This window comes from Hibiscus syriacus, unplaced genomic scaffold (assembly GCF_006381635.1).
Source record: "Hibiscus syriacus cultivar Baekdansim isolate YM2019G1 unplaced genomic scaffold, ASM638163v2 tig00111213_pilon, whole genome shotgun sequence".
Classification (NCBI taxonomy): Eukaryota; Viridiplantae; Streptophyta; class Magnoliopsida; order Malvales; family Malvaceae; genus Hibiscus; species Hibiscus syriacus.
The window spans coordinates 2,237,657-2,309,745 of NW_024063022.1; the positions used below are offsets into that span (position 1 = coordinate 2,237,657).

Genomic DNA, 72,089 nt, shown 5'->3' on the forward strand with positions numbered 1-72,089 from the left:
TCTATCCCATAGATTTACTCTTAACGACACAGCTTCAATCCCTTGAAGAGGTCGCGGCAACTCTGTGACACGAAACAATTCATGCATTCTGGAGAAGCTTGTTATAGACATTCCATTAGATGCAACATTTTTTTGTAGATCTATAACTAATCTAGGGTGATAGACATGACCACCTTGCATCCATGTTTGAGCTTGTCCCCCGAGCTTCACAAAAAGCACTCTCAAATGAAAATATGTAGTTTTCACCAAAGCCGCTACAGTTAAGAGACTTGCACCCTTTAAGGTCGAATTGATTGTCTCAGTCAAGTTGGTCGTCATGTGTCCATATCGATATCCACCATCATATGCATTTGTCCACATTTCTTTATCGATGAGGCTGATGTAATCGTATCCTTCCTCGTTCTTCTCCCGCAAATCTTGAAGCATGGATTCAAATGTTTGAGGTAGTAGTTCGTAACCTAAGCATAAAATGTATAAATTACTAACTTTTTTTCTTTAAAAAATGAAAATGATCGGAAAAAACAAACTACATCAGTTTCACTTACCCATGCGCACAAGTAATTGACGCTCATCATTCTTCTTGTACCTTCCATGGTAGTTCGTAGCAATATGTCGGATACAATACCTATGTTGGACAAAGGGTGGTTGTCACATTGGTCCCAAAGACTCCATTGCTGCTTTGATCCCAGCTCCGCGATCTGAAATGACACAGATTTTTTCCCTCATGATAACATGTGAACGTAAGTTTCGAAGGAAAAAAGCCCAAGAATCTGTATATTCTCCTTCAACAAGAGCAAAAGCAACTGGAAGATTATTGTGATTACCATCTTGGACAACTGCCAATAGTAAAACTTACGTGTCTTTACAAAACAAGAAAGTCTCGTCGATCTGGACCACAAACTTGCAGTATTTGACAGCATTAACGCACTGTGGGTAAGTCCAAAAAACCCGGTAGAATTGGCATCGATCGCGAAGAACTCGATCATTATTGTATGCATGGGAGGTTTCGAAGTCCACAATTATCCCAGGATTCAACCTCTGCACCACCCTAAACCAACTTGGAAGTTTGTTGTAAGATGCATCTCATTCGCCATGAAGTTTGACAATGGCATTTTGTTTTGCCAACCAAGCTTTTTTATAGGAGACAATGTACCCATATTGTGATTGTATAGCAGAAATCAACACTGCAATAGCTATATAGGAGCTTGCTTTTACCATGGGCATGATGGCTTGCAGATCACTTCAGAGTCCAAGTTGGGATGATCTTTGTTGATCCCGCCAGCACAACATGTGTGAGGACCGTTGTATATCGTTAGTTCTCATATATTGTTTTTCCTCTTCCTCTTCGATATGTGAACCATCCAATTGCATCCGTTTTCACGTCAGGCACAGTGGCATACATATTTTTCTGTCATAGAGCGGTCGACTTTGGATTGAACAGAATTATGAATATTGTAATTTTTTATAGCCATCATCGCTTCTTCTTTGCTTGAAAACTCCATGCCTAAAGATAACTCACCATTATATACTGATGAGTAAAATCCATAGTCACCGAGATGAGGCATATCCGGAAATTCTGACCCGTACATTGCATCATAGTCAGCTTCATACATGTGTGTTGGAAGTTCAGTTTATGCCACATTTAAGTGAACTTCATCTACATCATCATCATCATCGGAGTTGAATTGCGGTGATTCTGGGTGAATGAATAGTCCAGTCTCAGTACCATCCGCACCTGGCTCACGAAGTAGTTCTTCTGGTGGAGATGATGGTTCCTCCATGCTCTCCACATTTAGTTCGAAGAACCTACTACTTGCATGCCTTCCCCTTGAACTATAAGGCATATCGACATTGAGATCGGAAAAGCTTGCAGTCGAATGCCTCCCCCTAGAGCTTGAAGCCATCGTGTCAAATAGAAACTGCACAGATTGTTGCGTCGAGGGAATCTCCATATTAAGGTCAAAGAAATTGGTAGATGAATGCCTTCCCCTTGAACTGGTCTCGATGTTGCCATACGGATTTGTGCGTGGATCCACATCGGTACATATCGTAAAGAGTTGCTGATGAATGTCTCCCCATTGAAGTTGATGGGACGACACCATGATGCGGATTTCCCATTATGGCATTAAAATTATTACACATTATTTAGATGGGTTGTCAACTTGTTCAGCCAACCCATAGTGGGAGCTTAATGACAGACCCCGAACAGCACAAACTTGAACAAACTTTGCATACATCTCAATATCGGCGTCTGAATAATTACTTTGAGAATCAACCATCATTTCAACATCATCATTTTTCGATAGTTCCAACACTATATAAGTTAATGGCAGCAATGATGTTGGAAATTTGTACTGCAACGACGACATTCTTCTAGTACTTCCAACATGAACCTTCATTGAAATCTTCGTTATCAGCTCCTCAAGAGTTATGTTTCTCTTAAATGATATTTTAACATAATGATTTGATACGAAAACAACGCCGATTTCATCTTCTCGAATTTCTCCATCATAATAAACAATAGCTGAAATTTGCGTCATTCTTAGAGTTTGAAAGTGCGACAATATTATATCTGCAAAAAAATAACTGAAACAAACCTAATTAAATAAATAATATATGAACGAAAATATAACACAATAAAATTTTTATACATAAACATAAATAATTTTACACATAAACCTAAATAATTTAAATAATATAATTTTATATTATTACCGTATCGGCAAAAATATTTCGACGTATGCTCCCGTTTTCCAATTTTACAACCACAAAAATTAATTGAAAACAATTAATACAATATTTTTTTCAAATAATCATATATAATTATAAAAAATATTATAAAAAAATTACCTTATAACGAAAGATCGAACGAACTTCTGAATAAAATATAAAAGGATTGTCGGGTGTTTTTTACTGGTTGAGAGGATTATTGTAGTAGTTTCTCGGTTGAGAGGGAGTTGTGAGAGAGTTTACGGGGGAGAGGTATTTATAACGGAGAGACGATGCTTTAAAGCCTAGAAGTTCGGATGAAATTCTACAAGGCGCGGCCCCTGCACCGCGCCTTGCATTATGCATGTGATAATTGGAAGGCGCGTCCCCTGCAATGTGCTATAGCCCTACGTGGCATAAGGCGCGCCCCAGGGGCGCCGTGCCTTTGCCAACGTGTATCCATCTCAGCGTAAGGCGCACTTCAGGGGGTGCGCTTTACCCCACGTGGCGCCAGATCAGCGTAAGGCGCGCTTCAAAGAGCGCGTCTTCCTGCAAAGGGTGTTAGATCGAAAAATAAAGTCTAAATGGTGTCTGACAGGGAATTAAAGATTTTAAGGGTGATTTTTTGGGAAATTCGCCCTTTTCATTTATTTTCATTTCATTTTCTTTTCTCCTTTTTTTTAAACAAACTTTCTTTCTTTTTTGTTTACTTTTTCAAGCCCGGCGAGATACTCTACCACCGTGGCTGCTATCGCCAGCCACCGTCTGCTGACGACGAAGAAAAGTAGGTATACCACATTCCAAAGCCTCTATGTGTCCTGAGTACAAATCTGGGTTTCGATTGGCCTAAAAATGCTTCTAGTGTCATGGATCTATGCAAATCTCTTCGATTACCCCAATTACGACGGCCCTTCTTCCCTCCGGCAATGCTCGTCACTTCAAAGGTGATCATTTCTCCCTTTTTCTTTATTTTTTCGATTTTATGGTTGCTTTCCCTTTTTTTTCGTTTTTTTGTTCTAATCTCTCTCTTATTTTTTTCTCTCTCTCTTTTTGGTTCCAACTCCTCCCTTTTTTATTAGTTGATTTTTTCCTTTCGTATCTCTCCCCTTTATCTTATTTTTCTCTCCTCTTTTTATCTCCGTTCGAATCTCATTTTTTAATTTGCTTTGCTTTCGTGTTTGGTGGGAATGGCAGAGGGTTAGTGGGATTGAGGATGGTTCTTGGATTTTTCGGGTATGGCCCCCTAATTTTTTGGGATTGATTTTATTATTTATTATTATTATTTGGTGATTTTTTAACAGGGGGTCTCGGATCCAACTTGATGGCAACAGCGACACGGAGTTCCGGTGGTGGCGGGGGCGACGGTGTGGAGCTAGATTAGAGTTAGGTTAGGCTAGGCTTAGGGTTTGTATTTGGGCTTGGGTAAATGGGTTTAATTGGTTTTGGGCCTGATTTGTAATTTGATTTTATATGTTGGGCTGGTTGGATCTGTAAATAAAAATATATTAATAAAAATAAAGTAATAATAATAATAATAATTAAATATAATATTTATATCGGACGAAAAATGGTGTCAACACTACTAATTAAGTTCTTACACATGTAATCCCACAAAGGCAAGGAAACTGCCTTGATCCCTCCATAGAACTTGCTTCCACCTTGCAGGGCACATGCAATCCCACTTAAGCTTTAGCAGCAAGTCGTTACTTTAGAGGATACTGCAAAGAACCTAATAAATTCCACATTACAAGTCTCAGACAAGCGCTAATACAAAATGTGACTAATAGACTGGAACTAAAAACATATCACATATACATCCCAAATAGTAATGCTCCTAAGACTCATATGCTTCCACTTTGCCACTTAACCAGTAAAACATGATTTTGGATTTTGTATAAACTTTAAACATTAATGACGAAAGTGACATTAAATAACAAAAACTAGAGGCCGGAATTGGAAAGATACAATTTATTGATATTCTTTGAACAAAATTTCGATAGCTACGAAGACCTTCAAGAAACCAAAGTTATCAAAGGCTTAAGACGCATCGAGGCGCAAAGTGTCCTGGAGCCTTGAGGCGCGAGGCGCATGAAAGGCGCAGGATTCACGAAGGCGAGGCGCATGATATCCAAAAAATTGTAACACATGTATATATTAATGCAATCAAACTCAAATATCATAGATACCCAATATTAGGCTTCAATTGAGTTTATTCTCAAATTCAAAATACCAACCTAATGTCATAAAAGTTACTAACAAGCATAATCAAGTACTAAGTTTAACAAAAACATTCAACATGCAAAAACAAAACATCAAATAAAGTCACTGATAATCATCATCAAACATCAAACTAATTCTCATCATCATCGTCAAGTGGTATGTCATCATCTTCCTCCTCATCCGTCTCTCAATCCCCAATGTCTTCTTCTTCAGTGTCACTCTCCTCTAGCATAACAACTTCATCATCTTCATCATCTTCATCTACAAGGTGTGGTCTAGCTTTTTCCTTTTCTTTCGAGCTTGAACTAGCAATGTTCTTTCTTCTAGTATTATGGTCACGCTCATAAGCTCCGGAAGCTATACCAACATCCTTCCATGTCAAATCGTCATCATCAAACACATAATCTTCATTTTCTTCTTCATCCTCATCCATTCTACCAAGCAACCATTCGTTACTTTCATCAATGTCATCCAAAGATATTGGATCAATGACATCACGATGATTATAACGTCGCTTTAACGCTCGAGTATATTTCACATAGACTAAATTATTGAGTTGAATTTGCGCAAGTCAGTTTCTTCTTTTGTTAATCGCAATGTATTCCTATTATAGGTTTGCTTAATTTTTAAACTGTCACAAATTTTGATGAGCGGAAAAGAAAATATCAAATACTGATAGATAAATAAACTTAGGTGAAGAAAGGACCAAAAACGATTACAAAGCTTATTTGTTTGAAATAACATAACGAAAATGGTCGTTCATTTTTTCAGACCATGTATGCATAGAAGAGAAGGCCCTGCAGTAATAATTACAAGGTTTTAAGCCCACATCGCGCCTCAATTGCGCCTCGACTGAGCCTCGCGCCTCAGAGCCTCGCTGCGCCTCGCTGCGCCTCGGTACGCCTAGGCTACGTGTCTCGCTTCAGTGTTAAAAAAGCCCCGTCCAGTGAGCCTCTGCGCTTTTGCACCTCAGGCGCGCTTTTTACAACTATGCAAGAAACCAACCATGCATTATCACCGACATCTGTAACATAAGATGCTTGATACTATTGCAAAAAGAATATGCATTGCACTGTACAAGATAGATATTATAGCTCAATAGGACGCGATTCAGAAACAAGAAACAATATAAACTTTATTTACAAAAGAAGCCTTGTACTTTCAGTTTTAAATGTGGGGCTCCATCAATAAGGTTATTTGTCTTATTCCTTGTCCTAATTATTAGAGACACTGAAAAGCCAGTCTTTAAAAGTTATTTATTTCTTCACAGGAAAGTTAATCAAAAGAGTTAAGATTGCAGATCCCAAAACTTTATCACCAAGTAGGCAGCTCATAAACCCTTCACTGAAAAAAAGATTGGGAAAAAGTAATAAATTCTGACCGCATCGACCAAAGACTAGGGAATTAAGATATGTTCTTGATCATAGAGTACTTGCCCGGTGAATAATGAACAAACGAGATCAAATTATGACATATCTAGACTCAGTTTTCCATCAAAGTGATGCCATTAGACCCTAAACTCACCAAGCAAACTACTATCAAAATTTATAATTTGCAGTTGAGCTAGGCGAGTTTACCTAATAGCGCCAACCAAATCTCATATGGCCAAAGGTTACAACATCCGAAATCAACTTTTTTTATCAAAATTTAAAACTTATTGACAGTTTAAAACAAAACTTAACGCATTAGATGGTTGAAACGACAATATAATAAAAATCATACACTGAATCACTAAAACTCTAAGCTATTAACGAAACAAATATCAGCAAAAACAGACAAATAATTGAAACAACAAAACAGAAATTGACTGAGAATTGACATTTACAAATGATCCAGAAACAAGTGAAATTAAACACCAACTACTAACTAGTAATGAGAGCAACAAATCACTGCCATTACAAACGCACCAAATTATAATATAAACCAAAATAATAAATGAACAATATTAAAGAAATAGATTGCGTTTTCATTGCACTAACCAACTGTATGAAGAATTGCGAAGCTGAAAGCAAAACAGCCTTGGTGACGGCAAATGGTCAGATAGAACAACAAAATCAAAGGAATGTAACGAATGCTTGTGTGAATGAATGAATAAACAGACAATGAGGGTTTAAGGCAATTGCGAGGAGGCGAAGGGAGGAGGAAGCTCAGGCTTCAGGCCCTGGCTGAGTAGCGAGCCGGACTGTCGGAGACCAGAGCCAGACAGATTTTTGCATTTACTCTGCTTACCGGTGTACAGGTACCTATATCCTTCCCCCTATAGTTTACTGGGCTCATTTTTGGGCCTGTCATCTTTCAAATTTATTAGGGTAAACTACAACAAATATCACTTAACTATACTAAAATTATCAATCTGATCATTGAATTTATCAAATTCAGATAAAAAATGATTTTATGAATTAAAATCAAACAAACACATGCTAATAATAAAAAGTACTGATAAAGCACATAAATTCTGGAAAACTGCAAAAATTCTGGAAAACTGGAAATTTATATATAGAGAAAAGAAGAAGAAAATTATATTTAAGTTACGTTATATTATCACTGTAAAGTTACATTAAAATATAGTTAAGGTTTAGGTAGCTCGTGTCAGGATCCTTACAAAAACAAACATCAAATATCTGATCATTGAATTAAATATAGTTTTTTTACAAAACTATTATGTAATTTAAATTATGATTAAAATTAATATTAAAATAGAATTACTTTTCTAAATGTATTTAAAATTAAACTAAATTTTGTTTAAAACTTAAATTTATAATATATTATAAAATAATTATTTTTAAATAACTAATTATTATATCTATTATGTTAAATGTATGACAAACACATTAATTTTATCAAATTAACTTCATATCAGTAGTATCCCAAATAAACATAAAATTTTATTCCCAAAATTACAATATCAAGAGAGATACGCAAACTTAATCCTTTGTGTTTATTAATTAAATTAACTCTAAATAGGTATAAAGACGATAAGCTTCTTGAAATCCTGTTGTACTTGCTCCCACACGACGGCTCGATATTCATTGGTCATGGTTCCATCGTTTGCCTTCAAAAGTAGCCGGTAAGTCATTCCCGAAGCCAGTTGGGAATCACCGCTCACCACCGCCACCAACTTTAAGCTTGCCTTGGACTGCTTGTTGTACTCATTGACGGCGAATTCTGCGATTTTGGTCACATGCGGGTCATTGAGATTCTTTATGGGTGTCCATCCTCCGACGTCCGAAACTCTCACGGCGTCAGAGATAATCAGAGAATGAAAAAGAAGAGATAACAAGAGAAGGAAACGATAAAATTGTTGCATGGCGTCAATTTTCTTTCTTTCTTTTTTTAAAGAAAACAATATTAATAATCAATTTCTTTTTTCAAGTTATCTTCTTTGGGTGTTGGGTTTTTATAATAAAAAATTACATTAACAAGAATATAAGGAGGATAACCTGCCATACATGCATTATATTACTGTATATATTGCCAAATTTTGAACAAATACTATTAAACTAACCGTTCATCATTAATAAAATTATAATCTAAACCGAATTTGGTACAAAATTAGCCTAATATGGCAGGCTTTGGGCTGGAAAGGTATTCTATCCCCATAGGATTTGCTTACTTCATTTCCATTTTCATTTTATGAGTAAACTATCCGATAATTAAATTACAAGACTACTTATCATTTATAATTCTTAAAAGTTTAATGACTAAAATAATCATTTGAATATAATTAAATGACTTTTGGTATAATTTACCAATTAATTTTCTTTGTTTATTTTATAAACTATATTTTTAATAGTATAAGGTAATTAAAAGATAGTATATGTTCAAAAATTTCTTAACCTATTAACAAAACATACATCATATAAACTCAACAACTCGAATTCAGGATGTATTAGACACTAATAAGAACATGACACATTATTAGGGTAAAAAAAACAAAATGATAGTTTAAGGGATAAATTAAGGGGGGAAATATGAGGTAAATTGAAAAAAAAAATGAAGGCGCAATGCAACATGAAAAATCAAATATACTTCGAAGGCTAAGTTAATAATACGGCATATATATATATATATATATATATATATATATATAATTAAGCAAACAACACCGTATATCCCACATGGTCTAGCATTTGCAGCTAATCAATTCCTCCTATTGTCCCAAAAACATAAGCACCTGCCAATTAAAAAAAAATCAGGAATATGTGCAGCTAATCAAACAACGTCAAAATAAAGTATAGGAACTGAATTTCAAATTTGAATAAAATATAGGGACCAAAACCATAATTCCCCCATCCATAATCAACCTTACATCCATGGCAAGGAAAAATATACTAGTGTACCTAGAGTAGGCATTAGCAAGGATAAAATTGCAGTCCCTGCAATCTTAAGCAACAACCCGATCTCCATCATGTCAAAGATATCAATATGCCCGGTGTTGAATCCAACTATATTTGGAGGTGTCCCAGTCGGAAGCATAAAGGCCAATTGTGACCCAATATCACACGGACCCAATAGCACACGGAACCATAAGCATCAGGGGTGCACGTTCATGGTCCGTGCCATTTGACCCAACAACGGAACCCATAAGAGTCGCCGCCGCATCATCTCCGTTATGAACTCGGTAATCACCGCACATATCAGACACACCGCGGGTGCGATAATGAGATACGGGACGCGTTCAAGGAAATACAGGTTTCAAATAACATAGTCGGTGTCCCAGTCGGAAGCATAAAGGCCAATTGTGACCCAATATCACACGGACCCAATAGCACACGGAACCATAAGCATCAGGGGTGCACGTTCATGGTCCGTGCCATTTGACCCAACAACGGAACCATAAGAGTCGCCGCCGCATCATTCGACGTTATGAACTCGGTAATCACCGCACATATCAGACACACCGCGGGTGCGATAATGAGATACGGGACGCGTTCAAGGAAATACAGGGTTTCAAATAACATAGTCGGCGAGTCCGCTAGATTGCACGCCGTCGGCTAGAGCAAAACCGGCACCTAGTAACAATATTATGTTCCATGGTAGCTTCTTGCATTCGTTCCAGTCCATCAGTTCCTCTCCTTTTTGCTTCGCGTTTGGGATTATGATCAAAAGGGTAGCCACCATTACCTGCATGCATGGTTTGAATTTCATTGGAAGAGCTTTACCCTTGTTTAGGGGTTAATCTAACTCGAATTTGAATATAATCGACTTCCAAACATCGTAGGCCTCGAACCAGAAGAACGATTATTGGATGAAATTTGATTTCTAAAGTTTTTTTATTACTCACACTGACAGTTCCATCGCCTGCACGGCCATGGAAGAGAGCTCCCCATCCTGGAATGTCGGCTGTTATGCTTCTGGTCATCCACAAAGCTATCATCAACTGCATTTTACCTTTAGTTAATAATGGTTTTAAAGACCATCATCAATGATTAGATAGAAAAAAATAGAAGTTTTCAAGGACCAACCCCAAAGACAGATAAAACCATCTTCTCAGCAAATGCCATTGGACCTGTTCAGTATTCACACCAAATACAAAACTTGATCAAGATCAGCATGAAAAAGGTGTATGGGTTAATTCCCAACAGATATCCTCAAACTACCGTTGAAATTCTAAATCGGTCCCAACAGTAATTTATGTTATTTTTAGGGACGCCTGATGCAATATTAAACAGGGGAATTGCTAAAAAGGAAAGCAGGTGAGCTTACCCAACATCTCCAATTCTGTGTTGAGGTGGGATTTGTCCATGCAGCCAGCCATGGTTTCAAAAAACGTTCCTACCGCGATTTCGTCCGTAATATAGCGGTTTCGTCGTTCGAGTTACCTGTTACACCCGTAATAGCACATGCGACTGCCGCAATAACGCCCGCGAGAATCGCAATCATGATAAACCCGAAATAATCGAAAACGCGACCGCGATTTGAAACTGAGCCAACAAGTGCCATGGTGGACCCCTTAGACAAATACAACAAACAAAGAATGGCCCACAAGGCAAAGAAAAACAACAGAGCCAAGGGGAAACCGAAAAGGAACCACGTATTGAAAGTTGAAATCGATAGACTGAACTTCTGGGAACTCACTCTTCCATATGGCCAGTTGGCCACCAGTATCAGGTTAACACCTGTACCCGTGAGGGTGCCCATTCCTCCTATGGGGCGGCATGCGTGACGCCGAGAACCATGGCCTTACAGAATTTGCCGGCGGCAAGGTCAGGGGTGGAGCGGGTGGCGGGAAGGCGCTGTAGGATCCTGGTGGCCACGGGCATCATCATGACCACGCACGCCACGTTGTGCATCCACATGCTGACAAAGGCCGTGGTGGCACAGATGCCGAGCAAGATGAGTGGTGGGTTCACTGGCTCCCCACAGAACCGCAAAGTTATCTGCAAATGCCACCAAACATGGTTAATTTAGTTAAAAGGATGACATTACTATTGGTATCGGAATCTGAAACTTTTTGGTCAAATTTTAATTTTGGTTCTCGTACTACTCTTGAAATTAGAATTTAATCCTTATATTTTGATCTGTAATGCATACACGCATATATGCATATAGTTCAGTGATGGATATCGAAAGAGTAACTTACATTCAAGGCCAACCTTCTATGAACCGTTCTAGCGTTCAACAGCAAGAACAAGCATGAAGCTCCCGAGTAGCAAAGTGATGACATCGTCCATATAAGACCGCGCAACTCTATCGGCCGAAGCAATACTGAAGAGAGGAACAAAAAGAGAGGTGCTATGGAGGTGATGGGCATCGGCACGGCCTCGGTTAGCCACCATGAGAACACCCACGCCGTGACCGCCAACATGTTCCGGCTACTCACGGGGCCATCGAGGGTGACGCACAGGCAGATGACAGCACTCAAAAGGGGACCCAAAAGCAAATAGAAAGTGTGGGGTGTGAGAAAGGATTTGAGGGAAAGGGGTGGCGCTGTTGGTGATTGATGGATTGGGTCACTGATGGGTAAAAATGGGGTTTTGGGGTCATCGTATGCCATTTTTGCTTCAATGGAGAAGATTGGCCAAGTTGGGATTAGCTCAACAAATGGAGGTGGAAAAGGGTGGGAGCCTGGGAGGCTCAGTGAGCTTGTTTTTATATATGAAAGCTCGGGGTTGAGGGAAGTTTGAGAACAAGTTAGATTTTTACACTCTTGGAAATTGAGGTAAAATATATTAGAGGCCATTGAACTATGGTCAAATAATTGTTTTGACTATTAAATTTTAAAAATTACAAAATGATCATTAAATTTATCTAACTTTTACAATTGCTATAACTTTACAATGATCATTTTGTAATAGTCCGATAAATGTAATGATTATTTAACTATATTGAAATATAAGGATTAATCACTTTAGTTTAATTTGGTAAAACTTGATTTTCTATATAATGTTATTGATCAGTCTAAATTGACAATATCATAAATAGTTATTTGGAAAAAGGAAACTCAATTGACATACAAAATTTTTATTGATTGAATATGACTGATTAGATTTTATGTGTCATCATGTTAGTCATATGATTGGATAACAATATAAAACTTTACATCATCACTTCAACGTCAACAATTAGGGATGTTATCAAATTTGAAATTACTAATCAAAGTTAAATTAAAATAAATAGTTAAATTGTAAATTTCAGTATAGTATAAGGATTAAAAAAACTGATTAGACCAAAAGAGAAAGAAGATTGAAAAAAGGACTAATTGAGACGTTATAGGGATTAGTGCCTTATGGATAGTCCATTAGAATGCAACGTGGATATCATAAACTCTATGGGCATTTGGATTATGGAATTCTTGTTTTCTGGTAGATTTTTTTTTTTTCAGATTGTCATACCCACATTTGGATGAGAAATATTCCTATTTGAGGGTATTATCCTATTGCCAACAGTAACGTTTTTTACTTTTTTTTATTGAGAATGTTATTCCCACATACTACATAGGTTTTTATTTATTCCTGGGCGTTTGGGCTAAAATATCTTTTCTTCTCTTTTTCTCCCCGTGACCTCACTTCTGTCCAGTTTCCTTTGTTGAGAATTTTTCCTGGTAAGATTTCTCCTCCACTCCCTTTCTTTTATTTTCCAAGTAATGTTACTTGGTTTCTATATTCTGTGCTTTTGTTTCTGTTAACGAAAACCTCTTGAATGGACACCGATGTTGCATTTGATTCCTATTTATTGCTTTTTTCAACCTCTTATTTTGTGTTTGATTCTTTTCCCCTACGTTTGATTCTTTTCCTAGTAGTCTAGTTTCAGCAACTTCTCCTAAATTCGACCTTTATGATTTTGATTTGAGCTTACTGTGAGTACTAGTTCCGTCGTGAGGATCCAGAAACCACATGAAACTCTTACTTTCTCTAACTTTGCTTCATAATGTTACATTGCTTTATTCATTTTCCTGTCCACAAAGTACACAATTTCATGCTTTCTCAGCTAAGCTTCTTGCTTTTCGTATGTTGTTTAGGCGTTTGGAACGTTTTAGTGTTGAGCTTAGAATGTGGATTCTTTTTCCTTTTCTGCGTAAATAATCCAATTAATAAACTGTTGAAGTTACGGGACTGGAAATATTTTACATTGAAGTTGGGTCTAACTTGAACTGTCTATACTATTGCGAATAATAAGTTATTGATAAGGCATAAACACAGAAATTTAGTTGATATTCTTCAATGTAATTACTTAACAGAAATAGGTTCTTTTTCTGAACTTCTACGAAAGAATATGATGGAATCTGAATGTAGAACATGTCCTTTTCTAATTCAAATTTGAAGTTGCAAGTTCTTACATATGCTTTTGGATAGAGTGTGAATCTCCACTATGTTTTACATGTTTTTCTATCCACATTTCCATATACTTTTCCTTGATGCAAGAAGCATCCATGTCCTTTCTCTTTGAGTTTATTAGATGTACCCTTTTTTCCTTCTTTGCTAGCAGCCTATGATTTACATCTACTTGAATTTAATCTTATTGAACTTATCAAACTAAAATTTACTTGGTTATCTTTTTGAACTTCTTGAGAATGTTGTTGCACATTCCATACACTTGGCCTTTCTGAACTGCCACATCAGTCTTGGGGATTGACTTTCATCCAAAATAGTTTTCCAGCTACGCTATGTGCTTGTTTTGCTTCATTTTGAGTTCTATACTGTTTGGAGTAATGTTGAAGAATGATAGGAAATACAGAGATGAGAGATTTAGAGGGAAAAGGGAAACTACAGTTAGTCAGCAAAAAAAGGAAATATCAGACCAACATTTAAGATTATCAATAATTTATAATCTAAAGTTACGAGCAAGTAGGATGTTTATGGTTTTTAGGGCATGAGAGTAGGGAACACGGTGGGTACATGCAGATGGTAAGAGTGATGAAGCTATAGGCTGTTGGGGTCCTTACCTTTTAATTAGTTATCTTTTGAAATTAGATTTTGTCTCTAGCATTTAGTTTATGTAATTCTCATTTTGTGAAATTGTTTAGTGTTTATCTCCATAGGTTATTATAAATTGGTCTTATCATATTGGTTGTTTAGGCTATGAACATATCTTATTTTCTTTGTGGTTATGAACCAAGTAGCTATCGGTAACTTAAGTTCAATCTGGTAGTATCCATTGACTGAACTGTTATATGGGTTTAATCGGTTCGCATACATTCATATCAGATGCATGATGGCATTTCTACTACCCAAATTTTAGACAACCTCATAGTACAGAAGAATGCATCATGCTGGTACATGCCCTAACTAATAATCTAAAATTATAGATTAGACATTAACTTTTGTTTTGCTCCATCTTGAGTGAACAACACAGTGTGGATGGCTTTTGAAGAATAAAGTTGAGCCTTATTAACCGCCATTCACCATTTTTTTGGTTGAGCAGGTGAGGAAGATAATGAGATGGTTAACGGGGAACTATATTGTCTTGTTCAAATGGCTACCAATCTTACCACTCTTCAACCACATCGTCAAGTTGTGCTCAATAAGCTTCCATGGAACTTCAAAGTAAATACTTTTCATTTTGTCGGACTGAATCGAACTATTTTTGTATTTAATATTACAAAACTTGGTTCCAGTCCAGACCAGAGAAGCTGCTTGTTTTGACTACAGGAGTATTGCAATGTGTGGTGGCCAAGGCCCAAGTCACATTCTGTTGAAAACATTTTGATGTTTCAATATAACAAATTAAATTAAAAGAATTTTAATTTTGGAAATGATTTTTCTAAGCAAATTCGATATATTAAATCGAATATCAAAATATTACTCAAAGTATTTCAAAGTTCATTTTAAATCCTTACTAAAGTGTAAAATTAAGTTTTAATCTTAAAATAATTTCAAAACAATTTTACAAAGTATTTCGAACAGTTTCAAAGCCAAAAATTACAGTTTGTCCAGAGGGAACTGATTCCCCCCAAGGGGGTACCGATTCCCCCCTGAATGGTTTTGCTCCGAGAAATAACAATGTGCTCGGAGGGAACCGTTTCCCCCCAGGGGGTATCGATTCCACCCACTGTTCAACAGTCGAATATTTGAATTTTACACTTAGGGAACCGATTCCTCATGAGGGGGTACCGATTCCCCTACGCTCCAAGGATAAATATTAATTGTTTTCACACTTAAACGGCTCCAATAACTTCATTAATGATCCCCAACGTTCAGAAGTGATTCAAGGTGTATTTAAGCAAGCTTAGAAGCCATTGATCAATAATAAGAAACATCAAGCAACTAGAATTAAGAGAAAATCAAAGAGAAAGCATCAAACCTCAAGTTTGAGCATTTCAAGCCTATTTTTCATTCAATATTCATTTTTCTTTCAAGAACACTTATTGTGCTTAATTATATTTATTCTCGAGTGTTCTTTATTTGTTCTAGAATTATGCAAACATCTTACCTTGTGAGGTTTTCTTGTAAGTTTGCGAAATTTGTAATCTTCTCTTTGAGAAATAGTGTTCTCAAGAATTGGGGTATAATTCTTGAGGGAGTTGTAAAGTTATCTCTTTGGCCTCAAAAGAAAGAACAAATTAGTGAATTTGTTGGAAAATCCTTAGTGTGGATAGCTAAGGTAGTGGACGTAGACTTTGGTTGATAAAGTCGAACCACTGTAAATCGCTGTGCAATTACTTTCAATTTTTGCAAAAGCTTCCACCAAAATTTTTATTGCCAATTCACCCCCCTCTTGGCCGATTTCATCGATCGATTAACTCAACACATTCCCTACTTAGGAACTTGATTATTGTGTATTGAGTGCCAACACATTAACTGTTGACTTAAACTTATGCTGTAAAAAAAATCGCTACTAAAATTTCATGAAAGATAACATATGCTGAAAAAAGAGTCGGTGGCTGGGTGCAGATTGGGAAAATTAAGGGTGTGATTGAACAGTTGGATCTCTCTTGACTTTGCTTTACTCGACTAAATCAAGTGTCTAAACCCTAAGGCTTTTGATTGATAATGTTAAATCATTTTGGTTTTCAGTTGGTTCATGTAATTGTTAATAATTGTGGCAGCAACCGGCTGCTAATTTAGTCTAAGTGGGCAGCCAACTTTGGTTGATTTTAGTAAGGTATAATTACAAAATTTAATAACTAAACTTTAGGATATTTACAAGATTAAGTCCTTAAGATTTAGCTATAAATACCCTAGCCCATTTAGCTTCAAAACCATCCCAAAGCATTCTAGCTTTCTTCCAATATTAGAGAGAATTTAGAGAGTTTCTTGAGAGTTATTTTCTCCTTTTTATCAGAGAGAATTATCATTGTTTCTCCTTGGTAGATCGAGAGAGGTTGTAATTCCTATTTTCTCATAGTGAAATTCTTCTACCGTTGCCCGTGGTTTTTACCCTAAATTTTTTAGGGGTTTTCCACGTAAATTTTGTGTCTCTTTTATCTTCATTTTTATTTTCTCAAATTATCAGTTGCGATTTTGCTCTATCCGATAGCCGCCTTCCGCAACAATTGGTATCCGAGCTAGATTAGAGTGTGTAATATCTGCTTATTGTCTTTGTGGTTGCCACCAAAAGGTGGATCCTCCAACATAAGAAAGTAATAAGATATTACCCATTCTTTGAAGGTTCCAGAGAACTATTCACGATAGTGAAATAGTGGGAGCTATCCGTAATAGAAGCTATGGCAACGAAATTTGATATTGAAAAATTTAATGGGAGAAATTTCTCACTATGGAAATTGAAGATGAAGGTCATCCTGAGGAAAGACGGGTGTCTAGCGGCTATAAATGAAAGGCCGGTGGAGTTCGCATATGACAACAAATGGAATGAGATGGACGGAAATGCTATGCCAAACTTTCATCTAGCATTAACAGATGAAGTATTGTCAAGCATCGAGGAGAAGAAGACAACTAAGGAGATATGGGATTATCTCACCAAATTGTACGAGGCCACATCGTTGCATGATAAAATTTTCCTTAAGAGGAAATTGTACACTCTCCGTATGTCATAATCTACTTTAGTGACGGAGCACTTAAATACACTGAACACCTTATTTTCTCAGCTTACATCCTTAAGCTGTAAAATAGGAGAACAAGAACGTGCTGAACTTCTACTTCAAGTCTACCGATTCGTATGATCAACTCATCATCAACTTGAAAAACAGTAATGTCACCCCTAGTCTTCGATGACGTTTGCTGTCCTACAAGAAAAATCGGCGCAAGAACAAGGAAGACAGACAATAAATCTGCAACACAGAAGCGTTGACAACGAGAGAGGGAGATCAACAGAACGTGGCCAAAGCAGCAGTCATAAACATGGTAGATCGAAGTCGAGGAGCAAGAATTTAAAGTGCTACCATGTGGAAAGAATGGTCACTTGAAGAGGATTGTGGAGTCTAAATAAAAACTCCAATCCACAAGGAAATACCGCAAACACTTCAGATGATGGAGATGCTCTATGTTGTGAAGCGTCCACCACCGTGGAAGGTAGAAAGAGATATGCAGATATATGGCTCATTGATTCGGGAGCAACATATCACATGACCTCAAGAAGAGAATGGTTCCATCATTATGAACCAGTCTCAGGAAGATCTGTGTATAGTTGCAATGATTATGCCTTAGAAATCATTGGCGTGGGAACCATCAAATTGAAGATATATGATGGAACAATTAAAGTTGTTCGAGATGTGCAGCAAGTGAAAGGCCTTAAGAAAAATTTATTATCCTACGGATTGTTGGATAATAATGCAAGCAAGATTGAAACACGGAAAGGAATCATGAAGGTGTTCCGTGGAGCGCTTGTGGTGCTGAAAGGCGAAAAGATAGCTGCAAACTTGTACATGCTGAAGGGAGAGACTTTGGTAGAAGCAGAAGCCTCTGTTGCCTCATGTAGTTCAGATTCGACAATGCTATGGAATCAGAAACTTGGACACATGTCAGAACAAGGAATGAAAGTCCTTGTGGAGCAAAAGCTACTTCCAGGCTTAACAAAGGTATCACTTCCTTTGTGTGAGCATTGCATAACAAGTAAGCAGCACCGGTTGAAATTCAACACATCAAATTCTAGAGGCAAAAGTGTTCTAGAATTGGTTCACTCTGACGTATGGCAAGCACCAGTTATATCCCTAGGCGGAGCAAAATACTTTGTCTTATTTATTGATGACTACTCCAGGAGATGTTGGGTGTACCCTATTAAGAAGAAGTCAGATGTGTTTTCCACTTTCAAAAACTTCAAAGCGCGGGTGGAACTTGATTATGGAAATAAGATCAAGTGTTTCAGAACAGATAATGGAGGAGAATACACAAGCGAAGAATTTGATGACTTTTGCAGGAAAGAAGGCATCAAAAGACAGTTCACAGTGACGAACACTCCTCAACAAAATGGAGTGGCAAAGCGGATGAACATAACCTTGTTAGAAAGAACAAGAGAAATGTTGAGGGATGCAGATCTAGAAAAATCATTCTGGGCAGAAGCAGTCAATACCGCCTGTTATTTGGTGAATCGATCTCCATCAACTGCAATAGAGCTGAAGACACCAATGGAGATGTGGACTGGTAAACCAGCTGATTATTCAAGCCTCCATGTATTTGGAAGTATTGTGTACGTGATGTAAAACTCCCAAGAAATCTCAAAGTTGGATCCAAAATCCAAGAAATGCAAATTCTTGGGGTATGCTGATGGTGTAAAGGGGTATCGCTTGTAGGATCCCACTGCCCGTAAAGTGATCATTAGCAGGGATGTTATCTTTGTAGAAGATAAACTACAAAGAAAAGAAGACGATGATAGCGTTGAAAAGCCAGAGACTACACAGATACATGTGGAAAAGGAGGATGAACAAGGAGATTCTTATGAAGCAGAACCAACACATGATGAACAAGAACCAGAGAGTTCTAAAGTTCTAACAACTCGTCAATCAGATTGTGTGAGAAGACGACCCAATTGGCACTCAGATTATGTTATAGAAGGTAATATTGCATACTGCCTTTTAACAGAGAATGGTGAGCCATCAACATACCAGGAGGCAATAAACAACTCAGATGCTTCACTGTGGATGATGACGATGCAAGAAGAAATTGAAGCCCTTCATAAAAATAATACATGGGACCTTGTGCCACTACCACAAGGAAGGAAGCCAATTGGTAACAAATGGGTCTTCAAAATCAAGCGAAATGGTGATGATCAAGTTGAGAGTTATCGTGCAAGACTGGTGGTCAAAGGATATGCTCAAAAGGAAGGTATTGATTTCAATGAAATATTTTCTCCTGTGGTTCGACTAACAACAGTTCTTGTAGTTTTGGCAATGTGTGCTACATTGAACTTACATCTAGAGCAACTAGATGTTAAAACAGCTTTTCTTCATGGAAATCTTGAAGAAGAGATTTATATGCTCCAACTTGAAGGTTTTGAAGAAGACAAAAAGAAGAACTTGGTTTGCAGGTTGAACAAATCTTTGTACGGTCTAAAGCAGGTACCGAGGTGTTGGTATAAGAGATTTGATTCCTTCATTATGTGCCTTGGATACAACAGACTTAATGCAGACCCTTGTGCTTATTTCAAGAGGTCTGGTGATAACGATTTTGTTATATTGCTGTTGTATGTGGATGACATGTTGGTTGCAGGACCCAACAAAGATCATATTGAAGAATTGAAGGCACAACTGGCTAGGGAATTTGAAATGAAGGAATTGGGATCGACAAACAAGATTATAGGGATGCAAATTCACCGAGACAGAAGTAATAGGAAGATTTGGCTTTCACAAAAGAATTACTTGAAGAAAATCTTGTCACGATTTAGCATGCAAGATTGTAAGCCAATTTCTACCCCTCTTCCTATTAACTTCAAATTATCCTCCAGTATGAGTCCTAGCGGTGAAGAAGAGAGGATGGAGATGTCTCGAGTACCGTATGCATCAGCAGTGGGAAGTTTAATGTTCGCTATGATATGCACAAGACCAGACATTTCACAAGCAGTGGGAGTGGTTAGTCGATACATGGCGAATCCAGGCAAAGAGCATTGGAATATAGTAAAGAGGATCCTGAGATACATCAAAGGGACCTCAAATGTTACATTATGTTATGGAGGATCAAACTTACTAATCAATGGGTATGTAGATTCTGACTATGCAGGGGATTTGGATAAAAGCAAATCTACTACAGGATATGTGTTCAAAGTTGTTGGTGGAGCTGTAAGTTGGGTTTCAAAATTACAGTCAATTGTGGCTACATCCACAACAGAGGTAGAATATGTAGCAGCTACACAAGCCAGTAAAGAAGTAATTTGGTTGAAGATACTATTGGAGGAGCTTGGGCACAATCAAGAGCATGTTTCTCTGTTTTGTGACAGTCAAAGCACCTTGCATCTAGCAAGGAATTCATCATTTCATTCAAGAACAAAGCACATACGAGTTCAGTACCATTTCATTCGTGAAAAGGTGGAAGAAGGAACGATAGATATGCAGAACATCCATACCAAAGACAACATAGCAGATTTCATGACGAAGGTGATCAACGCTGATAAATTTACCTGGTGTCGATCCTCTTGTGGTCTGTCAGAGACGTAAGCAACATGATGGTACAAGGTAGAAAGAATGGTGTGAAGATATTATTGTTCTAATCAAATCTTCAAGTGGGAGATTGTCAATAATTGTGGCAGCAGCCGGCTGCTAATTTAGTCTAAGTGGGCAGCCAACTTTGGTTGATTTTAGTAAGGTATAATTAAAAAATTTAATCACTAAACTTTAGGGTATTTACAAGATTAAGTCCTTAAGATTTAGCTATAAATACCCTAGCCCATTTAGCTTCAAAACCATCCCAAAGCATTCTAGCTTTCTTCCAATACTAGAGAGAATTTAGAGAGTTTCTTGAGAGTTGTTTTCTCCTTTTTATCAAGAGAGAATTATCATTGTTTTCTCCTTGGTAGATCGAGAGAGGTTGTAATTCCTATTTTCTCATAGTGAAATTCTTCTACCGTTGCCCGTGGTTTTTACTCTAAATTTTTTAGGGGTTTTCCACGTAAATTTTGTGTCTCTTTTATCTTCATTTTTATTTTCTCAAATTATCAGTTGCGATTTTGCTCTATCCGATAGCCGCCTTCCGCAATAGTAATCATCTTCGATTCAATAATTTATAATCTAGTTGGTCATGCAAATGTTATGTTAGTCATGAACCATTGAAATGCTATGTTATTTGGAATCAAATAAAAATATTGGATATTCGGATTCGATTTATCGATGAGTAGATAAGTACATGCCACCCTAGAAACCTGCAACTATAGAATGCACACCGATCTCCTGTTACCATGACTTCCACATCTTGGCGTGAACCCGGGAAGAAAGAACAAAAAACCATAAGTGATCATCATCCTACATTTTGGTAGGAGTAAAATGGTTCATCTATTAAAATTTTCATATGCTTATTTAGTTAAATGTTGATGTAAAATTTTAATATATTTTTAGATAAATAATGTAAAAATTAATATTATTTATAATTAAAATAATACATGATATATTTACTCTTTTATTCTACCCATTTATCTTTTAAATTTTATAAAATATATATATATAAATTTTATTATAAAGTATATAAATTTAGAATAATAAAGTGATATATTTTCGATGTTTTTTTATATAAATATTTTTATTTAAATATTTAGAATTCCACTTGTTAAAACATATAGAACAATGATAATTTTGTAAAATATATATTCCAGTAATATCTTATTCCTTCAACCAAATACTGTAATCTTACATTCTTACCAAACAAACCAAACACAGTAATGTAACATTCCCAGTCATGTATCATGTAATGTTACATTTCAGTAATGTTATTTCCAAAGATAATCTTGCATTCTAGATGTTACTTCAGGGTAATCATACTAGGGATTGCCATTTTATTAGAATCTTATTTGATTTGAGGTATAGTATTTTTCTTATATTTACGTTGAATTAGATAAAATTAAATATTAATTTTTATTATAAATTTTAGATTGAATTTCAAATTTTAAAAGAAAATGATAAATTAGATGAAAATAAAGATAGAATATCCGAGTTTTAAATCTATCAAAAATTAAATTTGAACCGACTCATAATCATCTTAAACCACAATTTAGGGCATGCAATGATTGATGAATTATAATAATGTAAAATAGTTGAAAAATGTCAAAAGAGTATATCATTAATGATAAAACATTTTGAGAGATGTGCAAGATGCCTGCGCTGCGCTGTGAGTTTTCAATAAGCCAGAGAGAAAAAACAAGTATTTAATATTATACACATACATACATACATACATAATGGATTCGCACATTTTAGAACTCTTTGTACGTTTAGTATTATAATAACACTATCGTTATATTTTAAATCAATTACATGTGTTTGCAAATGATATCAATACTCTGAACAAATTTGAACCAATGGTAAACTTCCAAAAACCTTGGGGGAAGCATCCAATTTCGTAGCCGGTACAGGCTCTGCTGTGAAATACAAGGAGCCGATGAAACTTCCTATGGCAAGGGGATGAAGACGTGAGTGATGGTGATACATCCAAGTCTGCCCGCCCACTTCCTTGTAATTCAGCACGCAGACACGATTTGGGAGTGAAATTGATGTCTCCTTTCTTTAACCCTCGATGTCCAGATTGTTTATATTTGAGAAACCCTTGCATTATTATCTTTTTTGTCTTGGAATTTAAACTATTCTTTTTATCAAATCAACCACCTAAATTATTATCCTCAACCAACCCAACCCCAAGACATGAAAATGTCTAGCCCAATACTGTGTGTGAATCCAGGCTCGGAGTTAATGGGACTGAAATTGGACTCTTTTATGTAAAGCACAAGTTACATTGCTTTATTTTACATTCGTTAAGGTAAAATAGACTCGGAATTCCACCTAGCAGAAGGTAACAATCAGAATGTATGTAAATAAGAGTTATTCAATTTTAAAACCTTGTGATGAGGCAAAGAAATTAGAACCGATCGGGATAGCCGGCAGGCCGGCCCAAGATCCAACATAAAATTACTAAGAGCAAAAAATTAGGAAGGTGACACGTTTCTTCTTGCTTCTCGTAGAACTGGAACATTAACTAAAGCCTACACTTGTTTCTAAATGTGTTTCCTCTTTTACACTTGGCGAGCTCGTATGATGAATACTTCTATCAAACCAACCCCTTTGGAGAGCTGCTGATTCCACTCCTAATGTTCATCTGACGAGCTTTTTCAACACTGCTTCAGCTCGATGCTCGAATTTAGGGAGTGCCCATTCATGTTGGACTATGTCAAGGCCATCTTTCTCGGAAGCCAGGCTCTGCCAAGAATGAAGAAAATCAAAGGATTAGGGGGAAATCTATGTTAAGAAATGGAAATTCCCAATTCATAGATGAATCTTCGCTTCTAGAAGCTGAGAAACAAGAAAAGTTTGTTTCACTGGAAACTCTTCTCAAGATGCCTTCCGAAAATAATAGTTGAGTTTATCTTTCATCAAACTAAAGTTCCACGTAATTCTTCATTTTTTAATTGATTTTGACGTGATAGCAAAGCAAAAAAGGGAAGGGGAACACGAAAAGTTGAGGGAGAGGAAAAGCATCAGCCGAAATCCTACCCCAACGATTTTCAACAGGTAAATATCATGAAGCCAAAAGCACGGGAGGTTTCTAAGTTATGAAGAAAAACTAAGCCCTTAGTGATAAAATGCCTCAAAAAGAAAATGATACAAATTTGCAAAGAAAGAACAGACATCGATGCGAATATGATGAAGATATATGAGTCTGGCATCCCAAGTTGCATGGACATTACAAGAACAAAAAGATTGTGGCAGCACAATAGCAATAGTGGTTCTGCAGGGGCAGTATTGGTCTATTGCTGTGGGAATTGAATATCCATTTTCCCATTCTAAAAATTTTCTAATTGCCAAGCTACTTAATGATCTATGTTAAAGAGGCAAAGAAAAGGTAGAGGAATATAAGACCATGTTGAACTAAATTAAGCCTGCAAGACTTCTTCAGCCTGCAACACTCGATGGAGATCAAATTGATTTAATACCTTTGATGGATCAAAGCCAAACCCACTCATCTGCATCATTCGCTGTGTATCATCCATTGCTGCCAAAAAGAAATCATAATTTACAGATGAAACTCTACAGATAGATACTGAATACAACAACCAGAGAAAGTGCAGAACAAAATCTAAAATAAAAGTACATGACAGGAAGTTCGTGATCCAATACTAACCATTTTCTTCTCCCAGGATCAGACTAAATAAACCCCTCAAACCAAACAAATTGAGGAAGTACCTTGAAGTGAAAGAATTTGTGAATAAATGGTAGTAGTAAGCCAATAAAGTCTCCAGGAAATAGAAGAGCTCAGAGAGAAAAAGTCAATACCATGAGCGGCTACTGACATAGCTAACATCAACTGTGCTAAGGTCAATTCCATTCTGCAACATCGATCTGAACCTCTGAGTTAATGGGAAGGGTATTTTGGCTGCAAGATATGAACACAGAAAAATAGAAGAGGAATCACATTACAGTTTACTGATAGTGAAATAACATCAGTAAATAACAGTAACAAGATCAGATAAGAGAATTTTGATTCCAATAAAACAAAAGATTGCGTCCATGATAAAGAGTGAAAAATAAAACAGATCCAATCTAATAGAAAAGGGTATATTTTTGCAAATTCAGAACCTCAGATGCATGATATTCAATTTCATAAATACAAATGTAAATTCAATCTTGATTGTAGAATTAAAAGGAAAAATACTCAGAAATCTTGGAAGTAAAACAGTAATAAAGAATCAGACCTGCAACAAATCCAGAGAAGAAAAAGTTGACCCAGGCGAAAGTGAGAGTCTGGCAGTAACAACAGTTTACACAAAGCAGTCAATTCCAGGACATGACCAACCAAACCAAAGCATATGAACACTAAAGTTCTAAGAACCATAAAATACCTGAGGTATAATCATAGAGAGGTTTTTCTTCATCATGTCCATAGCCATGTTAGGGTCAGAGAACATTTGCGCTTGAGCATTTTGAGCCTGGCCCTTGGGGACAAACAGTAGTCCATTTTCCTACAAAGTGCAATATAAATTCCATTAAATTTCTTCTTTTCTGTGACAAATATATACATAAATGGATCATTTTAATCAATTTAACCCAACTTTAGACACTCTCTTAAGCTTAATATTAGCTCAAATTCACACCTTCTTGATCAATTGCAGTTTTCTTCCTAAACAGAATCTAAACTGACCAAAGCTTGATTGCAACTTGTGATACTTTAATCTTCTCTCTTTCTAAGACAAACATTTACATAAATGCACTATTTCAATTTAACCTTAATATTAGCTCCATTTCGCAACTTCTTGATTAATAGTAATTTTCTTCCTAAACAAAAACTAAACTGACATAAGCCTGATTACAACATGCGATACTTCAATTTTCTCCTTTTCTGAGACAAATATATGTATAACCAGACTCTTAACACTCAATTAAGCTTAAAATTAGCAGAAATTCACAGTTTCTAGAGTAATTGCAATTTGCTTCTAAAAAGAAACTAAACTCATCGAAGCCTGATTACAATATCTGATACTTAATCACATAATCAGCTAACAGTTAAACAAAGCTTTAAAAAGGAAGAAATAAGCACAAATTTAGAAAATAAACAATTATAGAATAAATTTTGATAACAGAAATTCTAAAGGAAGATGAAAAACAAACCTCATTGCTGAAATAAACCCTACGGGGGCGAAAAGACTTCGGAGGGATGAAATTTGCAGCAGCTCGTAAATTCCGAGCCCTAACAATTACTTGTCTGCAAAATAGAAACTCGAGAATAAGTGAATCCGGTACTTATTATTAATCCTGTCGAAATAAAAATAAAAAAATGAAAAATAGAGTTGTTCTGAGAGACGTGCCCTTCTTTGACGATCTTATGATCGGGGACTTGAAAAGAGCGCATGAGCTTGGCGACGAAGTAGCGGAGGATGCCGATGAGGACCATTACCACTGAAAGAGGTATCAGTACCCAATCTCTGATCGCCGTGTCGAGAACCAGATCTTCCGCCATCGTTGAGTCCTACTTTGATCTTTGGTCTAAAACAATGATTTTGGTTTTGTTACCAGTGTCGTATTGCTGTGTCTCCTTACCCTCGATGGTGCTGTACTTCTATTTATTATAGGCAAAAAGCTAGTTGAAGTTGTTAAATAAAGATCTAGTTTTGAATTGGCTTAATTCAAAGTTTTCACTCAAATTATACACTTCCTTCAATTTACACCATATATTATTTTCTTTTTTAATTTACCCCTAAATTATCATTTTCATCTCAATTTAACCTAAAATAAAAAAATGCTGATAATTTTTGGAGCGAAATGCAACAAAATGATAGTCTAGTGGGCAAATTGAAAAAATAATATACGGTGAAAATGAGAAAAGTGTATTCTTTAGGAGGAAATAATGAATAAAGCCTTTTGAATTTAATCACTCTAATTTATAAAAGTTAAAAAAATAAATCATATACCTTAAAATTTATACATAAGAACTTAATAAAATTCATTTAAAAATTTAGAAACCAATAAATTGATCGGAATAGTTAGCATTCTATTCGGTTCGGTTTTCATTTTCATTTTTTTAATGTAATAACTAATTAAATCGAAATCAATTGTACTTGAAAACGTTCAATTTCACGACTTTCTAAATGATGTGCAATAGCAACAGTAATGAGTCCCAGGAATTTCCATGCAAGGAAGATCCTTAACTTGCAATTGCTGTTAGTCTCATTCTTTTCTTTTCTGTATCATACAACTTTTTTTCTTTCCTCTTTTAGATATATATATATCATAAAAACAAACTCCATTTCGTTTTCATGTTTGAGCTTTAATTTAGCATCCATTGATCAAACCTTGAGGATGAGTTCAGCCACATTTGCTGCCCCTCTAGCCCTATACCAACGCACAAGAATTAACTCAAAACCATTTCAGCATAGACCTTCCCTCCATAAAATTCATGGTGGAATAACTTGTATTTACAGCAATTTTCATTCATCATATTTGAAGCAGTCTTTGGTTCCGGTAACTTACCCTTCACGGAAGCAACGAGGCCTATCGACTCTAGTGCCACCGGTTGCCAAGGGTTCCGGTTCGGGAGAGGAGGATTCGCAAGGAGCCTTGGAAACGGTTCTCAAGCTTTACTCGGCGATCAAGAACCGAAACGTACACGAGCTATCCGATATCATCGATGACGAATGCCAATGCATCTGCAATTTCTTCTCGTGTTTCCGACCTTTACAAGGGAAAAAGGTAACAAGCAAGCATTTGGTTCCCAGTCATTGAATTCATTTTGATAATGGATGGTCAGGAATATGTTTATGATTGATTGGTTCTTTCATGTTGGCAGCAAGTGATTGAATTCTTCACTTCTTTGATAAAGTATATGGGAAATCACATTGAATTTGTGGTGCAACCAACACTGAATGAAGGGATGGTTGTTGGCATCCATTGGAGATTAGGTTTGCCCTTCCTTCACAACATTAAATTTCAATAAATTATGGTCTTAACTTTGGACTCCAGGTACCAATGCACATGCTAGGTCGAGTCATAAGAAGTTCAATGTCCCTTAAGAAAGATCTCTGATATTATATGTTACAGAGTGGAATAATGCTAATGTGCCACTGGGAAAAGGTTTCAGCTTCTATACTTGCCATGTCTACCATGGAAAAGTGATGATAAGGTAATGAAAGCATCACCACATGCAACAAGAGATTTTTCATTCTTCATATGTATTTATGAAAATAATATCCTGCGATTAACGACCAGGAATGTCGAGATGTTCATGGAACCACTCCTTCATCTGGAACCATTCAGGCTAGTAAGTGATCTACAAGTTTTCTTCGACATTTAAACTAATGGAATCAACCTATCTTCTAATGCATCTGTGTGCAGAAAATAATCGGATACTTGACGAACATAATGGACAATATATGCTCGGGGGTGTCATCCAAAGCCTGGAAAAAGAAGGTCATAAGTGCAGTTCTTTCTCTGTTGTTTATAGCTACCATTCTGCTTTTCTCAATGTATTAGATAGCCTCTTTTTCTTCTCGTTCGATTACTCTGTTTAAGAAACAGCTATCGACAATATAACCCTCCTATCTATATAGCTAGATGCAAACGTTTCTTCTTCGGTTTATTTTGTAGTTAGCATCGGAAAGATGGGTCTGTTTTTGAACAACATGAACAAGTACACCTACATCCAAGCTAATGGCTGGCAGCATAACTACAAAATATATCATTGCCAATGCCATGGACCTATGCTACTACATTTTCATTCTTTACCATAAACAAGCAACTAGTGTAAGGCTTCTAAGCAATTCAATGCACAAACAATAAATAAATAAATAAATAATGGATAAAAGGTCTTAACTATTTGTTCCACCATCATAGATAACAGAGATGACCAAGCTCCCATGCTCCCTGCAAATAGCGAGATAGAACGATTAGCGGCAACAGCGCCTCACTTAGAAACCTATTGACAGATAAATTCATGCAAATTTTGCAGGTATAAGAACAAACTTATTCAAGCGTTTGTGCTAACCTTTCGACGCGACCGGATCTCAGGAATGCTTAAATAGATGATGATGTAGAAACGAATCGTGTATCCCCATCACAGATATGCTTTCGCATCCAAGAAGCTCGCAAAGCTTATCATTGCAGAGTACCACCATTGGATTTACAGGATCCTGAAACCATAGAAGAAAAGCAGATCACATTAACAGCAGAAAAACCTGAGAACATGACAGCATTTTAAGTTGCCAACCCTCACCTCCAAATGATTGACCTTTATGTACTCCCATACACGTCTTTCTGCCTCGGTTGCTAGCATCTCTCGTCCTCCAGCATCCAAAAACTTGGAAAGAGCTTCAGATATTATGAAAGGGCTGGCACTTGGTTCAACACTTTCGGTTTTAGTGGAATCGACTTGCACTTGTTTAGTTTGGCTCGACTCCTCTGAAATGATTAGCAAGATTATAATTGAAATGATAAAAACATCAGATCCAACTCGTCAACAAACATATAAGGCAACATAATTCATCAAACACGTACTTGAAGGCTCAAATGCGGTAATATGTTTTGCTAGTAGCTTATTCATCTTGAACATGTAGGTGCAGTCTGTCTCAAACACCAAGCGCAATGCATCATCACAGATTATTTTTCTCTTGTTGCTTGGATCTTGGAGGCTGTTCTTCCTTATATATTCCCACAGCTGCTTCACAATCTAAATCAAGAAGAGAACAGATTTTTAAGCAGCAAAATCCATGCATGAAAAGTTTCTTTAGAGGGGAGAGGGGAACAAACTGCAATCACGGGTAATCAGGGAAACCAACCTCAGTCCTAGGCAAAGCTGGCTCACCAACAACCACTTGAAGCGCTGGCGAAACCCTACAAACTTTGTTCAGACCACCTGGTCCGCCTCTTCTTTTGGTTCCAGCTGGAGCACTGCAATAACATTATAACACAGACAAACACTTGAATCATTGTTGAAACTGATAACTGTGATTTGTGCTGATAAAATATCGAGGACCAACACTCGGATTCCAATCATGAATTCACGTTGCATAAAATATTAGTAAAGCTGACAATAAAGCGAATAAGAACACGAATATACTTGCATAGTCGCATAGGCAATGCATGCTTGCAGATTAACTTATCACTTGTTAAAGAAAATAGATGCCATTCACATTTTCAACCAAACCAGAAATGGTATTTTGTGAAACGTTAAAATGAACCCTAAATCTCTACTTCTCTACAAGGGAAAATTACAATAAAATCCTAACTTTAAAAGTCTAAACACTCAGGCATGAAACCCCTAACTTCTGTTGCACCAAACGTTCAAAAAGGGCCTAACCAGCCCTCAAATGGATCTCATTTCTTACACACGTATCCTCAAAATGCTTGCAAAAGTAGTGAAGAAAGGGACAAACCTTTCTTTAGCCACTTCTGGGATGGCAACAGTGGCGGCATTTTCAGAGAAGACTTGACTTTCTCGACAACCGGCTGCGGCTGAACCTGCGGCGGTGGTTGAGCCGTAACTGGAGAATGCGAGTATGACTGAGGGTGTTGGCGGAAGCTGAGGTCATGGGAAGGGAAATGAGAGTGATTTTGGAGGGCAAAATGGGGAGGAAATTGTTGGCGAGGGTAGTGTTGGAGGGTAAAATGATCCCTGGAAGTTGTTAAGAGTTTGGTGTGAGCTGAGGAGGGAGCTGATATGGTCCCTGATGAAGCCAGCTTTATGGGAGAGGTCGAGCCCAAGCTTGGCCTCCAGCTGCTGAACGACGCCGTTCAAGGTGGTGGCGCCGGTGGGGTCCGACTGCCGGAGAAGGGCCTCCACCTCTCTTGCTATCTCTTGGTCCGACACCACACTCATGCTTGCTTCGTCCTTCGTGTTCTTACTATAAGCATAATATCAAATTATGGTTGAGGGTGCTGCGAACTATACGTAATGTGTTGCCAATATCGTGTGGACGTGATTTTTTTTTTTTAAATTACGATACGTCTAAAATATTATGTTTATATATTTTACGGTTATCTTTTAATATATTAATATTAATATACTCTTTTAATATTTTATTTTAAAAATAAAAATTTAATTTCATAAATAAAAATTTATTAAAATCAAATATAAACCATATAAGTGTTATTATACTAGATAATGGGTAATAACAATTATAATGTTAATGAATAACATATAAACAATATCACAAAAATTATATCAAATTTTAAATTGTAACATAAATTGTTCATTTTACATAGCGTAGAAAGAAAAAAAAATACATAACTACAAATATAAAAAATCTATATCTTACAGTTCACCACTAAAATAAATGACGTGACAGGTTTAAAACATTTTTATCTTTGTCGTTGTCATGGTTTTGATTCCTTTCTATTCTATGTGAAGAAGACATCACATTATGTGCATCATAAGATGCATCATTAGTAGGAAACATGTTGTATGATAAAATTTTTTAATAAATAGATTAGATAAAATACATATACTATTATCGTATTATAAAGTGAATTCTTATCTTATATAAAATTTATATAATAATAAATAAACATATAATTATGATACTTAATGTTAATATAAAAATTTAATTTAAAATTAATCACGACAATTTAAGATATGAGAAAAATTTAATTTAAATTTAAATTAATTTAATTTTAAAATAATGTTAATAAATAATTTAATTAATTTAAATTTAAGTAATTATTTTTAAACATAACTATTACGATATTATTAATGATATATATTTATAATCTAATTTTAAAAATTAAATTAAAATAATTCATCTATTTAATTTTATATTTTATACAATTTAAAGTTTATTGCGGTGCTACGGTGTAATTTATAGTGTGTTGCGGTAATACGTAATAATTTTTTACCACAATAATTATGATGTGGTTCTCTTATCGCGTTACGCCGATATTACATCGATGTGACCTTTAAAAATATTATAATACGGATATTATACTTCTGACTATATGCAAGTGCTTTCTTAACTGAAAAAACGGACTTAACAAAAACAGAACGTTACTCTCTTATTTCCCCTCTCTCTCTCTCTCTCTTATATTTCATCCAAAAGACGAAAAGGTCCCTCTTTCTTTCCTTGTAGTACTTCTTTGGTCAAATTTTGTTTTGATTCCTATATTATGATTAAATTTTATTATTTAACCACTTCATTTTAATTTAATATAATTAATCCTTTAATTTTGTAACGCCATTAATTAATTCAAATATTTAACAACATTAAATGTTTAGATTAAAATATTGTCATAACTGTTTCTTTAAAAAATCATTCTAATTCATCATGTTGACATGTACTCTTTGTTAGAAGTATAGATGATAAAATTAAAATCATTCATCATTAATAAATTATGTTAAATTAAAGTATAAGGACTAAATTTTACATTTGAGTATGATGGAGGGATGAAAACTAAATATGAATTAAATCTTTACTTGTGTGTTTGGATTGGAGTTGAATGAAAATGAAGCGTTGGATGAGACTTCAGTGGTGGTGGGTCAACAACTGTAGTTGAATGTCGTTGAGGTGGTGGCAGACGAATATGGGTTTGACCCTAAAACTATACTCTCTCGAATAGCTCATGTTATGGGGCAATTACCTCATCAAGTCATCATCATTATCCATGGCATAAATTTTAGGGTAAATTACATCTGTTTCCACTCCCATGGATTTTAATCTAATCATTAATTTTTTAATTTTATCAATCAGATTAATTGACAATTTTAATGTTATCGAGTAAATCACATTTGAAATATTAATTTGTGAAAATTAAAAATATTAATATAATTATATGTTTTATTCTTATTAATATATATTTTATTAATTTAATCTTAATCTTAATTTAATTTAGTAAATATAATCCTCCCAATCATAGGTTATGTTGGTTCTATCCATACAAAAATATATTAGTCATAAATGCTCTAGAAGAGACATAATCGGGAGAACTTTGTTCCACCCCTCAAATCAAGTGTACTTAAAAGAGTTCTATAAGCTATATATTTATGTAGGAACAAATTTTAGTCATCTACTTTAACAATGTCCAACTGATGAAAAGAACTTTAATTCTAAATAAAAGGTTAGTCCACTATTTAGTCATATTTACTTCTTTTTTTCTATATTAGATTTCTTTAACAGAATTTAAATTTCAGTAATTTTAATAATTTCCATTGATACCCTCCAAATGTTCATTGTTTTCTTACTAATCTTTGTTCACATATTGTCATTGTTGAAATGTTTTCTTTGGACTGTTATTATAGTTGGACGTTGTTATCATTGTGATAAAATTAATTAATTGGGGGTTATCTAATTTAGTAAGATATAATGCAAAGTTTATGTGTTTGTAACACCCCAATTTAGGGGCTAAAATTTAAGAAAATATAAAGTATTGATTTTAATTGGTATTTTGGAAGAAATTGAGGATTAAATTGTAATTTTTCAAAGTTGGCAGACCATTTTATAAAGTGCAAGGAATTCAGTGGCTAAACTCATAGTTTAACCATTTTTATTTTGGGAGAATTATAAACCCATTCTCGTATGTTTTTCGGTAGAAAATTCCCAGTTTCCCTCTCCTTTCAACTCCGATCTACTCGTCGTCCAACCTCCGATCGACGAACCGAAACCACCATCGTGTTCGTTGTCGACCGATGAACAAAAACAATCAAACCTTTCGTCGTGAATCGTCGTCGTTCGTCATTAATTTCAGTTGGAAGTATCGTCGGTTTTAACTCGATTTTTGTTGGTTTTTAGTCGATTCACGTCGATCCGACCATCCGTTTTCGACACCACCCACACCATATTGATGACTACAAAATGCCTCTGAAAAATACTTGGATCATCTAGTGTGTTCCCATTACTACATGGGTTACCTGGAATGTGTTATCAGGTTTCCTTGTTTTCACTGGAATAAAATTATGGTTATTGATTTATGGACCATGAAATATACTGGTTACTAATGGAATTGTTGTATTGAGATATTATATGGGTAGACTGGAGATACAACTCTGATCAAGCTGGAAATTTCTTACAGACCTAGGTGATCCTTGGGTAGGCTCTCAGACCCAAGGCACTCCCTTGGGTTAATCATGGGACTATTTATGGTGTATAGTTGGAAATCAGTTATACGGTTTATCTCATTATTATGATTATGACATATTACTGGATAACGGTCCAGGTATTACGATTTATGGATAAAACTGATTTCTACCGGATTTTTATATGGATATGATTCTGGAGTATGGAGGCACAACCCTGATCCAACTGGCCTTACGGACCTAAGGATACCCTTGGGTAGGCCTATGGACCCTAAGGTATATCCTTAGGTTGGCTCCCTTTGCTGTGTGCTTAGGGTAAGCCCTACGGATGCAGTTCTGGGGAACTGAATAATGGAGTTTGGTTAGAGGGTTTCGCTATGGTTTTAAAAGATTTATATCTTGTCACTGGTTTTAATTGGAACACACTAGACATCTTATTCGACCTCCTGAAGTGTCATACTATGAATGTTTTCTATGACCTAAGATCTGCATGGCTTTTATTCGATAAACTACCAGTGGAACCCCATATTATTCTGAACATCGGTATACGTCTGATTCAATAAGGAAATTATATGGCTTTTCATTTATCTGCATGTCCTATAGCATCATCTGGTAGTTCTGTATTACTGAGCTTTCTGAAGCTCACTCTATCACTCGCCATTGCAGGTTAAAAGAATTATACCAATGCAATTATCGACTTCAGTAAGGGAGTTCTTCCGGCGTTGCTTGCAGAGTATGATACATGTGATTAGGGGATATGTAATTGTATTTTGTTTTATATTTGAGTTTGAAAATCTGTTTTATCTCTGAATATTAATAAATCATTTTATGATTTTACATGCTTTAATAAAAATTTTAAATTTTTTGCTATTTTTACGGGGTCGCTTCGGTGGCCCTAATGTGACACTCTAGATCGGATCGGGCTACCCTCATCGGTCTGAGGGGATTACAGTGTTTGTTCAAATATTGAATAGTATCTTGATAAGGTGTAAATGTTTAAAGCATAAATTGGTATAATTTATAAATATAAAAAATAAATTTATTAAATTATAAAAATAATAACTAAACTAACAAAATATATAAGTATTGAGGATTAAATTCGTTGTTACACTCATTTAAAATGATATACATCAATAATTACGTAAGTATAAAAATAATAAATTTTTGTAGTGACTGAATTCAAAATAAAATAGTTGGATTATCAAAATAGAAATAATAATAATATTTGAAGTGACCGTCATAATATCCAACAGTATAAAATTTGGACCTCAAATTTCATTTTCGTGAGGCGTTTTCTAAAAATGTGAAATGAAATTGGGTTAAATAGATCTTTCGTATTTGAGTTTGACATATATATAAACTATTTTCCAGCAAGCACCGTTGAATTACTATAATTAATTTTGAATGAAAATGACAATAAATTCTCTAAACTCAGCAACAAGTTTGTTATACGTGGCCACAAATATTTCGTTCCACGTGGAAAATATGTAGGGTAAACTACATGTATAGTCACTAAACTACATGGTTAGTTTTATTTTGATTATAAAATTCACAATCTGGTCAGTTATGTTACTTAAATATTTGAATAACACCAATCAAGTCAAAATAATATATATTTTGTCCTTATTATATAGATATAGTAGGACAGTAGCACATGTCACGACATGATAAAAATGTAGGGAGAAAGGAAAAGGATAATGAACCTAAGACAAAAGGTTAGAGTCGTAGTGCGACAATTACCTAACTAAGTTTTTTCACTTTGATTAAACATTGTTAATATATATTTTTAAATGTTATCCTATTGATAAAATTTGAAAAAAAAAACATAGTTAAAATAGAGAGATTTGAATTTAGATCTAATCGGTACGATTTGTCATGGACGGTTAACCGTTATAACAATTATGAGATTTTTCTAATCCTAACTTAATTATTAAGAATCGATTAATCATTACCGGTTCGATTACAAGTTAACATACGATTAACTTATTACAATTATTTGTTTATTTTTTTCATAATCATACTAAAAAAAATATATAGCACTTAACACATACTTACACCGGTATAAGTGAATAAAATAAAAAGTGTAACACTTAACACATACTTACACCGATTAAGTGAATAAAAAAAAAAATACTTAACACTACTACACCAAATCTAAATGAATAAAATAAAAAAATGTAGCATTTAACACATACTTATAACGGTGTAAGTAAATAAAATAAAAAAAGTGTAGCACTTAACATACTTATACGATGTAAGTGAATAAAGTAAAATATTGTAGCACTTAACACATACTTACACGGTGTAAGAAATAAATAAAAAAATGTAGAACTTAACACATACTTACATGATGTAAGTATGTATATATCTTAATATCTTAGTACCTAAAAATAAACATAATTATATTTATGTAAGTATGTTTCTATATATATATATATATATATATATATATATTAAGTTATGTATACAAATTTTTAAAAAATATATATAAATTAAAAATGTAGAACTTAACACATACTTACACTGATGTAAGTATGTATATATCTTAATATCTTAGTACCTAAAAATAAACATATAATTATATTTATGTAAGTATGTTTCTATATATATATATATATATATATATATATATATATATTAAGTTATTTGTATACAAATTTTATTAAAAATATATATAAATTATAAATAATAGAAAATTATATTAAGCTATTTATGTAAAAATATAATAAATTAAAAATATAATTATAAATTTAATTTATTAAGGGTTAACCGTTTATCAAAATTTATAAAAATAACTTTAACACTTAACTATCATTTTTAACGATTCGGTTAACTGGAGCAGTTTAACATTAACTATTCAATTAATTAACCTGTTAAATATAATTATTATACTGATTAACAGTTATAGTTAACGATTTCAGGTTTTCTTGAATACCCTACTAATCGGGGGTAAGAGAACACTTAATCATTGAATAAGTCCTCAAACCGTATCTCATCCCTAATTAAAAATAAAGTGTGTAATTATAAACAATTACTTAAATGTCGTGTTAATATTTTTGTAAAACAATATAAAGGGTAAATATGACAATTTAGTCGTTAAACCATATCCCATCCCTCATTAGGGTACTTAGGGTGCGTTTGGTTCATGGAATGTAACATTACCTCCGAGAATAAGATTACCGGAATGTTACATTATCTTACACATTACTGTGAATGTTATATTATTGTGTTTGGTTTGTTTGACAGGAATGTATGATTACAGTGTTTGGTTAAAGAAATAAAAGATTACTAGAATGCATATTCTACTAAATTGTCCTTATGGTATTTTTTAACAAGTTGAATTCCAAATATTCAAATGAAAATATTTATATAAAAATTCATAGAAAATATATTATTGTATTATTTTCAATTTATATATTTTTATTAAATTTTAAATTAATAAAATTTATATAATTTTTTTACAAAATTTTAAAGATAAATGTGTAGATTAAAAGAGTAAATATATCATATATTCTTTTAATCTTAATTAATATTTAAAAATTTATGATAATAAATAAATAAATAAAATTCCCAGTTGGGAATATTTTTGAAATAAAGTTATGCTAATAAATTTATGATAATATACTATATAGCTTTTGAAATAAAGGTAAGGGTATTTTTGAAATAAATCTTTTAGGATAAGAACATTTTAGTCCAAGTTGAAGGGAAACAAAAAATACCTAAGCCCACTATGGGATTAGGATTCCTGGTAATATTTGAAAAAAAAAGTTACTATTGGTCATATTTTATTACCCTCTATTAAAAATATTGTCCATCCAAACATGAGAATCACAAATAGGAAAAAAATATTCCCACAAGTAATATTAAAATCTTCCATCCAAACGCCCCCTTAAAGTAAATATGTCCATGTTAGGGTAACGTAAGACAAATGATTTTATAAGGATTGAATCCATAAATATTTTATATAAGTACCACATTGTAGATGAGATAGATTTAAGTTTTTTTTTCATATAACCACATAGGTAAGGACGACTCTCCCAACCTAGTTTATTAAATTTACAATCGTAAGGATTCGAATCATTGATATTGCTTAAAAGATCTAATGTCTTATCCTAATAGACCAACTGGTTGTTGGTTAAATTTTTGTAATTAACATAATATATTTACCAATCTCATTGTAGCATAAAATATCTGAATATTGAATTTAATTCAATTATATCGATAAAATTGTCCGGATACTGTATTTAAAAAAATTCTCCCATGTAAGGAGCTGAAAAATTAAATGGCTCTAAATTATCAAAAGTATAGGACCAAAATTACATTTCCTCGTAGTAAAGATGCTTATTCAGTACTTTTACCTATATTTGTTTTTCAATATTCCAGAATATTAGTAACGAAGCAAGAGGTCTACCTTTCGGCTTCGATTTCCTTTGCTTGGTCTGGCATCCTTCTCCTTGCCTCTTTATTATTCTTATTCTCTGCGTCACTCTTTCGCTTTCTTTCATGCGTCTCTCTATTATTTACTGCAACTAAACAGGTTTGTAACCATCCCTTTTACTATTTCGTTTCTTCCTCTAAATTTTCCTCTGCTCCTTCCATCGATATTTTAGGTTCAAGAAAGTATGCTTTCTTCTGCTTCTGATTTCATTTTGAGGGGTTGTTTTTGTTACTTTCCTTGTTAAATTTAAGTTTAGTTGGTTTTCTTTCTGGGTTTGCGTAGTTGATTCAGCTATGTAAAATTATTAGCATAAGAGTTTGAATGGAGTTCTGTTTTTTTAAAGCTCCTGCTTGAATCTGGAATTGGAGATCTCATGTTCATGTAAAGCTTAATGAGAACAGTACATATGTATATTTTATAATTAGTTCATTTCTTGGTGTAGGTCTTGTTTTCATGATTTGAATCCATGAAACTCTTGCTTAGACCAAATCAATACTTGTATTTGAATAAAAAATAGTCCACTTAATTGGTTTGTGCCTTGTTTTAAATTGAAGTAGTTAAAGGTTTGAATTGCCTAGCTTCAAGAAAGAATAAAGATGTGGTATTCTCCTGTTGGAATATCACTATTGGACCCGAAATTTGAGAGGACCATCTGATTCCACAACCATGTTTATCTTTTAATTTCCGTTAAAAAACTTAGTGCGTTCAATTCATTACCTCTTCCCTCATATGTGAGATTTGAGTCGAGTGAAATGATAAATCTGTTTAAGGTTGCTTATTGAACCAGTAGATGCTTTCTGTCTCTTTGTTAGCTTTGTTGATTGGTGATGACTCTGCATTTCATTCGATAGGTGTATTTAGTCTGTGTTGAAGTGTGTTTTTGAAAGAAGAAAAGGCTAAAATGCTTTCGTATTTAAGATATCTTATGTGCCTATGCTATTTTTCAAAGTGATTTTTGTTTAACTAGTTGGTTGTAGCTTTTCTGCTGGACACTGGCCCTGTTATTTGCCTAGATTCCATCCTTTCGTAACACCAATTCGTCTTCTATGTATCACTTGGCTCAATAGAATTTTTCATGTTTGTTTCAGACTTTCAGTAAGTCCCAGTTGTCATCTCTTGGAAGAGAGTGTAATTTGGCAGCTCAGGCAGCAATTTTTTCCTCGCACCTTAAACATATGTTTGTTTTCCCTCTACGATTGACATTAAAGTAAAGAACCATGCAAAAGGAGAATAATACAGCCCACTCATCAGCAATCACTTCTCGGGTTCAGCACCGTAGACGATCTAATGAGGTTGGTTACTCAAATGTTGATGTGTGGGTGGATTTTTGTTCAATGGTCCTAAATTCTTGTTGCCGTCACATTTGTAAAGGATATTTTCATTTGCAAGAAAGGTATTATTTTTTAATTTCTTAAAGTTGAAATATGCTATGAGGTTATTCCAGAACCTAGCAAAGCAAATGGTGGAAAGTTGCTTGTTGACGACAATAACAAGTACAAATCAATGTGGATCCGGACATACTCTACTGTCTGGATGATTGGGGTTTTTGCATTAATCGTCTACATGGGTCATCTCTATATTACTGCTATGGTGGTGGTTATCCAAATATTTATGGCTAAAGAGTTATTCAATCTACTCAGGAAAGCAAATGAAGATAGGCATCTTCCAGGTTTTAGGCTGTTAAATTGGTTAGAATACTACCTTTTCTTTCAATGTCTTCCAAGATTTTTCATTCCTTAAAAGAATCTTAATAGCATCTTTTTTAATAACATTATAATGTATTTAGCTTTGCTTTTATGGGCACAGGCACTTCTTCCTCACTGCAATGTTGTTTGTATATGGTCGCCTACTCAATCAACCACTCATCAATAACGTAACTTCGGATAAATTTTTGTATCAGTTTGTGAGCAGCCTTATCAAGTATCATATGGCTATTTGTTACTTCTCGTACATTGCAGGTTGGTTAAGGATATATTTTCAACTGAAAGCATGGAGGATTAATCATGTCAAGCATTCATCAAATAATATCTTAAAGTTCTCGTTGGAACAAAGTGGGACTAGATGTGCTCTCTGTGAACATCTTTATTGTTTTCTTATATGTTAGATGGTTTCTTACCTGCTATATGGTGATTGCACCTTGAAATTCTCTTCTTTTTCATAAAAAATAATCTATATAACCATTTATATCATTATATTTTTGGTTTTCGGTTCTTGGGATCAGGTTTTATATGGTTTATTCTTACATTGAAGAGGAAGATGTACAAGTATCAGTTTGGCCAGTATGCATGGACACATGATTCTTATTGTGGTGTTCACGCAGTCATCCTTTACTGTGGTCAATATCTTCGAAGGAATATTTTGGTAACTTCTCTTTATCATCACCATTTTACTTAGATGTGAAAATATATATATATTTGTAAGCATTCAAAATGAAATAAAGTAGAAAAGATCTATGTTTTTTAATTTTTGATATATTCAATGTTGTCGGTACTTTCATTTTCTTGCCCTCTCTAATCTTCTTATTCCAGGTTTCTTCTTCCAGCATCGCTTATCATTATCAATGACATTTTTCCTTACATCTTTGGTTTCTTCTTTGGAAGAACCCCACTAATCAAATTATCTCCTAAGAAAACATGGGAGGGGTTTATAGGAGCGTCTGTCACAACTATAATCTCGGCATTTGTGGTGAGATTTGTTTTTCCCTTTATGGTGTTGACTCCATCTTGTTTGTATTTAGGGGGTTCATTCATCATCCAATTTTACATCACAATTACATGTCGAATAGTGCAACAATCCAGGTTTCTATATAAATATTCGTGTTGAGCTTCCTTCTCATTGTTCATCTGTAAAGATCCAGATTTAGTGAAATGACATGTACTCTTGGCAGTAAACCTGTGAAAATTCATCCTAATCCTGTAATTGGAAGTTCTAATTCTCTTGCCTTAATTACTAGGGCTGAATGAGAAGTATTTTAAAAACTTATTTTTGTTATCATTTTCGTTGCTCATTGTGCTCCTATAGCATGAATACACGAACCTTTAATGAAACAGGAAAACTTTTGTTATTTGTCTTTCATTTTTGTTAGGTTTTCATCCCAGCATGTCTGCATTAACATGGAGTGAGTTTTTGCATCTGCAGCTTGCGAATATCTTGGGTCGTTTTGAGTGGCTAACCTGTCCCAGGAAGGTAATTTTTGTATTCAACCTATTATCCTTTGATCCTTCAAGAAGTATGCAAGTTCCTTTTTCAGAAAATTTAGGATGATAGGGTATTGATTGCAGGATTTATCAGCCGGTTGGATTCAATGTGACCCAGTTCCATTATTTAAACCAGAGTCTTATACTTTACCGGGGTGGATTTCTCAATCGGTAAGCCTACATTCATATATGAATTTATTTCCCGTGGTCAAACTTGAAGGCCAGGAAATTTGCTATGGATAGGTTTAAAAGTCACCTATGTCATTAAGGTGTAAATTTTAATCTCCGAGTTACATTGCTCCATCATTTGCAGTTTACTTGGAAAGAGATTTCTATTTTGCCGGTTCAATGGCATGCTTTATGCCTCGGTTTGTTTGCATCAATTATAGCAACTTTTTTGCTAGTGGTTTTAAAAGAGCTTTCAAGATCAAGGTACAAACTTCTTTCATATTCTATATTCAGATTTCGACATAGCTTTCCTTTGATACCGACTAAAGTATCAAATGTTAACTCCGCTATGAATATTGCGACAGGATTTTGGTGATAGTATACCGGGACATGGTGGAATTACTGATAGAATGGATTGCCAGGTGAGAAAATCGAGACATTTATCCTTAGTTCAACGTTTAAACCTTTAAAACTAAGTTTTCACCACACTTTTTAAACAAGCTTTTCTCAGCTGGAGCTTTTTCCAACGGCAATGTTAAACTAGTCCCGAGTTAAAAGGCTTTGTATTTTAGCTCGAACGAACTGACATATTGGTTCATCGAAACCGTAATGTAGATGGTGATGGCGGTATTTGCATATATCTATCTCCAGTCATTTGTTGTACGTGAGGGCATCTCGGTTGATTTGATCTTGGACCAGGTAAAAGCCTTTATGCGGTTTTCTTGTTTTCACTTTGGTCCATCCATATTAGTACTGCTACACTATACGTGGTATGGGCTTTTCATTGTTCTTAAGGCACCCATGTTTGAAACTTGTGTCAAACACGTGGATATGATATATAAGGATCCTCCTAATGCTTGAAAAAATTTAGAGCAGTTTGATCATAAATGTATCCGACACTCACACCTGAGTTCGAGTGATACAAGCTGCAACTGGTATATATGGTGTTCGTTGCTATGCAGATGTTAACAAACCAAATACATGAAAAATATTTAAAAAAGTCTAGTCATACATATAGTCGACACCTACACCCGTGTCTAAGTAACATATACGACTAGTATAACCATAGATAAGTTATACATGTTTGTTGCTAGGCATATATCAACAAACCAAATACCGGAAAAATACCAGAAAAGTCTGGCCATACTCGTATCTGCCACTCACATCTAAGTTCAAATAACATAGACTACAAATAGTATAAGCATAGATAGGTTATACATGGTGTTTAAATGCAAATAATTACAAAGCCAAATACGTGAAAAATTATAAAAAGGTCTACCCATACTCATATCACTCACACCCGAGTCCGAGTAACATAGGCTACAACTAGTATAAAGGATATACATGGTGGTTGTTTCTGTGCAGATATTGTCAAGCCTTAGTTTGGAGGAACAACAAACTCTTGCGATGAAGCTTGGGCAGATCTTGCAGGAAAGATTTGGACAATCTTAAAATGTGTTTTGCTTAGAATCATGTGTCTAGGCAAATTACGTTGTCTCTTCCTTTCTCCAACCTGTGTATTGTCTTATAACAACAGACAATGACGCTTCTGTACATGGTGGTGTGTCATATTCATATTTTTAGGCAAAGAGGTATTCTTTCTGAACACGTTTTGTACAGTCAATTTACGTTAGTTCAAATATGCTCAATTACTTTAACTGAGATGACCATCCAGCTCAGTTGGTAGAGCATAAGGTTCTTAACCTTGAGGTCGTGGGATCGAGTTCCACGGAGGGCATTTCATAATTCGGAGGTCTCTTACGGAAGTTGCTCTCAACCTGGTGTTGGGAGTAGCCTACTATCTTACATCCCCCTTACCCCATTACATATGGGAACAAGGGTCAACCACTTTAATTGATGTATATGAAAACGTTATTTTTTAACTAGTGTCGCTTTTATCTGTCAGTCACTTCGCTTTTATTTTTGGTTTTATAACTCTTTTCTCCCTATATTTTAGTCTAATTTTCAGTTTGCCAATTGTATTATTTAAAAGTTTTGATAAGAAAAATACATGGAGTAATATATGTTAGGGTAAACTAAACTATTGATCACTTAACTATATAGTCTTTTTACTTTTATCATCGATTTTTTAATTTTGTCAATCAGACTACCTAAATATTTAATTGTGTGAAATCAAATAACTAGCCATTAACGATTAATGGAATGGATATGGTGATGTGGTAGTTAAAATATTTGGTATAATTACATATCTAGTCATTGATATTTACATATTATATTGATTTGATATTAATTTTAATAAATTAAAATAAATTTAATCATCGAGTTAGATAATATCATGTGCCATCTTCAATTAGAAAAATAATTATATTTTAATTTAATATACATTAAATCAATAACAAGGTGACATGTGTAAACTATGGTGGAAAGAAAATAAAACACACATCAAATGCTTGCAAGGGGCTCAAACATGGCAATCTTGGATGATAGTGGGAATACTCTTACCTCTGAACTGAACTTGCTTTTCTAGTTTAATACATACAATATATTGTATATATTATGTATCACTGTATAAATTTTTAATATTTTAATTTAAATTTACATATTAAATTAAATTCACATCTTAACATTAAAAAATATATATATAATTTTTATCTTAATTTATTAAATATATTTAATTTTAATTTGAAAAATATATTTTAATATTATTTTAACTTAAAAATATATCTTATTCTTTTATTAATTTTTAAAATATATCTTAAATTAAAATAAAAGTAAAATATATTTCATAATTTAAGATAAAAATAAAATATTTTAAAGGTAAAATATGATTAAAATAAAAATTTTAAGCTAAAATAAGATTAAAATATATTTTTTAAACTAAAATAAGACTAGAATATATATTTTTAAGTTAAAATAAGACTAAAAAAATTTTAAGCTAAAATAAGATTAAAATATATTTTTTAAACTAAAATAAGACTAGAATATATATTTTTAAGTTAAAATAAGACTAAAATATATTTTTTAAATAAAAATAAAAATAAATTATATTGAATAAGTTAAGATAAAAATAAAATATACTTTTAATATTAAAATATGTATTTAAATTAAAATGTATAAAATATTAATAATTTACACAGTGATATATAATATATACCATATATTGTATGTTTTAAACCTAAAAAAGCAAGTTGGCTCAGCGGTTGAGCAGTCCCATTATCATCCAAGGTTTCCAGGTTTGAACCCCTTACATGCATTTGTTGTGCGTTGTGGAAAGTATATTGAATTAAAATAAATTATATTTTAATTAATACTCCAATTGGATGATGATACATGATTTGATTTGATTTGATGATTAAATTTATTTTTAATTTATTAAAATTAGCATTAAATTAATATAATATGTAAGAATCAGTGACTAGATATGTAATTATACTAAATATTTTAATTGCCACATCACCATGTTTGTTAAATGTTAACGGCAAGTGGTTTAATTGAATAAAATTAAATAGTTAAGTAGTCTGATTGAAAAAAATAAAAGATCAATAGTAAAAGTAAAAAGATTAAATTGTTAAATGGTCAATTGTATAATTTATCCATTATTTTATAATTTAATTATCTTTTAGAAAATATACACGAGTGCAACAACAAATTACGTGGCGCAATATTCTTTCAATAGGCACATGTGGGGACGGGCTTTCTACTAATGTAACTACAATTATTGATTAATTACTTTTCCACTAAAATGAAAAACCTAGTTATTAGGAATTACACTAATTTAGGATATGTCAATTTTTAATTATAGAAACTCATAAAATTATTTAAAAATTAAATTTATTTATTTTATTATTTAATTTATATAAAAAATTAAGATCAAAATTTTAATTATGCATCAAATATGTATCTAAATCAATTAAAAATTTAAATATTTCTAGAAATAAATATATTTTTCATTTCTATAATCTCAAATTAATTTCAAATAAAAAAATTTACATTCACATAAACAATGTATATAAACTATATAAACTATATAGTTTATAGATAGGTAATATATATTAAACTACTATATAAACTATATATATTACATATGAACTATATGTATAAACTATATAAACTATGTAAACTATATAATATATATATTTTAGTTTACATATGAACTATATATATAAACTATATAAACGTATGAACTATATATATATAATTTATTAATGAACTATATAAACTATTTATATAGTATATACTACATATATAAACTATATATACTATACAATTTACATATGAATTATATATAAAAACTATAATTTATATATAAAATATATACTATACTTAATATTTATATACTATATAATATATATAGTTTACATTATTACATATGAACTATATATATAAATTATATAAACTATATAGTTTACATATAAACTATATATGTAGTTTATTAATAAACTATATAAACTATTTATATAGTATACATGGGCGGACCCAGGACAAAAATTCAAGGGTTGCACAAAAAAATTCTTATAAATTTTTTTAGGGGTTGCACAATATTAAAGGTGACACTTGTATTAATTAAAAAAAATTAGAAAAAATTAACACTAAGTAGACATTTTTGTTGTATAAAATTTTTTTTCTATAAGAATTTATCTGAAATATAGGGATTCTACCTAAAAATCACAAAATATATATATAAAAATACTAAAATAATATCATTTGATCAATGTTCTTCACAATTTGAGGGGTTGCTCGGGCTACCCCTGGCAACCCCCTGGGTTCGCCCCTGATAGTATATAGTATATACTATATACTATAGTTGATATTTATGTACTATATATTATATATATAAACTATATTGTATAGTTTACATATGAACTATATATAAAAACTATATATATATATAAAGTGTATGTTATATATAAACTATATATTATATAGTTCATTAGTATATTTAAACTATATAGTATATATAAACTATATATTATATGGTTCATTAGTATATATAACCTATATATTATATATAAATTATATAGTATACATAAACTATATGGTATATATAAACTATATATTATATAGTTCATTAGTATATATAACCTATATATTAATTTATTAATATAAACATATATATTAATTGAAAGAATTGGAAAATATATGAGGATCAAATTGAACAAATTTTAAATATGAAGCTTAAATTAATAAATTGCACATTAAATTTGGACTAAATTGAATAAATTTTAAATATAAAGCTTAAATTAATATATTGCATCATTAAATTTGGACTAAATTGAACAAATTTAAAACTAGAAGATAACGCTACAATGCCAAATGAAGTTAAAAAAACATACGGGTTAAAACCCAAACCCGAAACCCAAACGAACCCGTATAAAAGGCAAAATTTTTCCAATTACAACCATTTTCCTTTATTTTCTCATTTTGTTATTTTGCTCTCTCTAACTCTCTGATTCTCTCAAAATTCTCAGACTTCTCTTTAGAAATTCATCTGTGTTCATCTTTTTTCATCAGTGTTTATTCCAAAAACCCTCATTTGATCTTCACAAAAATAAAATCCAAACCATTTCGTGTTTTTTCGATAAAACGCCCAAAAATTCAACCCTTGTTCATCCGTATTCATCCTAGTTCTTCCCCAAACCATTATTTGATCTTTACAAACACCAAAACCTAAACCCATTCATGTTTTTTTATCAAACACCAAAACATTAAACCCTTATTCATTTGTGTTCTTCCCCAAACTCTTACAAACACCCAAAACTTAAAACCAATTTGTTTTTTTCCCGATCAAACACCAGTTCATCCTTGTTAATCCCCAAACCCTTCTTTGATCCTTACAAACACCGAAAACCAAAACCCAAACTGTTTGTTTAGATTAAACCCACCACTGTTCATCTTCTCTAAGCCTAACCCGAACCTAAACCCGAACCCGAACCCAAACTCGAACTTGATCCTAAACCCGAAACCAAACCCAAACCCGAACTCGATCCTTAACCCAAACCCAAACCCAAACCCAAACCTAAACCCAAACCCAAACCCAAACCTAAATCCAAACCCAAACCCTAACTAAGCCTATTCACTTTTTACTCATGTTCATCCTATCTAATCCCAAACCTTAAACTATTATCTTAATCTTTTGTCTCTGTTCATCTTCTCTAACTCCAAACCCAAATCGAGCCTCTTAATCTTCTGTCTATGTTCATCTTCTCTAACCTTAACCCTTATTGTTACAAACTATTTTAATCCTTTATTTTTATAGGTTTAATGGATAGTTTATCTTACGAGTTGAATTATCCAGGTATTTTTCATTCATTTTTTCATTTTTTCATTTTAATATTCGAATTAATATATTCTTTATTTGTTTTATAGGAGAAAACTGAACAGATCAGAATGAAGAACATTCTGAAAGAGGTAAACTTCTCAATCCTTTTTTGTATATGCTTTATATATATATATATAATATATATTTAAATTTTTTAATTTTGTATACTAATCTTGGTTTTTTTTGCAAGGTGATGTGAATGATCTACTGTCAGAAGCAATTGATATCAATAAATCATCTAAGAGGAAGGCTAAATGTTCAGCCGAGTTCGGGAGAAGAACTTCCCCTGTTTGGGAGCATTACACCTTCATCAAAATCTACTGATGGTTCTGTTTATGCTTAGTGTAAGTATTGCAAAAATAAAATGTATAAAACTGATTTTTATATTGGTACATCTAACCCTAGAAGGCATACTGAGAAATGCCAATCTTATAACGAATATCTTGCTGAAAATCCTGCTTTGGTAAGTTCTTTTGATAAAAAAAATACTGTGAATTGTTTGCTGAGGCTATTCTGTGTCATGGTTATGCATATAGTATTGTTGAGCATGAAAAACTTAGGGATTTGCATTGTTACCTTAATTTTTATGTTAAGGATATATCTAGGTATATTGTTACTAAGTATTGCATGTTGGAGCATGAAATGCATAAAAAATTGCTACTTGATTAAATGCATTATGTTTCAAGTCGTGTTTGTTTTATATGTGATGGTTGGTCTGCCTGTACTTCACGTTCTTATTTTACTCTTACTGCTAATTATGTTGATAATAATTGGAAACTTCAGTCTAAAATACTTAATTTTCATCGTTTTCCTCCTCTTCATGATGGTGAGTCAATCTTTAAGTTTGTTAAAAAGATGATATGTGAGGGGTCTTGAAAAAAAACATTTACCATTACACTTGATAATGCTTTTGCAAATGATAAAATGGTATGGAGACTGAAAGATGTTTTGAATTTCATTTCTCCTCTTCCCTGCAATGGTAAGTACTTCCATATAAGGTGTGTTGCCCACATTTTGAACTTGATAGTTCAAAAAGGTTTGAAGGTAATTGATTCTTCTGTTATTAAACTGCGTGAGATTGTTAAGTTTATTAATTCTTCCGACTCTCGACTATGTACATTTGAATTAGCTGTTAAAGTCTGTGATTCTTCTTTATCTGGTAATTTAGTATTGGATGTTCCTACTCAATGGAATTCTACTTACTTAATGATTCATAGGGCAATTGAGGCTAGGTTAGCAATTAACTTGTTTGTTAATAGGGAAAATGAGTTGGACTTCATTACTGATCATGAGTGGGAAATTGTTCAAACAATGTGTGATTTCTTGAGCCTTTTTATGAAATTACTATTATGTTCTTTGGTTCTAAGTATCCCACTTCTAACTTGTATTTGGCTAATGTTGTTGCAATTGAAAAATTATTGTGTGATGCTCATAATGATCCATGTGAAGGTATTTCTGCAATGGCATGACCCATGCTTGAACTATATGAGAAATATTGGTCTAATCACCCAATGATTCTGTCTTTTACTATTTTACTTGATCCTCGATATAAATTACAACTTCTGAAAGAGTTGTACATTGTTCTTTATGTTGAAGATGATGTTCAACAGAGGATAAGTCTCATTTATAATGAGTTTCTTGAGTTATATGTATTTTATTCAAAAATGCACCTTGTGGTTCTTCCTCTTCTTCTTCTGTCCAAAGTAACACATCCTTAGGCAGAAGTGACTCAAGTTCCAATCGGCCTCGGACATTTAGCAAATTAGATCTATTTCAGGTTAGTTATTATAATTTCAAGTTGAATTTTATCTTATTTATTTCCTATTTTCATTTACTAATTTTTTGTCTTTTATTTTTCAGAATTTTGATGCCAATTTAGTTGCTTCAAGGAGTGGATGATCTAGTGTTGATTCTTACATCAGTTTGCCCCTTGTCCTTCATACTGGAGAATCTGGCTTTGATATTTTGGAGTATTGGAAAAATCAAAGTATTTCATATCCGATAATTTCTCACATGATGAGAGATATATTGTCTATTCCAATTACTTCAGTTGCATCTGAATCGTCCTTTAGTATAAGGGTCGAATTTTGAACAAATTAAGAGTTAAACTCTTACCTAAAAATGTTGAGATTTTTTGTAACAACTCGTAATTGGTTTTATGGTTTTGAGTTGGAGGATAAGGATGAAGAATACCTTACTGTGGTTAATGAATCTTCTATGTAAATGTATGTCAAATTGTTTTAATTTTTATGTTATTGTCATTAATATTTCAAATTGTTTATTACTTATTTTAATTTTAATTTTAATTTTTATGGTGTTTAACAGTAAGTGAAACCATTGGAATTGAAGATTTTTTCTTGTTTCTTCCATTTACAGGTAACGTCTATTTACTAATGACTTATTATATTTATTATGTTTAATAGTAATTGAAACCATTATTTACTAATGTTTCTATTTTTTGTAGGGTACCTTGCAAGTTACAACAAGCATCAATCTAAATGCTTATTGCTGCTTTTTTCCCTCATTCTGCTTGATATTGTTTATGTTATTATAAACTCTGTTGAATGCTTGATTATGTAAGGGTTTGGTAAAGTCGAAAATGTTTACCACTGATTGCATGCTTGTTTAATGCAGAAATGTTATTATAAACTATTGGCCATCGAATTCCCTTTGACTTTACCACTGATTGCATGCTTGTTTAATGCATAAATGTTGGTTGTTGTTGATTGTTGGATGTTGTTGCCTGCTGTTTACTGCCTGTTACTTGTTGCTGCCTTATCATTTTTTTCTATATTGTTACCCATGTTAAATTATGTTGCTGGCTTTAAAGTTGAAAAGCTGAAAAGTTGACCATAATTTAACAATGTTGACATCATGTAGATATTTTGATAGAAAAATTCGATGAAGAAATTTTTGGTAGCAAAAGGCTTTTAACCTTATAAAACTTTTGTTATAAGATCAGCGAGCTTAAAAAATTCTTTTTTTTTCATTTTATTGTGATCTTATTGTATTCAACTGTAATAAATTAAATGTTATTCAAATTTTAGATCAAATGTTATTTACATTATCATTATCAATAAAATTAATCTTTTATATATGTTATAATTGTTAGATATTTCTTTATATAAATTAAACTATATAATTTACATTTAAAATAATGTTTATTAATATTGTTTAATGCCAATAATTTATTCTAACTAGTAATCATCATAATTAATTTAATTAATAATGTTCAATACGTAAACTACTTAATAAAATAAATTTAATGATTATATTGAAGATTTATAACATATGAATCATAATATAATTATTATAATTAATATTTTATTATAACATTTAAAAATTAATCATATCAATTAGTATGATTTGTTATAAACTTAAAATCTCACAGTTTTATTAAAATCTTATAATTTCATCAATGATAAATGTCAAGTTAGGAAAATATCAGATTAGATCAATAACAAGTCAGATCATTTACAGGTCAGGTTGAAACCAGATCAAGTTCATAACATGTCAGTTTGAAAACAGGTCGGGTAATACCAGTTATTTACCAGGTCAATCTCGGGTTCAGGTTCAGGTTCATATCAGTCGGATGCAGTTCGGGTATCATATTTTCAGTTCAATTCGGGTTCAGGTCGTTCTCAGGTAGGGTGCAAGTCGGGTTCAAATCCATAATTTCCAAGTCCAACATGGGTTCAAGTCAATACCAATTCCGACTCGAGTCGGTTTCAGATCGTCACAACACAGGAAAATAACAATTTTAACTCGAGTTAATTTCAGTCAGTTTTACAGGTTGGGTTAGCTTTCGTAACCCCCGAAAAAGAGAGATCTAAATGAAAGATGAGGTAGAAACAAAGAAAATGATGTTTAACAATAGAACCGAGTCACAGCGAATTCGAAACCGATCTGACTCAAACGAGTCAATGGAAGGAGTTGGGGCTCGATGGTAACAACGACTCCTCCAAGGACGATGATGTGGCGCCGCCCCAGGAGCCTCCGAGGCGAAAATTTAAATACATTCCGGTATTCTCTTCCTTGGGTTTTCATCAATTTTGAAATTTGGTTCTCGTTTTACTTGGGTTTTTAGTGAATTGAGTTTCTTGGTGGTCCTTTTAGGATTTGATTTTGATGTGTCTTTTTGTACAGTTAGTTGATCTGTTAGCTAGGTTTTGGTTTGATAATTTTATATGTTCCTTTAAGGGAAATATGCGTTAGCTTGCTGCTAACTACTTTAAAGGTGTTGGAAAAGAATTTGCAAATGGTTTTTTTTTTATCAATGATGATAATTTAGAAGTTGAAAATTTTTGTTCACTACTATGCTACTCGAACTCCGTGTGCGTGTTAAATTATGGTATGTATCCGTACATGGGTTTAGATTTTTGCAAGTTTTTCCATATGCATATGTCAGACATGAGTATTTCAAGAAAAAAGAATAGTCCGACCAACATCGGTTCACTCTATTTGGGCATGGTCTTGATGCATTGGATTCTCCTTTCTAGTTCCCTATTGTTAACATTATAATGTAATAAAAATCTGTTACTAGAATCATTGCTCACTTATTGATGCAGGGGATCCGAGACAGATGATGCTGAGCTGTCAGATTGCACCTTGATGGCGCTGAGATACCATGAATTAGCTGATCAGCGCAAATGCGGGAATTGATTGTGACATGTTCCTCATTGGGGTCGTTTTGAGTATATTTCAGTCTTTTGGCCATAACTTTGGCTACAGGTGTCAGAATCGCGCATAAGACCCCAATCCGGAAAGCTCTTTTCGACGCACACGCTCTCCACCATGTGACCTTTTTTTCAACCTCAAATTCTACCGTTTTCCCATCCGAATCACTAGATTTAGATATTTTTTACTATTTATGGTAATATTTCGATTGTCAATTAGGAATTCAATTTAAATCCGATTTAGGCCGGATTTTTTGGAGATTGCTTATTTTATTTCGAATTTCAATTTAGAGTGATTTTCGAGATTTTGCTATTTTTGACAAAATTCGAATAAAGACGATTTTTGGCTATAACAGTCTGGCTTGTGGACTGATTTTGGCATTGTTTGATTTGATAATATTTTATTAAACCCTAGAGACTTTTTTCTCTGGTTTTTTTTGGGCGAATTTTCTCTTGTGAATCATCTGTTGGAGCGCTTGCAGGATAATCATTATTCTGTCTGGCGTCAGTTGGTATCAGAGCTTCAACATCTTCCTGGGAAATTTTACCAGTTTCAATGGCTGGAGGTCGTGGTTGTCGTGAGCAGGTTCCGAATGAGGAAGCCCAACGCCGTGATCGCAATGTTCAGGATGTGATGATTGCGGATTTACAGAGGCAAGTCGTAGAATTAACCCAGCGCCTAGCAGCGCAGGATTTCAAGGATCGTGAGGCCTCTAATCACGATACCAATTCCGCTTTCGAAAACCCATATCACAATCGTGCTCTATTCCAGGAACACCGTGGTCGGGAAGAGCGTCATGGAGACCTCGATTTTTGGGTCGATCTCCCTGAGTTTTTTGGTACGTTACAGGCCGAGGGATTCGTGGATTGGATTAATGAAGTAGAGCATATTTTTGAATATAAGGAAGTCCCCGATCGTGTGAAAGTGAAATTGATCGTCATCAAACTCAAGGGCAGAGCATCTGCGTGGTGGGAACAGTTGCGACGTTCACGAGAAAGACAGGGCAAGGACAAGATCATTGATTGGGAGAAGATGAAGAAGAAGATGAAGGGTCACTTCCTTCCCTTCGGCTACACGCAAACCTTGTTTCAGCGACTTCATGCTTTGAGGCAGGGCGCACGATCAGTCGATGATTACACGGAGGAGTTTTACCAATTGGTCGCCCGGAACGATTTATCTGAGACGGAGGAGAAAATGGTGGCGCGGTATTTGGGGGGTTTACGCCAGCCCTTACAAGATGTCCTCAGCCTTCATTCACTGTGGAGTGTTTCGGAAGCTTACCAGCGTGCACTTGCTGTTGAAAAATAGCAAAACAGGAGACCAGTGATCAGGAACGATCACAACAGTCGACCAGTTCGTCCTCAGGATTCCCGTCTTGCTCAACAGCCACCGCAGGGTAATTCTAACCCTACTATTAGATGTTTTCGTTGTGGTGAACAAGGGCATAGGGAGACTGATTGCAGGAAGCTTGCCAGTCAAAAGGGCAAAAATTTGTTGAATGAGAAAAACGCGGAAGACGAGACTGAGGAGATTGGCGAACCCATGTATGACGATGATGAGACTGATGATGTGCTGTATGGAGATGGTCATGAGACTCTGGTCGTTCGTAAGAGTCTACTTACTCCCAAGGGCTATTCAGGGGACGATTGATTGAGAACCAATATTTTCCACACGACCTGCATAGTTGCAGATAAAGTCTGCAAAATGATCATTGACAGCGGCAGTTGTGAGAATGTAGTGTCCGAGGAGGTTGTCCAGAAATTACAGTTGAAGACGGACCGTCATCCTAAGCCATACAAGATGTCATGGCTAAATAAAGGCAGTGAGGTAACAGTTGATAGGCGATGCCTCGTGACTTTTTCAATTGGTAGAAAATATTTTGATAATGCATGGTGTGATGTTGTGTTTATGGATGCGTGTAATATATTGTTGGGTCGACCCTGGCAGTATGATCGCAGTGTCATTCATGATGGACGGAAGAATACATATTCCCTTAGCATCAAGGGAAAAAAGATTATGTTGGCACCCCGGCGGGAAGGACTCACTCCTACCCCAGTAACCCATAATACTACTCTGCTTTCTATGTCCAGGTTTTTAGATGAGATTGAGCATGGCGGCGTGGTCTATGCCTTACTACCTTGCGAGAACAATGCAATAGATGTGGATGCTGATTTACTAGTAGAAGTGCAGCGGCTGCTAGTAGAATTCTCTAACTTGATGCCAGAGGATCTTCCTCATGGGCTACCACCTATGAGGGATATTCAGCATCAAATTGACCTTGTTCCTGGGTCAAGTTTGCCAAATCGACTTGCATATCGCCTCAGTCCCAAGGAGGCTGAAGAGTTGCAGCGACAGGTGGAAGAGTTGTTGGAGAGGGGCTATATCCGAGAGATTATGAGCCCATATGCAGTCCCTGCTGTAGTGCCAAAGAAAGATGGTTCTTGGCGTATGTGTGTTGACAGCCGAGCGATCAACAGAATTACAGTTAAGTACCGGTTTCCAATTCCTCGTCTAGATGATATATTGGATCAACTATCTGGTTCTAAGGTCTTCTCAAAAATTGACCTTAAGAGTGGTTACCACCAAATCAGAATAAGACTTGGAGATGAGTGGAAGACGGCGTTTAAAACGCCACAAGGGTTGTATGAGTGGATGGTCATGCCTTTCGGGCTATCCAATGCACCCAGTACGTTCATGAGATTTATGCATCAGGTCTTGTGGCCATTTATGGGGAAATTTGTTGTAGTTTACTTCGATGATATCCTCGTTTATAGTCCGACATAGACTTCACACTTCGATCACATCCGTGCTGTTTTTGAGATACTGAAAACGGAGTGCTTGTTTGTCAATCAAAAGAAGTGTTCTTTCTTCACTACTTCTGTGACTTTTCTTGGTTTTGTTGTGTCTACTGATGGTGTTCATGCAGATCAGTCAAAGGTAGATGCAGTCTTGGAGTGGCCCAGACCAAAGACCTTACATGACATCCGAAGTTTCCATGGCTTGGTGTCTTTTTACCGCCGATTCATTAGAAATTTTAGTACTCTGATTGCCCCTATCACAGAGTGCCTCAAGGGGCGTGATTTCCAGTGGTCTGAGGAGGCAGAGGCCAGTTTTCAACTGGTCAAGCAGAATATGACCGAGGCTCCAGTTTTGGCACTTCCAGATTTTGACAAAGTGTTCGAGGTAAATTGTGATGCATCTGGCGTTGGCATTGGTGGTGTTCTGAGTCAGGCAGGTCGTACGGTTGCTTTTCTCAGTGAAAAACTATCGGGATCAAAGAAAAATTATTCCACTTATGATCTGGAGTTCTATGCCATAGTTCAGTCCCTGAAGCATTGGAGTCACTACCTAGTACAGAAGGAGTTTAATTTGTTTACCGATCATGAGGCCTTGAAGTACATCAATGGACAACACAAGCTGAGTAGACGTCATGCCAAGTGGGTGGCATACTTGCAAGAATTCACTTTTACGCTGAGGCACCAAGCAGGGAGTTTGAACCGCGTCGCATCGTACCTTACTTCTCACCGCCATGAGTACTAAAGTTGCAGGCTTTGAGACGTTCACAGATATGTATGCAGCTGATCCTTCCTTTGGAAGGATATTTCAGGAGGTAACTGAGGGTCACCGTCATGATTTTGTTTGCATAATGGGTATTCGTGGATTATAGTTGTGCATTCCAGATTGTTCATTGAGGCAGCAAATTATAAGTGAACTCCATAATGAGGGACACTTTGGCTGAGATAAGACCTTGGCCCTTATCTCTTCTGACTTTTATTGGCGCAAGTTGACTAGTGATGTGGCCCATTATGTGTACCGTTGTTATGTGTGCCAGCGGTCTAAGGGAGTTCTCACCAATGCGGGCTTATACACTCCCTTACCTGTTCCTGAAGCTCCTTGGTTCGATGTCAGTATGGATTTTGTACTAGGCTTACCCCGCACCCAAAGGGCCTCGAATTCTATCTTTGTTGTGGTTGATAGGTTTTCCAAGATGGCTCATTTTGTAGCTTGCAGAAAGACTATGGATGCTGACCGGATTGCCCATCTCTATTTCAAGGAGATTGTGCGTTTACATGGTGTTCCTCGATCCATCACTTCAGATTGTGATACTAAGTTCATCAGTCATTTCTGGAAGAGCTTGTGGGGGAAACTGGGTACGCAGTTGAATTTCAGTAGTGCCTACCACCCCCAGACGGATGGCCAGACCGAGGTGGTGAACCAAAGTTTGGGAAACCTCTTGAGGTGTTTGGCAGGAACGAAGCTGAAGTAGTGGGATTTGGCATTGCCTCAGGCAGAATTTGCCTACAACAGATCAAAAAACAGAACCACATGTTTAAGCCCATTTGAGATTGTCTATGGTCAGAACCCATCCGGGGTGCTGGACTTAGCCCCTATTCCACGTATAGGTCATTTCAGTCCTAAAGCAGATGAGATGGCAAAGTATCTTCGGAGTATCCATGAGCAGGTGAAATAAAACATTCATGATAGCAATAACAAGTATAAGACTCGGGTCGACAATCATCGTTGTCAGGTACTTTTTGATGTTGGTGATTTTGTTTGGGTTGTATTAGCTCGTGATCGTTTTCCTGTTGGTGAGTCTAATAAGCTTAAGGATCGGAAGATTGGACCTTGTGAGGTCGTGCAGAAGATCAATGATAATGCTTACAGGTTACGCCTTCCCAGCCACTTGAAGACTTCTGATGTCTTTAATGTGAAGCACCTGAGTCATTGTTTTATGGATTCTGATGACACTACTCTGAACTCGAGGATGAGTTCTTTCCAACCCGGGGTGACTGATGCAGGGGGATCCAAGGCAGATGATGCTGAGCTGTCAGATTGCACCTTGATGGAGTTGAGATACCATGAATTGGCAGATCAGTGCAAAGGCGGGAATTGATTGTGACATGTTCCTCATTGGGGTCGTTTTGAGTATGTTTCAGTCTTTTGGCCATAACTTTGGCTACAGGTGTCAGAATCGCGCATAAGACCCCAATCCAGAAAGCTCTTTTCGACGCGCACGCTCTCCACCATGTGGCTTTTTTTTCAACCTCAAATTCTACCATTTTTCCCTCCGAATCACTAGATTTAGATATTTTTTTACTATTTATGGTAATATTTCGATTGTCAATTAGGAAGTCAATTTAAATCTGATTTAGGCCCGATTTTTTGGAGATTGCTTATTTTATTTCTAATTTCAATTTAGAGTGATTTTCGGGATTTTGCTATTTTTGGCAAAATTCGAATAAAGACGATTTTTGGCTATAACAGTCCGACTTTTGGAATGATTTTGGCATTGTTTGATTTGATAATATTTTATTAAACCCTAGAGACTTTTTTCTCTGGTTTTTTTGGGTGAATTTTCTCTTGTGAATCATCTGTTAGAGCTCTTGCAGGATAATCACTATTCTGTCTGGCGTCACTTATCAACAAACTTTTAATTGCATAGCTAATATGAAAATTATGCATTAGGGTACAAATTGAGCTGCTTGTTATCCTCATGTTCATAGAGAGTCTGAGTCCGAGTCCGAGTCCGAGTCCAAGTTCTGGAAAGCTTTTGAAACCAAAAATATGTTGGTAAAATTGTTGAAGTGGAGATTGAAAGATAATAGGACCAAGACTAGTTTCTCGTTTTTGTTCTCCGACTTATCGAACTCTAGTGACACCCTATGCAGTTGATATAAGTTGAGCACTGTCCTGGTAATGCTTAGACCCATATGATCCAATCTACAATGTGAATTTATAGTAGCATGATACATGGCATATGAAAATGTTATTGACAGCCAAACCCACACGACATGCATTTACACCAAATACCTTCAAAGTTCACATGTATAATTTGTTGTTTTGGCTGTAATTATATTGTGTCGAAACAGTTTTCCGAAAAGAGGGCCTCGTTTCGAATAATTTGATGATCGATTGATGATAAAACGTAGTTCGAGGAGTCGACCCAATATTTGATTAGGGTATGATAGGATAACCAAAAAAATATTTGTCATTTAAAAAAATATTCATTTTAATTAAAACAATAAATTTGCGGTCTGCGTTACCAAAATTTGAGTTCAAGAGTCGATTATATGTGGGGAAGGATTAACACCTCCACAGCGCCCTAAATTGGTACCTAGTCGATTAATTAGTTGTCTTTGCAATGAAATTTAAGAATTCGAGTCTAATTTAATTTAAGATCCCCTACAAGTAATACTCTTTGAATTTTAGGACGAAGCAGAATAATATTTAATTATTTCTTATCGAGAAAAATCGACCTCTCATATCTTAAAACAATCGATTCTTACTCCAATCGAAATAAAGAAATATTAAAATTCTATTCCAAAGTTCATTATTAATTCAAAATGTCAACACCCAAAATAATTTTAAAGAGAAAATGATAATATCTAATTATTTCCAATCGAGAAAAAATGACATTTCATGCCTTAAAACAATAATTTATTACCCCAATTGAAATGAAGAGATATCACTATTTCGTCTTAAAATTCAACATTGATTCGAGTAAAAACGATAATATCTAATGATTTCCAATCGAGAATAAATGACCTCTCATGCCTTAAAGCAGTCATTTATTATTCCAATCGAAATGAAGATATATCACTATTCTGTCTTAAAAATCAATATTGATTCGAGAGAAAATGGTAATATATGATTATTTCCAATCGAGAATAAATAACCTCTCATGCCGCAAATCATTCATGTATTTCTCCAACCGAAATGAGGATATATTACTATTTTCAATATCGATTTGAATGTTACTATTTTGAAATCCTATCGAAAAACACATGCAAAAATAAAACAAATTAAAAGCATACCCCAAGCAAATACAATTAATTATTTATTTTGCCAATATTTAATGAGAATAATGATGTTCAATTATTTAAATATTTCGGGACGAGACCTTAGATTCGATCTAACAACCTTTTCTCAATGAATTTAATTAAAAGAACATGATCTTTTTCTCAATTCCCAAATTTTAAAATAAATTCAATTTAATTCGTGTCACTAAAAGGGATAGACTTTTATTTTAAAATTATCGAAAGTAACTTTCGTATACGTTGAGACAGTCGTTTCATAACAATCTTGAAATGAACGTGTATTACCCTTAGTCAAGTTATTTTGATTTGAGCCAAGTCACTTAAAAAGATATCATGCAAATTAATTAAAACTAAATCCTAAATATATATGGAACAAATAAAATATGTTTACACACATATTATAAAAAAATTGAACAATTAACATTAACAAATGAAATAATATTTATTATATTATGTTATACTTGACATGCAAAGACTAATAATATAACATATATGGACGATTACTTCCATGAAACGGCATACAAAGAATATTTTATTTTAAAAATAAAGAAAATTAAATATGCACATATATGCAACGATGGATTACAACATGATAAGAGGGAAAATGGCAAGTTGGAATTTATAAAACAACATGAAACATATTTATCAAATTAGGGACTAAATAATAAAGGCAGTAACTTAAGAGGAGAAATATCAAACGTAATAAAAATAATATCAAAATGAAAACATCAGAACACAAGTACGAAAAGGGAAACAAACCATGAATTTTATTTGGGACTAAAATGAAACCTTTTTTAAAATATGGTACTAGAATTTAAAAGAAACACAAAATAGTAAACAATCAAGTAAACATGCATTAAAATGAAATAGCAAGATCAAAACACATAAAATCAAAATGATAGGGAATATTCGAAAGAAAATAGAAATAAATAGATTCGCATTACAAATCTCCCATGTAAATAAATAACCAAAACTGGTGATTAAAAATTAAGAAATAAAAAGACAGGCCCGAAAATCAGGAATTTCATTAATGCTATTAAGGACTACAACATAAGAAGAATGTAGATTCAAACCCTTAAATAGTAATTAGCCCATGCGCAAACTGGAACAACCCTAACCCCTTAAACGATGTAATTTCACATCTCCTATATATATATATATATCATTATATTTTTTTGGCTAACCTAGCCTCATTTTCACCCACACAGCCGGAATTAGAGGAAGAGGATGAGAGAAAATCCTCTTATCTCTCCCAAATTCCCAGATCCTACGCCACCCACCGGTGCTAGTGGCGAGAGAAAATTACCCCAAATGAACTATCCCGACTTCCTTTATATGAATCCAGGGTCCAAATACCTTGAAAAGGGATAGATCGGCGTAGATCTAGGGTTGAAGTCTCGACTTTCTCACTCCAGCGAACATCTTCTTTTCTTCGGTAAGTCCATTTCCTCTTCTTTTCCTTTCGGTTTTCTCCTTTCCCTTTTTTACAAAACACCCATTATTTTTCCTTTTCCTTTTTTTTTCTTTTCAGTTCATCTTTTCTTTTTTACAAAACTCGAACCCCCACTGTTTTTTTCTTTTTTGTTTGAAGAACCAACCCATTTAGAGAGAAAATTGGGGGCCTTTTATCACCCTAAAATCATAATTTCTTCATTTTTTTGTTTACCTATGGTTCGAAACCGACTTTTCTGATATCTTGGCATGTTTGGTGATGTTATCAGAGGAGTGGTGATAGTGTGTTGGAGCAGTAGAGCTTCTGCGGTTGGTGGTGATGTGGAGTGCTGACAGTGGATAATAGGAACAGCGGTGGGGGATTGGATCTAGTGACGACGACGTATAGGGTTTAGAAACCCTAACAAATTAGGGTTAGCACTGGGCCAAATAGGCCCTCTTGTAATTGGGTTTTGGTGTAATGGGTTCGGGGTAGGCTTTGCTTTCGGGTCTTGGGTTTTATTGGGTTGCTGATTTGTGATTTGGGCCCAGGTCTGTCGGGCTGATTTGGTTTGTAAAGCCTAAAAATAATAATAATAATAAAAACATGACGAAAACGGGTGTCGACACCTGCTCCTCTTTGCCCATTCTTATGTTAACAAGAATAGGACAAACAAGAATAGGCAAAGACAAAGAGATAATAAGTTTTCATCCGGTTGACTCCGTGCTTTGAAATCTTATAAGGGATCTATTCCACTATTTCTTCAGGGTAGATTGAATTGAGGCAGACTTGTTCCACTACTACTCAGGGAACATCAAATCTGGAAAGAAGAAGGATCTGTTCCGCTGCTTCTTAAGGGAAAATGTAACACGCATCTCCCGTATACCTTTCCGTATACGAGCTACAAATGTCACATCATATTTTTTTTAAACAGTTCCTCATTTGAAAACTAGTACTATTTTATTTCGTTTATAAAACATTTTAATTTACTTAAAATAAAACATACATTTAATAAGATAAACAACAAAAAGAAAGGTTCAACGTTTCACTGTTTGTAGAAGTTTAATTCAAAAGATTTTAAAAGCATTTCTTTCTCTAAACATATTACATGCCAACTAAATGCATCAAAAGTAGACATGTAAGTCGTACTGTAACTGACGAGGCGATTCCAACTTGGATGTCTATTGATCTCCTTACTCAACGGGTATTCTACCTATGCATAAAATAAACACACATTAAGCATTACTTAGAGAGGCATACTTAATCATAAGTAAAATTTTAAACTCAATTTATTTAATTACAATTCAAATTTCAAGAGATTCTTTCAATTCAATAAACACTCTATGGTTTACATCTGTAGTGCTAATAAAATCATTTCTCAACCATTTCTATAATTTATGTGGTTTGTATACCCATTACCAATATAACGATCCATTTCCTCATTATAAAGTTCTTATGTTTATACACACATTTTGCATATGGAAATTCATACACTTAGTATGAATCTCTTAACGGTTTGCACACAAAGTCAAATTTCAAGAGATTCTTTCAATTCAATAAACACTCTATGGTTTACATCTGTAGTGCTAATAAAATCATTTCTCAACCATTTCTATAATTTATGTGGTTTGTATACCCATTACCAATATAACGATCCATTTCCTCATTATAAAGTTCTTATGTTTATACACACATTTTGCATATGGAAATTCATACACTTAGTATGAATCTCTTAACGGTTTGCACACAAAGTGCCCAATAGGGAAATTCATACACTTAACATGAATTTCTTAACTTTTGCACACGAAGTGCCCAATACGGAAATTCATACACTTAGTATGAATTTCTTAACATTTTTGCAAACGAAGTGCCCAATACGGAAATTCATACACTTAGTATGAATTTCTTAACATTTTTGCACACTTCATGCCATTTGGTAATCACCATACATACACTAATAATTCCTAAAACTATGACTATTGTAGTATGTATGTACATAATTAAATGCACTCACCTGGCTCCCCTTGCTTAGATATCCAAAATGGAAAGATGATTACTCCGAAACTTGCCATTTTCCTTTTACTTTACTCGATCGGGAGCTTGATTTCGATCTAGTCCATATTCATTAAATACATGTATAATATCAATTGTTAGTATATTTCCTAACAATTATACTTAAACATTAATCAAAAGTACATATTATTAACTTTTCTACAACAATATTAGCCTATCTTAAAATTTCTAGCTCTTAAGTATCGATACCCCTACCATGGTAACGATACTACCATACTATGGTACCGATACCCCCTTCGGGTACCGATACCAATTTTAGATTCGATGTGGCCTGGTATCGATATCCTTACCATGGTATCGATACTACCATACTATGGTACCGATACCCCTTCTGATATCGATACCAATTTTAGATTCGATGTTGCCTGGTATCGATACCCTTACCATGGTATCGATACTACCTCGTCGGTATCGATACTTATTGAATAATTATCGATACTACTCAGCTAATTCATCCCATTTTAGGCTATAGTATTGGTACTGTTCTATCAGTACCGATACCCGTGCCCAGATTTTCTAGTTTTCAACCCGAGACATACCCAAATTTGGCCAATTTTCCTCACATTTACCCCTAACAATACTATGTAACTCTTCTCTACTTAACCATACTAACTTTTCTTAAGTTTAGATACTTAAAACATCTAGTATCCCTCAATAGCATTTGATTCTAAGAATCACACCAAAATTTCTAACTTGTTTTACACTCATCCTATGCTTCTAATCTTTCATTTACCTCTTTAACAAGTCAATTTTACCAATAAACCTCAATAAACACTCATAAATTAACATATCATTATAAAATCCATTTTCTAAAATCTCCTTTATTTCCCTTATCTCATTGTTTTAATATCATCTAAACCTTCCTTTAGCTTCCATCATATACAAGGCTTCAATAACCAACCAAAAATAAATGAATAAACTAGTAAATTAAAAACTCACATTTGAGCTATGGAGGGGCTTTGTTACGGGGGAAAGAGGAAGAAAAGAAGGAAGACTTTTGTGTAACCTAATTCCCCTTTTCTTTAATACCAATTTGAAATACATTTTAAATTCTCTTTCATTTAAAGGACCAAAATGCCCTTTTAATAATCCATTGTCACAATTTAGTCTAAACCATTAATCCCAATCATTCTCATCTTTTATCATTTAATCAAATAAATACTCTTATTTTTAAATCATTTCAATAAAGTCCTTAATTCAATATTTGGGGCATTACAATTCTCCCCCTTAATAAAGTTCGTCCTCGAATTTAAAGAAGTACCTGAAGCAAAGAAACGTGGAAACTACTTTTTCATATCCTCCTTTCTTTCCCATGTAGCCTCTTCAACCTTATGATTCTGCCAAAGCACTTTAACCAATGAAATCCTCTTGTTACGTAATTCCTTGGTTTCCTTAGCTATGATCCCCACTGGTTTCTCCTCATAAGATAAATATGGTCGAATCTCTATTTCCTCAGGCGTGATAACATGAGATGAATCTGATCTATGTCTTCTAAGCATGGACACATGAAAAACATTGTGGATCTTGTCCATATCTGGAGGCAAAGCTAACTGATAAGCCACAAGTCCAACCTTTTTCAATATCTCATATGGTCCATAAAATCTCGGACTCAACTTTCATTCTAGCCCAAAACGTAGTACCTTCTTCCAAGGTGATACTTTCAAAAATACTTTGTCTCCCACTTGATATTCTATTTCTTTTCTTTTCAAATCTGTATAGGACTTCTGGTAATCTGAGATTATCTTTAGATTGCTCTGGATAATTTTCACTTTATCCTCCACATCTTTCATCAAATCTGGGCCGACCAGGTCTCGATCTTTCAGTTCAAACCAAGTTAATAGTGTTCTATATTTTCTCCCATACAAAGCTTCATACGGAGCCATCTTAATACTTGATTGATAACTATTATTATACGTGAATTCCGCTAACGGCAAATACTTATCCCATGATCCTTTAAATTCAATCACAATTGCCTTTAACATATCTTCCAATATCTGAATAGTTCGTTCTGATTGCCCATCTGTTTGCAGATGAAAAATGTACTGAAGTTCAATCGAGTACCCATGACTCATGTAATGTCTTCCAGAATCTTGAAGTAAACCTTGGGTCTCGATCGGACACTATCGATATTGGTACTCCATGCAGTCTTACTATTTCTTTTATATACTCCGCAAACTTATTCATCGAGTAGTCTACTCGAATCGGGATAAAATGAGTTGTCTTTGTCAATCTGTCCACTATTACCCATATCAACTCCTTTTTACCTGGTGACAACGATTGCACTGTAACAAAATCCATTGTGACTCGCTCCCACTTCCACTCAGGAATGGATATTGGTTGTAGTAACCCGGATGGCACTTGATGTTCAGCTTTCACTTGCTGCCATGTTAAAAATTTAGCAACAAACTATGTTACAACTCTTTTCATGCTAACCACCAATAACGACTCTTTAAGTCTTGATACATCTTATTCCCGCCTGAGTGCATAGTCAAAGGGCTATAATGGGCTTGACAAAGATCATTTCTCAAATCATCATCATCGGGAATGCAAAGCCTTCCACGGTAATATAAACATCCATCATCCCTTATTTCAAAATCTTTGATCTATTCTTTTTCAACTTGCGCCAATCTTATCAAACATTTCTTATCTCACCCTTACAACTCTTTTACATGATCCAACAACATCGGTTTTAACTTTAATTTGGCAATCAAAGCACCATCTTCATTTAAAGACATATGTGTGTCTAAAGCCCTTAAAGCTACAAAAGTCTTTCGACTGAGTGCATTCACTACCACATTAGCCTTTCCGGGATTATAGTCTATAATCAAGTCATAATCTTTCAAGAGCTCAATCCATCTTCTCTACCTTAAGTTTAGCTTTTTTTGAGTCAACATATACTTTAGACTTTTATGATATGTGTAAACATGGCAACACTTAATGTACAAATAATGGCGCCAGATTTTTAAAGTGAAAATCACTGCGGCCAATTCTAAATCATGCGTCGAGTAATTTCTCTCGTGATTCTTTAATTGTATTGAGGCATAAGTCACAACCTTCCCTTCTTGCATCAGCACACATCCTAACCCATTATGGGATGCATCACTATAAATGACATATTCTTTGCTCGAATCAGGTTGCACGAGAACTGGAGCCTCAGTTACAATTCTCTTTAGCATTTCAAAACTTTCTTGGCACTTTTCTGTCCAAACAAAAGGTACATCCTTTCATAACAGCTTAGTTAGCGGCAGAGCTAGCATTGAAAAGTTCTTCACAAATTGCCTATAATAACCAGTAAGTCCCAAGAAACTCTGAACTTCAGTAATATTCTTTGGAGATTACCAATCTACTAAGGCTTAAATATTACTAGGATCCACTCTAATGCCCTCTGTCGACACTATATGACCAAGAAAAGAAATCCCAGATAACCAAAATTCACATTTGGACAATTTAGCGTACAACTTCTTATCACAAAGTATCTGAAGGACCACTCGAAAATGAACATCATGATCCTCCTTTGACTTGAAATAAACCAGGATTTCATCTATAAACACTACCACAAATTGATCCAAATACAGTTGAAATAAGATGTTCATTAAATCCATAAACGCTGCAGGAGCATTTTCCAATCCAAACGGCATTACCACAAATTCATAATGTCCGTACCGAGTCTGAAAATCCGTCTTGGAGATGTCCTCCCTTTCGATCTTTAACTGATGGTACCCCGACCTCAGATCTATCTTAGAGAATACTGTTGCACCTTTCAATTGATCAAACATGTCATCAATCCTCGGAAGAGGATACTTGTTCTTTATTTTTACCTTATTTAGTTGAGATAGTCAATACATAACCGCATAGACCGGTCATTCTTTTTCACAAATAGCACAGACGCTCCTCACGGAGAAACACTGGGTTGGATAAATCCTTTATCGAGTAGTTCTTGCAACTGAGCCTTTAATTCCTTTAACTCCGTTGGAGCAATCCGATACGGAGCCATGGAAATAGGCTCAGTACCTGGATAAACCTCAATTCTAAATTCAACTTCACGATCTGGAGGTAAACCCGGTAATTTTTCAAGAAAACTTTTAGAAACTCCCTAACTGTGGGGATATCATGTAATCGCACTTCCGATACTCAAGTGTCTATCACATTAGCTAGAAAAGCAACGTATCCTTTTGACATCATTTTCTTTGCGGTCATGGCTGATATCACATTGGACAGGGATTTCGCCTTCTCACCTATCACCACAATTTCGGAGCCTTACACATCCTTTAAGAATAATCGTTTCTAGTGACAATCTACCCATCCATGATGTGGAGACAACCAATCCATGCCCAAAATTATTTCAAACTCATCAAAGGGCAACTCCATCAAGTTTGCAAAAAATGCTACCCCTTGAATATTAATTGGACATTTTCTACAAACCCTACACACCCTTGCACTTTGAACTATAGGATTTATCTCTATCATTTCACTATAGATTGGTTCTAAAGGAATTCCTCCAGCTCTAATCAACTTGGTACTGATATACGAATGTGTAGAACCTGGGTCAACTAGAACAAAAACAGGTACATTAAAAAGGTGAAATGTACCTGTTATGATCTCCGGATCATCCCTATCTTCATTGGTCTTTATGTTATAAACTCGGGTTACACCCTGAGTCTCTTGTCTCTGGCTAGACTCATTTAAACCGCATGATCTTTCTCTACCTCTACTTCTACTTGGTGCAGCGACTGATCTCTCCGATTGAGCGGATCTATCTCGTGATTTCTTCGGGCAACTCCGAGCAAAGTGACCAAATTCACCATAATGGAAATAAGCACCGGAAACCAACCTACATACTCCCCCGTGTGACTTGCCGCACGTCTGACATAGAGGTTTCTTTCCATGAGCTCTACCCTAGTTAGCAGCATAGGAATGAGACTGCTTAGTTTTTTGTGAAGCTGCAGAATGATAAGTTCTATCAGTGAATTGAGAACTTGATCCCTTTCCATTTTTTGCATAATGTGTAGATAAAGACGTTCCGATTTTTTTTCCCGTATGAAAACCCTATTTTGCTGCTAACATCTCCTCTTGAGCTCTTTCAATAGCCTTCGCTCTGTTAATAACTCCTTGTATACTAGACAAGTTTAAGGCCAACATAATTTCTTTCAACTTTGGCCTCAAATCCTCAATAAACCAATCCCGACGAGCTTTTTCATTAGAAACTACCTCGGTAGCATATCGGCTAAGTTTGTTGTATTTAGCCTCACACTCGTGCACTGCTCGATCACCTTGCTTCAAGTTCAAAAATTTTAGCAGCATGTATCTCATAAATTATTCCCCGATATACTTGTTCTTAAACTCATCTTGGAAAAATTGTAATTCACTTGTTCCGGTGATGCATACATTGTCGTATTTGTCCACCACACCCGAGCTGATCCTCAGAGGAATGATACCGCTCTGCCCAACTTTTCATGATTCAAACACTGCAAACTTTCCAATATTGCCTTAACATCAGTCAACCATAAGTCAGCGTCCATCAGACCTTCACTTTCTTCTCCCCTAAACTCAGGGGCTCCCAAACTTCTTAACTCCTTTGGGATTAGCATTTGCAGTATTGGAGGAGAATGGGGAGGCGGAGGAGGTTGAAACCTTGTCAAAATGGCAACTAGAGCTTGCATAAAAGCTCCGAACTCTGGAACAGGCATACCCTGAGATGCTGGTGTGCTGGTGTTCTCTAACAGAATCGGATGCTTGCTATTTTCCTCATAACTTTCACTTCCCGATCCATCTCTACTTTCTTGACCAACTGCTCTTTTTGAAATCGTAGAATCCGACATCTATCATAACATTCATAAAAATCATAATTAAGTTAGTAAGAAGAGACATATTTCATATTCATTCTATACCCTATCAATAACATTGACATCTTAGTGGCATGTAAACTATTTTTATATCAAAATACACTCGTTTTCTTCGAGAATCGGCTAAACTTGGCTCTGATATCAATAAATATAACACCCATCTTTCGTATACCTTTCTTTATACGAGCTACAGATGTCACATCATATTTTTTTAAATTAGTTCCTCATTTGAAAACCAATACTATTTTGTTTCGTTTATAAAACATTTTAATTTACTTAAAATAAAGCATACATTTAATAAGATAAACAACAAAATGAGAGGTTCCACATTTCACCATTTACAGAAGTTTAATTCAAAAGATTTTTAAAGCATTTCTTTCTCTAAACCTATTACATGCCAACTAAAATATCAAAAGTAGACATGTAAGTCGTATTGTTATTGATGATGCGATTATGGCTGAGATGTCTATTGATCTACTTACTTAGCGGGTATTCTACCTATGCATGAAATAAACACACGTTAAGCATTACTTAGTGAGGCATACTTAATCATAAGTAAAATTCTAAACTCAATTTATTTAATTACAATTCACATTTCAAGAGATTCTTTTAATTTAATAAACACTCAATGGTTTACATATGTAATGCTAATATCATCATTTCTCAACCATTTCTATAATCTATGTGGTTTGCATACCCATTACTAACATAAAGATCCATTTCCTCATTATAAAGTTCTTATGTTTATACACACATTTCCCATATAGAAATTCATACACTTAGTATGAATCTCTTAACGGTTTGTACACAAAGTGCCCAATACGAAAATTCATACACTTAGTATGAATTTCTTAACTTTTTCACACGAAGTGCCCAATACGGAAATTCATACACTTAATATGAATTTCTTAAAATTTTTGCACATGAAGTGCCCAATATGGAAATTCATACACTTAGTATGAATTTCTTAACATTTTTGCACATGAAAAGTGCCCAATACGGAAATTCATACACTTAGTATGATTTTCTTAACATTTTTGCACACGAAGTGTCCAATACGGAAATTCATACACTTAGTATGAATTCTTAACATTTTTTCACACTTAGTGCCATTTGGTAATCACCATACATACATTAATAATTCCTACAACTATGACTATTGTAGCATGTACGTACATAATTAAATGCACTCACCTGGCTCCCCTTGCTTAGATATCCAAAATGGAAATATGATTACTCCGAAACATGCCCTTTTCCTTTTCCTTTACTCGACTCAGGAACTTGATTTCGATATATTCCATATTCATTAAATACATGTATAATATCAATTGTTAGTATATTTCCTAACAATTATACTTAAACATTAATCAAAAGTACTTATTATTAACCTTTCTAAAAAAATATTAACCTCTCTTAAAATTTCTGTATCGATATTACCATACTATGGTATCGATACCCCCTTCGGGTATAGATACTAATTTTAGATTCGATGTGGCCTGGTATCGATACTACCATACTATGGTACCGATACCCTTTACGGTATCGATACCAATTTTAGATTCGATGTTGCCTGGTATCGATACCCTTACCATGGTATCGATACTTATTCATAAGTATCGATACTACTCAGTTAATTCATCACATTTTAGCCTATAGTATCGGTACTATTCTATCAGTAACGATTCTTGTGCCCAGAGTTTTCAGTTTTCAACCTGAGACATACCCAAATTTTGCCAATTTTCCTCACATTTACCCCTAATAATACTATGTAACTCTTCTCTACTTAACCATACTAACTTTCCTTTGTTTAAATACTTAGTATCCCTAAATAGCATTTGATTCTAAGAATCACACCAAAATTTCTAACTTTTTTTTACACTCATCCCATGCTTCTAATCTTTCATTTACCTCTTTGACAAGTCAATTTTACCAATAAACCTCAATAAACACTCATAAATTAACATATCATTATAAAACCCATTTTATAAAATCTCATTTATTTCCCTTATCTCATTGTTTTAATCTCATCTAAACATTCCTTAACCTTCCATCATATACAAGGCTTCAATAACCAACAAAAAACAAATGAAATAACTAGTAAATTAAAAACTCACCTTTGAGCTATGGAGGGGCTTTGTTACGGGGGAAAGAGGAAGAAAAGAAGGAAGACTTTTGTGTAACCTAATTCCCCTTTTCCCATTTTCTTTAAAATTTAAAATACATTTTAAATTCTCTTTTATTTAAAGGACCAAAATACCCTCTTAATAATCCATTGTCACAATTTATTCTAAACTATTAATCCCAATAATTCTCATATTTTATCATTTAATCGAATAAATCCTTTCAATAAAGTCCTTAATTCAATATTTAGGGCATTACAGAAAATCCGGTTTGAAAATGTTAATTCATTCCATTGTTCTTCAGGGAAGATTGAATCGAGGTAGACTTGTTCCACTGTTCCTCAAGGAATATCAAATCTGGAAAAAAGATGGATCTATTCCGCTACTTGAAGGAAAATCAGATATGAAAATATTGATTCATTCTGTTGTTCTTCAGGGAAGATTAAATCAGGGCAGACTTGTTCCACTGTTCCTTAGGGAAAATCAAATCTGGAAAAAAGAAGGATCTATTCCGTAGCTTCTTGAGGGAAAATCATATCTGAAAATGTTTATTCATTCCATCGTTCTTTAGGGAAGATTGAATTGAGTTCGATTTGCTTCTCTTGTCTTCAAGAATATCAAATCTGAAAATTAAATATTGAGAATTTGAAAACATTACACCTGAAAGTCTTGGGATTTCAAGATAATCTTTGAAAATCAATTTTTCTTGTGAACACTTGTCTCGCAGCCACCAAATATAGGAATCTGTCTCAACTTGAGTGTCAGTTGAACCTCTCACTTTTTGGGACTTTAAATTTGTTATTTTTTAAAATTTTTCATTTTTCAGAAAAGATTTAAATGAGAAACTTTGGAAATTGTTTTCTCATTTTTCAGAAATTCATACGAAAACATCCTGCCCGAAGGACTTATAGATGACCTGAAGGATTTAATCATCATGCTCGAAAGACTTACTGATGACTCAAAGGACTTACTAATTTTAGAAGTAGTTTACTAGGTAAGAAACTTTAGAAATCGTTTTTTCACTTTTCAAAAACTTTAATTTTCAGATTTAAATATACAATTTTTCTTATTTTTAGAAAAACATGTGAAAATATCC

General features: G+C 34.4%; 4 protein-coding genes, 1 long non-coding RNA gene and 2 pseudogenes across 6 annotated transcripts; 3 read left to right on the forward strand and 4 right to left on the reverse strand.

Moving 5' to 3' along the window:
• Window positions 1-7,885: 7,885 nt before the first annotated feature.
• On the reverse strand, window positions 7,886-8,236 carry LOC120156215 (cysteine proteinase inhibitor 5-like). The gene has a single exon (XM_039167606.1). It carries the CDS (start codon window positions 8,234-8,236, stop codon window positions 7,886-7,888), a length of 351 nt encoding a protein of 116 aa, XP_039023537.1.
• A 794-nt stretch (window positions 8,237-9,030) lies between these two features.
• On the reverse strand, window positions 9,031-11,974 carry LOC120156261 (annotated as a pseudogene).
• On the forward strand, window positions 10,206-33,076 carry LOC120156262. Its single transcript, XR_005519048.1, has 3 exons — window positions 10,206-10,325; window positions 18,949-18,954; window positions 33,066-33,076. It is a non-coding gene; the product is annotated as an uncharacterized LOC120156262 (long non-coding RNA).
• LOC120156259 (ER membrane protein complex subunit 3-like) lies at window positions 23,355-26,411 on the reverse strand. The gene is made up of 8 exons (XM_039167648.1): window positions 26,260-26,411; window positions 26,063-26,156; window positions 25,297-25,416; window positions 25,150-25,198; window positions 24,731-24,830; window positions 24,579-24,640; window positions 24,391-24,449; window positions 23,355-23,656 (listed from the first exon to the last, which is right to left on the reverse strand). Exons 1-8 carry the CDS (start codon window positions 26,409-26,411, stop codon window positions 23,552-23,554), a joined length of 741 nt encoding a protein of 246 aa, XP_039023579.1. The 3' UTR covers window positions 23,355-23,551.
• Window positions 27,144-28,500, forward strand: LOC120156258. Its single transcript, XM_039167647.1, has 5 exons — window positions 27,144-27,640; window positions 27,738-27,849; window positions 27,989-28,070; window positions 28,157-28,208; window positions 28,283-28,500. The coding sequence occupies exons 1-5, from the start codon at window positions 27,251-27,253 to the stop codon at window positions 28,418-28,420; spliced, it is 774 nt and encodes a 257-aa protein (XP_039023578.1). The 5' UTR covers window positions 27,144-27,250; the 3' UTR covers window positions 28,421-28,500.
• On the reverse strand, window positions 28,521-29,961 carry LOC120156260 (upstream activation factor subunit UAF30-like). Of its 2 annotated transcripts, none has more exons than XM_039167650.1 (5): window positions 29,722-29,961; window positions 29,441-29,612; window positions 29,160-29,344; window positions 28,932-29,076; window positions 28,521-28,810 (listed from the first exon to the last, which is right to left on the reverse strand). In XM_039167650.1, exons 2-4 carry the CDS (start codon window positions 29,493-29,495, stop codon window positions 28,951-28,953), a joined length of 366 nt encoding a protein of 121 aa, XP_039023581.1. In that variant the 5' UTR covers window positions 29,496-29,612; window positions 29,722-29,961; the 3' UTR covers window positions 28,521-28,810; window positions 28,932-28,950. The 2 variants fall into 2 exon arrangements, with proteins under 2 accessions (XP_039023581.1, XP_039023580.1); XM_039167649.1 differs by having other exon boundaries at window positions 28,521-28,813.
• Window positions 33,077-38,376: 5,300 nt separating the features above from the next.
• On the forward strand, window positions 38,377-43,356 carry LOC120156086 (annotated as a pseudogene).
• Window positions 43,357-72,089: the final 28,733 nt, after the last annotated feature.

Bases quoted from the DNA above. Each gene is read 5' to 3' on its own strand.
- LOC120156215 (XM_039167606.1), bottom strand. From the start codon at position 8,236: ATGCAACAATTTTATCGTTTCCTTCTCTTGTTATCTCTTCTTTTTCAT.
- LOC120156260 (XM_039167650.1), bottom strand. From the start codon at position 29,495: ATGTTCAAGATGAATAAGCTACTAGCAAAACATATTACCGCATTTGAG. The intron at 29,345-29,440 runs GTACGTGTTTGA...TAATCATTTCAG, and splicing joins TACCGCATTTGAGCCTTCAA to AGGAGTCGAGCCAAACTAAA. The intron at 29,077-29,159 runs GTGAGGGTTGGC...CTATGGTTTCAG, and splicing joins TAAAGGTCAATCATTTGGAG to GATCCTGTAAATCCAATGGT.
- LOC120156259 (XM_039167648.1), bottom strand. From the start codon at position 26,411: ATGGCGGAAGATCTGGTTCTCGACACGGCGATCAGAGATTGGGTACTG. The intron at 26,157-26,259 runs GCACGTCTCTCA...TCTATTTTGCAG, and splicing joins CATAAGATCGTCAAAGAAGG to ACAAGTAATTGTTAGGGCTC. The intron at 24,831-25,149 runs GTCTGATTCTTT...CATATCTTGCAG, and splicing joins CTTCTCTGGATTTGTTGCAG to CCAAAATACCCTTCCCATTA.
- LOC120156258 (XM_039167647.1), top strand. From the start codon at position 27,251: ATGAGTTCAGCCACATTTGCTGCCCCTCTAGCCCTATACCAACGCACA. The intron at 27,641-27,737 runs GTAACAAGCAAG...TCATGTTGGCAG, and splicing joins GACCTTTACAAGGGAAAAAG to CAAGTGATTGAATTCTTCAC. The intron at 28,071-28,156 runs GTAATGAAAGCA...ATTAACGACCAG, and splicing joins CATGGAAAAGTGATGATAAG to GAATGTCGAGATGTTCATGG.